General features: G+C 31.8%; 6 protein-coding genes and 1 non-coding gene across 12 annotated transcripts; 4 read left to right on the forward strand and 3 right to left on the reverse strand.

The window, feature by feature from the left end:
* The first annotated feature begins 5,363 nt into the window (after positions 1-5,363).
* On the forward strand, positions 5,364-21,622 carry LOC111010054 (DNA glycosylase/AP lyase ROS1). Of its 4 annotated transcripts, XM_022283332.2 has the most exons (21): positions 5,364-5,551; positions 6,837-7,023; positions 7,441-8,739; positions 8,824-9,492; positions 9,571-9,906; positions 10,620-10,710; positions 10,807-12,232; positions 12,333-12,412; positions 12,523-12,607; positions 12,697-12,788; positions 12,866-12,934; positions 13,054-13,090; positions 13,223-13,305; positions 13,923-14,342; positions 15,009-15,045; positions 15,130-15,187; positions 15,297-15,436; positions 15,522-15,587; positions 16,078-16,192; positions 16,279-16,317; positions 21,237-21,622. In XM_022283332.2, the coding sequence occupies exons 2-21, from the start codon at positions 6,900-6,902 to the stop codon at positions 21,350-21,352; spliced, it is 5,382 nt and encodes a 1,793-aa protein (XP_022139024.2). In that variant the 5' UTR covers positions 5,364-5,551; positions 6,837-6,899; the 3' UTR covers positions 21,353-21,622. The 4 variants fall into 4 exon arrangements, with proteins under 4 accessions (XP_022139024.2, XP_022139023.2, XP_022139022.2 ...); XM_022283331.2 differs by having other exon boundaries at positions 6,834-7,023; positions 7,441-9,492; XM_022283330.2 differs by having other exon boundaries at positions 7,441-9,492.
* On the reverse strand, positions 15,024-26,439 carry LOC111010056 (uncharacterized). 3 transcript variants are annotated; one of them, XR_015787419.1, is made up of 5 exons: positions 26,081-26,439; positions 22,758-22,818; positions 21,884-21,920; positions 20,886-20,952; positions 15,024-15,236 (listed from the first exon to the last, which is right to left on the reverse strand). XR_015787419.1 is itself a non-coding variant. In XM_088118042.1 (5 exons), exons 1-4 carry the CDS (start codon positions 26,402-26,404, stop codon positions 20,946-20,948), a joined length of 429 nt encoding a protein of 142 aa, XP_087974168.1. In that variant the 5' UTR covers positions 26,405-26,439; the 3' UTR covers positions 15,024-15,236; positions 20,901-20,945. The 3 variants fall into 3 exon arrangements, 2 of the variants coding, with proteins under 2 accessions (XP_087974168.1, XP_087974167.1); XM_088118042.1 differs by having other exon boundaries at positions 20,901-20,952; XM_088118041.1 differs by lacking the exon at positions 15,024-15,236 and having other exon boundaries at positions 20,752-20,952.
* A 6,501-nt stretch (positions 26,440-32,940) lies between these two features.
* On the reverse strand, positions 32,941-33,813 carry LOC111010120 (uncharacterized). The gene has a single exon (XM_022283451.2). The coding sequence runs from the start codon at positions 33,691-33,693 to the stop codon at positions 33,187-33,189; it is 507 nt and encodes a 168-aa protein (XP_022139143.1). The 5' UTR covers positions 33,694-33,813; the 3' UTR covers positions 32,941-33,186.
* Positions 33,814-43,487: 9,674 nt separating this feature from the next.
* LOC111010156 (trihelix transcription factor PTL) lies at positions 43,488-46,443 on the forward strand. Its single transcript, XM_022283495.2, has 2 exons — positions 43,488-44,123; positions 45,499-46,443. Exons 1-2 carry the CDS (start codon positions 43,699-43,701, stop codon positions 46,220-46,222), a joined length of 1,149 nt encoding a protein of 382 aa, XP_022139187.2. The 5' UTR covers positions 43,488-43,698; the 3' UTR covers positions 46,223-46,443.
* A 5,640-nt stretch (positions 46,444-52,083) lies between these two features.
* LOC111018637 (cytochrome P450 77A3) lies at positions 52,084-54,859 on the forward strand. The gene is made up of 2 exons (XM_022294808.2): positions 52,084-53,568; positions 54,208-54,859. The coding sequence occupies exons 1-2, from the start codon at positions 52,419-52,421 to the stop codon at positions 54,561-54,563; spliced, it is 1,506 nt and encodes a 501-aa protein (XP_022150500.2). The 5' UTR covers positions 52,084-52,418; the 3' UTR covers positions 54,564-54,859.
* Positions 54,860-63,351: 8,492 nt separating this feature from the next.
* Positions 63,352-65,250, forward strand: LOC111018629 (mogroside IIIx synthase). The gene has a single exon (XM_022294800.2). It carries the CDS (start codon positions 63,586-63,588, stop codon positions 64,612-64,614), a length of 1,029 nt encoding a protein of 342 aa, XP_022150492.1. The 5' UTR covers positions 63,352-63,585; the 3' UTR covers positions 64,615-65,250.
* On the reverse strand, positions 65,083-65,156 carry TRNAT-AGU (transfer RNA threonine (anticodon AGU)). Its single transcript has one exon. It is a non-coding gene; the product is annotated as a tRNA-Thr (tRNA).
* Positions 65,251-72,089: the final 6,839 nt, after the last annotated feature.

Here is a 72,089-nt window from a genome sequence, read left to right on the forward strand (position 1 = left end):
CATTGAAAATATAAATGAAAAATCAGTATTGCAATCTAATAGAAACATTTATTAATCTTTTTATACACTCAGAGTAACACGAAAGAAATATGATTCTTTTTTCTAGTTTCAACTTTCAATAAAGACATCAAACCGCCACCCGGCTTATATGCCGAAGAACTTCTTTTAACGTTTGCAAACAAAAAAAAAATTAATGTCCCAAACGACCAAAAAAAGTCTAATTGAGAGTCAAACGAAGTACTTAAAAAAATATATATAACCAACTTCATTAAAGACCTCAAACCGCTAGACATCAAACCACCACATGGATTACATGCCGAAGAAAATTATTTTTAACAATTAAATAAATGATAAAGCAAATTCAGCGTCAGTCAAATCGAGTAACAAAACGAATAGTTAATTAAAAAGAAAAAAAACTAAAAAAAAACTATTTGGTACAAAGAAAAAAAAAAGAATTACATTGGGTGAATTGGAAACATGATAAAAAGGTGATTAAGAGAATAATTTAAATATTAATGACAGCCATCTTTATCAAACATATATATAAAAATAAATAAAGACAGCCATATTCCAATTAAAAAGAAAAGCAAATTTTAAAAAAGGAAAAAAAAAAGTAGTAAGAATAATTTCGACCCGCGGCCCGCGCCCCCCTTTAATGTACATTCAAAGCTTGTAAGCCATCCAAGTTAAAAAGCAGATTTTGCCAATCCCCGTCCCTGCTTTCTGCTTTATGAACGTGATATTCTGATTTGGTAATATTTTTTAATTGCACATTTAAATTACCCCATAGAGAAAAAAAAATTTCGTCAGATATGAAACGCACAGCTTTATGGTCTTTAAGAAACCCGTGCTCGGCATTTGAATTTTGAAGCCAAAAGATGTGATAATTTATGTCGGTTTATTGCTTCAGTTCTCAAAATTTAATTTCTGCTGTATAATTAGGAAGCTATTGATTTGTAGGTGTATCCACAAGGAAACGTGTCAATTTCATTCTAAACATATATTTGTTTTTCCACCTCACACTGGGTTTACGGAAAATTTAGAAATATGCCAAATAAAAATTGTATTTTTATTCCCTATATCAATGTTGTTTCAATTAATTTAGTCTCTTGTAAAGAATTTATTATTGTTGGTTTTCTTTTAAAAATTTAAATTTATCAAGTTTTAATTATTAGTTAATGGTAATGGAAGTCATGTACCAAATTATTTTAGTATGATTGTTCAAGCATGGGAGACGGGTACCTGAATTTAAGATAAATAAAAGTGACGACTAATACTTTAAGCTTTTAACTTATTGGTAATTAATGGCAAAATGTCATAAAATTATATTAAAAATTTCTCGTTGTGTGTAAAATTTATGTCAAAATTTTGTAAAAATAGACTAAAATGGTCATTTTTTAAAAGCACAGGATCAAAATAAACATTTTTAAAATAACGGTATAGATACCAAAATGAACATTTTCAAAAATTCTTAGAGTATGGTGTGGTTGTAAGGGCTTTTAGGCTCGATGGTATCACCTACTATGAGGTATTGGGTTCAAATTAGTCATTTTGTTGCTCAGCCATGAAACAAGCTTCGGTTATAAGGATCTGTAATGTAAGCTAAACATCAATTCCATAGAATAAAAAAATGAACATTTTCAAAATACAAGAACTAAAATGAACCAAATCATAAATTGTAGGATCAAAATAATATTGTAATCTTTTTATAAAAGTTAAGTGAGGGGATCTTATTTATAATCTCGTGCATATTGTAGCAACACGATTCTTTTGAATTCATTCTCTTCTTACAAGTTATCGATCGTATTTAACGATAGTTAGTTTGTTAACTACTTGAGTTTAGTTCATTTTACCAAGATTAGTTAGATGTTCCCCTTTGTGTATATATTGAGATATCATTTGTTAATTGGTGTGGTCTGTTCTCATATCTGTGATACAAGTTAAGGGGATGTGGATATCTTTTTTTTGGTTGTTTTTTTTTTTATAAAATAAAGACAAGTAACATAGTAAAAACAGTTCAACCAATTAAAATCTTAAATTAATTATATTTAACAATTAGTTGATTCGTTATCAACTAGCTATTGAAATTGAAAGTTTGACCAGGGCTATTTTAAGATTTTCTTCTAAACTTCCATCAATTTTTTACTATATTGGTAAAAGATGTATAAATTGATTTAATATATTAAGTTTAATCTAATACAATCAAATGTCAATATCAAAATTTTTATTCAAGTCAAAATGTTCAAAAAGTTTTATATCCTTCAAAATAAAATAATATCAATTAATTAGAAAAACTCACTTTTGACAGAAAATGTGCGAACAATAAAGATCTTCGATGACCCCACCTCGTCTTATTATCATCTCTAATTATTAACATTTGAGAACATTTAACTATTTTTGAAAAATTATAATTAAATTGAATTTTATTTTATTATTATCCCAAATATTTGTACTTTTGAATATCCAGATTAATTGAACAATAATCTTTTGTTCTATGGCAAGTGAGAAACCTCCTCTCAAATCTGATCCTTATATAGAAAACTTTTGCTTCAAGGAACACGAGTAAAACTGAAATATATATGATTTAATAATATACATTCTGCTTAAAAAAAGAAAATATTTGTTTAAATAATATTTTGATCTCTAAAATATTTATTCTCATTTTATTTTGATTCATAAAATTTTAAATATTTTATTTCAATCTCTAGGTTTGAAAAAACAGAAATAATTTTGGTCATTTCCATTACTTATTTCAATTACCTAATAAAAACCCAACATGACATATTTTTTAGTTTTTTTTATATAATTACAAGTATTTAGTACTATGTATAGCAGATCAATTGTTAAATTTCAAAAAATTTTAAAAAGTAATAAAGACAAATTAAATTTTCATAGCTGAAAATGAAATCATAGCCATTCATACGAGCATTTATTTAGCAATTGAGGTAGGACTCCATCAAGTGATTATTGAATCTGATTCTCCTCAAGTCATCAACACTACTAAAATCGATCATGAGACTTTCAAGTAAGCGGGACCATGGATTAATAATATCAAAGCTGAGGCTCCAAAAGTGGTAAGAAGAACAAACTCGTTGTAATCAAGTCGACGTTACAACAAGATAGCTCACTTTTTAGCAGTTAAGTTACCTTTTTAGACAGATTGCGAGTATGGAGAAATTTATTTTCGTCGTGACATAAAAAGTTAGCGGAAAATGGGAGATAAGTGCATGTAGCCCACGTAGCTTTTTGTTAAATTATTTTAATTTTCATGAAAGAGAGAACATAACTAGTATAAAAATATAGTACAAAAATAAAATTTCAACTTAAAAATTAATGTTCTACCGATTCAACCAAATATAATTAATCAATTTATTGGTAGCATCTTAAAAAATCGTAAATTTTTACAATATGAATGAAGATATTAAGACACTTAAAACTAAAAAGAATACATATTTTCAAGGTTTTTAATATTGATGTCGGTGGAAATGTCGAGGTCTCAATCTTACGAAAATGTCAATGGGAGTATCGATAAGATATCGATGTCGAATTTTTTTTTTGAATTATAAAAATAAAAAATCTTAAAAAATATTTAAATTAACAAATACACATTTCACAATTTTCAAATAAATTAAAAATGATTAATATTAATATTATGCTATATTAATGAGTTTCACATTTTGTCAATTTTTTTATATTATTATGAAAATGTCAATGTATAACCTATATCGTATATCAATAGATATTTAATACTACGTATCTTTGTAATGTGAGGAGAAATCATTCCATTTGTGAGGATGATGTGACGTATTAATAAGGATGGATCAATCAGACCACGCAAGTGATAAAAGGAACCATCACATGATGGACGGCTTTAAGCGAGGTGGTAACTGTAGTTTTGTCCGCACCGAACCCCCACCCAATACGTTCAGCGTATTGGGACCAGAGCATGTGGAAATCATGTTAAACTCCTTCCTTGGTACGCTGTACGCGTAAATGAAGATAAAGTTTTTTTCTTTTTCTTTTTTTTTTCTCTCTTTTTTCACCCACCCGAGTTTTTATTGCCTTCCATTTTTTTTTTCTTTTTTCCCCCGCTCCCAGATGGTCCCTCCTCTGCTTCCTTTATAACCCTTTGGCATTTTCCCGCTCCGTTTTATTATTTAGTATTTTCTAAAATTTTTCAAAGTTTTTCTTATATTCTTTAAAAAAATATTTGACTTTTAAATACATTACACGCTGATAAGGGGATCGGAGATTTGAACATACAATGTAACTAATAATGGAAAGATACACCTACTTAATTAGTGTAGATTTGTGTGAAGTAAAATTTGATGTCGAAATCAATTATTTAATACAGTACCAACAATTTAACGAAAAATATTCGAGTCAATTAGGATAGTTAGATCTGAACACTAAAATAATTAAAGTATTGACAACTTGAGGATAATTCAATCGATCAAAATACGTACATTTGTCATAAAAGTTAGATACCTTCTATATTGTTTGACTTTTACACATATTGAACGAATTGACTCAACTAGGTTTTTGGCCATTGGACCCATGTACCATTCATAAAAGAACAAAATCAATATCGAAATTGATTTTTTTAAATTGTACCAAACGCTCAACAAAAATCGTTGAGCAAATAGACACAATTGAACACCAAAACAATAAAGATCGAATATTATTCTTCATTTAGTAAACAACATGTAAGATGAAGGTTTAAATACACGACTTTTTCGTGTCAATATATGTTTTAATAAGTTGAATTAGATTCATGTTGGTTCGATTTTGTCCATTTTTTCAATTTCAGGTCTCTTGAAGTCATAAAATATATTTTTTTAAATCTAAACTACGATAATCATCGTTATTTATTTTTATAAGTATATTATTTGTTTATTTTTTATATAAAGTATATTTATTTATTGTTTGTCTTCCTTTTAAGGGATGTATTCTCGTCGTCGAGTCGTAATTTTGTTACTATGTATATTTATACTTAAATGAATTTAAATAATGTATTTTTGTAATTGAAATATAAGGCAGGGTAATAATTATTATTCCAAATTGAATAGAAATGAATTTTTCGATCCACCCGTTTAAATTGCCGGAACAAGGTATTTTATTAGATTATTTAATTTGATTCGACGAGATCGAACCGAATAAATGGCCGGTTCAGTACCTTAACACTCAGAAAAACCCCTTACGCAGACGGTTATTACAATATTATTTTTAAATAGTTTCCGTAGACCGGACTGAACCGGATAATGACCGGTCCATCATCAGAACCAAGAAAAAGCCGCTAACGCTGACTCCAATGACCGAATCAGAAGTATTTCTTTTTCTTACTTTTAATTAAACGTCCCTGGTCCATCTCTTTCTCTCTCTCTCTCTCTCCTGGAAACTCAAGCTAACAACGTAACTCTCTCTTCCCTTTCTCTTTCCATCAGCATTCGGCATTTGATCGATGAAGAAACTCGGTCAGAGTACGGAGTAGCTGATGGGAGCTAATCACAGAAGAACAAGCATTGGATCGGTGAGGCTACCGGCGAAAGAGGTAACTCGAATTCATCTTTGACTGAATCTCTCTCATCTCCTGTGCTAATGGACGCAAGAATATCAGAATTAGGGCTCAAATTGAGGCCTCATTATTTTATCCTGTACGTTTCTGTTATCTGCTTGGATGATTCAGTCGAAGCTCAGCTAATTTCTGTAATTCTCCGGTATTCTTCTAATTTTAATGTTCTTTCTCTGATTGGAGCATTTGAGGCATTAGTCTCTACTTTGACCGCTGCCTGCTAAATAACTTGCTATTTTATTGAACTGGATTTGTCATGTCATTTACAATTTCGATTCCTTTTGAAACAATCGAAGTAGATGCTTTGGAGGAGATTGATCCAGAGCTTACTTTGACGTTTCTCAGGAGGTTAATCCTCCAAATTTGCTTATGTATATAAAACAATCGTACGATTGGAAGGAATTGAAGCGTAAATTGATAACTAGACGAATTTTCCGGTGCATATCCCTAATTGAATTGCTCTCTTGCCACAGAGTATAGTGTTGGTAATTCGGTGCTCGTGCTTTCTAACTTAATGAAATTTAAATGAATTGTTCATGGAGTTATAATTTTGTACTCGGCTTCAATGGTCGTGAAATTGCTTGTCATTGTTATCGTTTTCTAGGATTGTTGCTTCGGGATATCCTCATATAGCCATACTATTATTTGATTTCTAAATTCTTTTAAGTTATCATCTATGACTTTATTCTAAGTGCGGTTAAAAATATTAATGCTGACTGTTATTAAATGCTAGCTCGATTCAGTCAAAATTAACCGTATGATTTGTCCTTCTCTTCCAACTTTAAACAATTTCGTTCACAATTTCACTTTTTAAGAGCAGCTTTGACGTGCCAAGGCACTTGGATTGATATAAACCTGTACGAATAAATTATATTTTCTCTCTGGTAAGAATAACTGCAGTAGAAAACTGGCCTAGAAGATTAGCATTATTGAGTTTGCTTATTTATTTATTATTATTTTTTTGAGTCATCATAAATTATAAAACTGATTTAAGTATAAAAATGAGTTACTATAAGGAAGAACCTTCCACTTCCGTCTTTTTATCTGCCATATGACAATATATTTCTTCATGAAAATGGAGGAGACGTGATCTACCACCGCAAGTTTGAATTCAACAGTCGGCTCTTAAACTATACTTACGTTTGAGTTAAGGTTTCTTTAGAATGTGTTTCATTGGCTCTCCTATTTATCCAAGTAAGATTTATAATTTACCTTTAGTGATGTTATGCCTTTAACAAGAAGAAACTGTGCGTTGTTTTAGCAGCTTGGGTCCAAGAAATTTGAAGAATTGCTTTAATGTGCGTTGCATGCGTTGAAATCGTTGAACATGAATTCTCGAGTTAACAGCGGTGGGGATTTTTATGCGGCCAATTTATTGCTCAGAAACCAACATCTTTATTCCGGTTCCAGACCATCTAGTAACAGTAGCTACCCCCAACATGTACGCCAATGTAAGTCCACTAATCATTTAGCATTGTTTTATACGAGACCATCTAATTACATATTGATGACTTCAGCTAATAACGTTCTCCCATCTCCTATACAGATTCATACACGCACATTTTCTGAAATGGTGTACTTGAATGGCACATCCTTAAGAAATCTTGGTTGTTATTGTTGCAATATAAAGAACTACTAGAGATAGTGTCAGTCACATAATATGTTCTCACAGTAAATAGTTTTATCTTGTTCGTTACTCTAGAAAGACGTACTCTCATCCTTTTCCGTAACCAAATTAAAGTTCTCCTGTACAGAATCATTGCATTGGGTAATATAACTATTGTCATACGTAGATTTTCTTTCCTGTTGTTTTACATTTAACGTCCTATTGACGAGTACTGAAATTGTGTTCTGTGAAACGGTTACAGATGGACTCCCCATATATCAACCCAATTATAACCTGAACCCAGCAACGACACAATCCAACCAAATGTCAGTTTTTACCAACTCGGTCCATTCGTCACTGGTCTCATCTCATCTGGAAAATCTTGGATATGATCATATCTCGGCATCGTCTTTTCTTGTAAGAGATGAAAGTTCAAGTTTCAGAAAGGATGGCGAGGATGACTTCATCAGAATGTTTCAAGATGAAGCACCTCATCAACACTGTGACGAACTTCTACAAAGCATTGTGGACTCATCATGTGCTGGCAATTCTACTCCATTCAAGGGAATGAAGGACTCTGGGAAGCAGAGGGATCTAGAAATTGATCTCAACAAGACTCCAGAGCAGAGACCACAAAAAAGAAGACAACATACACCAATGGCATTCTCAGGAGAAAAGTTTACTGATTTACTTAATCTTCCATTGGATGAAAGTTTAAGCCTTTACGAAGAAACACAGGAGAATTTTGTCCCAATTCTACTAGATGAAGCAACTCAGAAACGACATGATGAACTCTTGAAAGATTTCACGGATACATTATCTGCAGCCATTTCTGCACCATGTGGAGAAATGAAGGAAGTGGAGAAGGGCAGCGATCAAGTAATTGATCTGAACATGACACCAGAGCAGAAGACACCTAGGCGAAGAAAACATAGGCCCAAGGTTATAAAGGAAGGGAAACCCAAAAAGTCTCCTAAGCCTGTGACACCGAAGATCACTAAGGAAACCCCATCAGGAAAGAGGAAGTATGTACGAAAGAAGAACATCAAAGAGGCAGCTACTCCACCTCCGGACATTGTAGAGATTAAAGATAAGCATGCTGCGACTAAAACGAAATCCTGCCGGAGGGTAATTCACTTTGAGATGGAAAAAACTGGAGATGAGGACCAGGAAAAGAAACAGAATGAGAAGGACACGCAAGATGACCCGGGAAACTTTTGTTTCATTACGAGACCAAACGTTTCAGACTTCTGCACCCAAAGTAATGGTTTTTGTGAAATAAGTTCAGAGGTTCATAGCAGTCATTGGCATGGAACAGTGGTGGCTGAAAATATTCAACCAACAATACAAAGTAACCTTGCTCATATGAACCACATGATGACCTCTTTCATATCACAATCTGAAAGGGAGGCAGCTAAAGACTCATTAAACAAATCAGCATACAACAAAGCAGTAGATCTGCCCAATGTTGGAAGAATTTTAGATCAGGGAAAGGCAGATCAGTATCAAAATGGATTAAGCAAGGGATACACGCCTGTTCAGCAACACGTCCGTGCAGAAGGTAAGGAGCAATTTGTAAATCAAGCTGAAAGAAATACTTATTATAAGGGTCTGATAGAGCTGAACTCTGAATATTCTCAAACAGTTCCAAATCATCCATCCAATATCAATGAAGCAAGGGGCTCAAAGAGAGGACGCCCGCATACAACTCAGCCAACACACTCGTTTCCGATAAATACCCTGGACTCCTCACTGTTGTGTCAAGAGGTACTTCGAACGGGTGAGTGCCATAGACAAGGCAGCAGCTTAAACGCAGGACCCTTAGAAATTCCTGGGAAGAAATTTGAGTCTGGACTCTATGCAACCCTTTATAAAAGATATTCTACTCTCGATGCAAATGAAGGTTGCTCAAGCCACCTCATTAAAAGAAGTTACAATTCGACCAATTCTGTTGGATTTACTGCAGAAATGAAGCAGGCTATGCTAAATGGTCATATTAGAAGTAGCCAAACCACTGACAGACAAAATAATTGGACAAAAGAAGTTAGTGGTGACAGGTATGTTAACTCAGTCGTCCATGGAAACAAATTTCAAAGGCAACAAATCTCACACAAACTGCATCCACAAATAGATGGAACGTGTGAGACCACTGGGTTGAATAAGGTTACTAGCTATCGCTCACTGATTACTGGTGACAGATGCAACGAGCTCCAACCATTTCCTCATCCAAAAGCCCCAGAACAAGGGTATGCATGCAGATATTCCAATCAAGGCAACTCGTTTGGCTTTCAGCAGTTCCCCGATAAAACAAAAGGTAAATAAAATTAATTCTTCAAATGAGGTACTCATCTTGCCGTGAAGTACTAATTGTAACCTCTTGATGTTGATGCAGGTCTACTGGAAAATGGGATCATACGCAAATTGGAGGGTCTCAATCTTAATGACGATGGAAGAACCAGCAGGCCGGAGCAAAATGCTATTGTTCCATATAAGGGAAATGGTGCGGTAGTTCCATATGTGGAGTCTGACTATGTAAGGAAACGTAAGGCACGACCCAGAGTTGACCTTGACCCAGAGACAGAGAGAATATGGAATTTATTGATGGGCAAGGAAGGAAGTGAGGGCATTGAAAATCATGAGAAAGATAAAGAGAAATGGTGGGAAGAGGAACGAAAGGTTTTTCGTGGTCGAGCTGATTCATTTATTGCGAGAATGCATCTCGTGCAAGGTTCATTTCTTATATCTTTCTATCAAATTGCTTTGATACTTGATAGAACAGCACTAATTTCTTGACTTAGAACTTTCTATTTGATAAAATGTCAGATTTTGAAGAAAACCAAAACGAACATTGCAAAAGAGGGTTTACACAATAATAATAATAGTAACAATTATCAAATTCATAGTCCATATTAAACAGGACTCGACCAATTAGTTCTTTTCTGAATTTTTAATCAGTTTGGTTCAATTTTTGTCTTTCAATTTTTTTTTCTCCCTTCATTTTAAGAATTGGACCCACCAAAGCGGAATAAGAGAAATATATATTTAATTATTTGCAATTTTCTCCGTAACTTATTTAATATTTATTTAATTAAAAAAAAGTTCATTTTCATATTGATTTATTAGAGTTCATTTGTATTATATTTTTTTATCAAACTTTAAATTTACTCGTTTAATTAAATATGACAAAAGAAATTGAAAAAAAAAATTGTAGAATATGCAAAGAATTAAACCAATCAATTCAGTTTAGTTGTATTTTCTAGATCCGAATGACCTTGTATATAATTGAAACATAAACAGCTCTATTGCATTTTCATGTTAACACGTTTCTTTTCCTTTTTTTTTCCCAAATGAATGTTCTGCATCACATCACAGCAGTTAAAGAAAGCTAGTCACTTGTATATGTATGGTATTTATAACGAAATTGAATTGTACTTTTGGCAGGTGATAGAAGATTCTCACAATGGAAAGGATCAGTTGTTGACTCAGTTATAGGGGTTTTCCTTACCCAGAATGTTTCGGATCATCTTTCTAGGTTGGCTTATTATTTCGTTTAGAACTCTAGCTCAAGATTATCTTTGAAGCAACATTGTATACAAGTGGATCACATTTTTAACCTGCTTGTTTACAGCTCTGCCTTCATGTCTCTAGCAGCACGATTTCCTGTAAAATCTTTCAGCAACAATAGAACCCAGGATGAAGTTGGAACAAGCATAGTGACAAACGAATCAGCCGCTTGTCTACTATATCCAGTGGATTCTATAAGATGGGATGGTCAGGTAGTGTCTGTACCAAGGTTTCCGATGCCCCAGACTTCAATAAACCATCAAAGTCACAGAGAAAACTTGGGGTCTGAAAAAATTTTCACAGAGGTACGTAGTCAAATTGTGGAGGAAGAAGTTATATCCTCACAAGATTCTTTTGACTCCACGATCACACAAGGTACTGGAGGGGCCAGATCATGCTCTGGATCCAACTCAGAGGCGGAAGAACCCCTTGTAAGTTACAATTCCAGCAACATTCATTATTCAAATTTCACAAATGTCAAACAAACGGAGACAACCACCATGTTACAGAAATCCTTCAGTAACTTGAATAGCAATTCGGTTTTTGATGAAGTCTCAGAACATAAACATTGGCAATTACCAAACGGAAAACAAGATTCACTAACATCAGAGTGGAATGAGATCGACGATCTCAACGGCCATTCTTTATTTAATTTCCTTGTAAATATTGAAACCCAACAGAAGCAAGTACTAGGTGCTCCTTCAAACAATCAGTTGCATATGACGCCTGATTGTGGGGCATTGGAGGTTGAAGGCCGTGAAGCATTCAGTGAAGAGAGCATATCTTCTGGTCCCTCAATTGCATCTGGATGCTCTACAGAAAAGAATATGAGCTGCCATAGCTTAAACGTCGCGGATCTTGTGGGAACTTTGGATAAAACCAGTGCTGAAGAGAATGGACATGCAAGATCTCTAGAAACAACCAGGATGGAGCATAGCGAATCCGTTGGTGAGCACTCAGTACACCTGCAGAATAACTGTATCCAATCAGGATCTCATTGTGAATATGGTCTTCATGACAATTATGATCAATGTGAGAGGAACAAGACTTCCCCAATCGAAAGTGCATCAGTTACCAATCCTCCCCAAGAAATAGATACACCAGCCAAAATGCAGAAAAGCACCCTCTCCAATGTGGTACACGTCCCTGTGCACACAGAAAAGTTGCTTGATGTTGAGGACAGAATGCCTGGAAAGGGCAACCAAATAAACTTTTCAAATAATGAGGTCCATTCCTTATCTCATGGAGGTAATGAGGGAGATATTAGCCCTTCAAAAGCAAAAAGAAGAAAGGTCAATAGCGAGAAAAAGAGTGCAATGGATTGGGATAGTTTGAGAAAGCAGGTGGAAACCAATGGACAAAGAAAAGAAAGAAGTAAGGATGCAATGGATTCAATAGACTATGAAGCAATCAGACTAACCAACGTTCATGAGATTTCTAACGCTATCAAGGAACGAGGAATGAACAACATGCTAGCTGAACGAATTAAGGTACATGCAAGCAATTTAAAGTCCTACTTTTACTTAGGCCAGCTATTATACTAAGCAGTAACAGCTAACAACTACTTACCATCATAAAATAATGTTGCAGGAGTTTTTGAATCGTCTGGTAACAGATCATGGGAGCATTGATCTTGAATGGTTGAGAGACGTTCCCCCAGACAAAGCAAAGTATGACTTCAGAAATTATATCAATTCAAGAAAAACCAGAATACGCTGCTTTTGCGGATTTATATTTGACTTATAATAAATTATATAACATTTTAAAAAATCTGATGCAGGGATTATCTACTAAGTGTTCGAGGATTGGGTTTGAAAAGTGTGGAGTGTGTCCGTCTATTAACACTTCATCATCTTGCTTTCCCAGTATGATTTTTCAGACAATCAATCATTTTATTTAAAAGCTTAATAGAGGGGCTTCAAATATCATCCTAAATTGCTTTCTTTCTACATAGGTTGACACAAATGTTGGAAGGATAGCCGTTCGGCTTGGGTGGGTCCCGCTCCAACCGCTACCCGAGTCACTTCAGCTGCACCTTCTAGAACTGTAAGCATTAATGAACTGATAAATGGTCAATTTTCTGTAATCCGAAATTTCTAATCTCCATGCTCCTTTCTCTGTAGATATCCAGTGCTGGAGTCGATTCAAAAATATTTATGGCCAAGATTATGCAAACTTGATCAACGAACACTGTAACCCCTCAATACAATCGTTATTCATGTTTGATGACTCGAAAATAAGCAACAAATTGAAACCAATTTCTCTAGCACTCAATTAAGATTGTAACTGACCAGGTGCCTATTTTGCACAGGTATGAGCTACACTACCAGTTAATTACATTTGGAAAGGTGAGTTATAGCACTCAATTCTTTACATCCTTTAATATATTATTGTCATCATGTGTATAGATGCTACTTGTCTCCCAAAAGTACAAAACGTATATGCCTGATGGAAGTATTGATTTGTTATTTTGAAATCAGGTGTTCTGCACAAAGAGCAAGCCAAATTGCAATGCATGTCCAGTGAGAGGAGAGTGTAAACACTTCGCTAGTGCTTTTGCAAGGTTTGTCAATTTCTTTCAAATTGCATTTGGTACACCATCAGAATCTGCCACCTTTCAAACAATTTGGTGTCGCTTTGACTATTCATATAAAACTGCAAACTAATATCAAATATATTAAAGGGAAGAGGATGAAGGGCAGAGGAACTTGTTTTATAGCATGAAAGAACCAATGTGAGGAAAAAAAATAAAAAATAAAAAATAAATCACCTGTTCACAAATATGAGTTACTCGTTTGTATTAATATTTAAGAATCCATCTCAAAACTAATTAACAAATATTCAAGGATTTCATCTTAAAACTAATTAACAATGAGAAAAGCAACTCATTTATATTATAAATTCTTGTTAAGTCCTTATTTTTTTAATATGAGATCCTTAACCTCCCTCTTCAAAATAATGTTTCTTTTAGGTTCATCAATCTTAGCTAGATCCTATTTTTGCTTTGGATACTCGTGTGAGATTTTTAAGCTATCTCAAAACTAATTAACTATGAAAGGAATAACCCACTTATATTATAAATTTGAGGTATCTTATCTTTTCAGTGTAGAATCCTTGACAATTTGTCTATAGACTTGCCTTTCCAACACTTAACTAAACCATGAACTGTATTTAGTGCAGTGCCCGACTTGCTCTGCCAGCGCCGGATGAAAAGCGAATCGTGACTTCAACCAATCCCATCGCCATGGAGAAGCAGCCAGGTGCAGTCACAAGTACTTTGCCAATGCTTCCTCCTGCAGCAAGCACATGTACTGAAAACGCCTTGGGCACCAGCAACTGTGAGCCGATAGTTGAAGTACCAGCGACACCTGAACCAGAGCCCAACGAGATAACTGAAAGTGACATTGAAGATTCGTTTTACGAGGATCCTGATGAAATTCCTACCATCAAACTCAGCTTAGAAGAGTTCAGAACAACTTTACAAAATTACATCCCGGAAGGTGACATGTCGAAAGCTTTAGTTGCCTTGAACCCCGAAGCTGCCTCTATCCCAACGCCAAAATTGAAGAATGTGAGCAGGCTACGGACAGAGCATCAAGTGTAAGTTATCCTTCCTGTTTGTCCATTTCTTTTTTAATAGAAAGCAAGTAGGCAGTGAATTAAATAAAAGTTTTAAGGTCCCTTTTGAAAACTACTGGTTTTATGATTTAAAAAAGACCATGTGTTTGTTTGATTTCCTGCCTATTGAAAACATTTTCAAAATCTAATCAAAATTTTGAAAAAAAAAAAAAAAGAAAACATAAGTTCTGATAATTATTTAATTTTGTATTTTCTATTTTTATTAATTAAGCTTAAAAGTATTACTTTCACCTGTACCTTCTTTGTTTCATTATACAAATTTTATAAATATTTTAACAATCTTGGTAGTTTTGAAAAACTTGTTTTTTTAAAGAAACTTGCCTAATTATTCAAATATATTTTTAAGAGAGGTGAAAATTTTAATAATGAAATTGTACAAAAATAAGCATAATTTTTAAAAACATAAAACTAAAAACAAAATAGTTATCAACACCACAATAGTTTTCAAAAACTTGTTTTTATTTTTGAAATTTGGTTAAGGATGTACCTACATTTTCAAGAAATGGGAAGAATATATCAAAAAAATTGTGAGGAAACAAACAATAACTTATACAAATAGAAAATTAAAATGAAAATTGTTATCAGAGCCTAAATAAAATCTAAACACCTGTCTTTATCTAAATGCAGGTATGAACTCCCAGATTCACATCCTCTCTTAAAAGAGGTAAATTTTGCCTCTTTTAGTTTGATATATCAGTACACAAAACTCACTAGAATTAAATTTATAATAATTCATTTAAACATACAGATGGATAGACGGGAGCCCGATGATCCAAGCCCATATCTTCTTGCGATTTGGACGCCAGGTCAGCGGAAATCAGCTCTATAATAAAGCAATGATTTTCTGCCCCTTTTCTGAGGAGAAAATAAAATATTATCATTATCATCCATTTAAACTTTTCCAAATATCTCCAGGTGAAACGGCAAATTCGATTCAACCACCAGAACAAAGTTGCGGATCCCAAGATCCAAACAGACTCTGCAATGAGAATACATGCTTTACATGCAATAGTAGAAGAGAAGCTAATTCTCAAACCGTCAGAGGAACGCTCCTGGTACAGTACTGAAACATTAACTTGAATTCAATTTAATGAGGACTTTAGTCTCTAAAACTTTTTACATTTCTTTGCAAAATTGAAGATTCCTTGCAGAACCGCAATGCGAGGGAGCTTTCCACTCAATGGAACATATTTTCAAGTCAACGAGGTAAGTCATTTCGAAATTTATCAATGATAGAAAAATAGATAGTGGCGAGGAAAAAAAATTATATATCTTCAACTTGGAAATTTGATCTTGCTCTATTTCTTTCCATGGAAATTTAACTGAAATTCTTTGTTTTTCATCCGTGATTCCATATGTAGTCTTTGCCTAAAAGAATTCCTAAACTAAAATAGTTTGAATTTTACAAGATTTTAGAATTGAATGACCTTTTTTTATAGGTAAAAGTCTTAGAAAATTTTTAATTTTTCATTCACGAATCATCATAAAAATGCTATATTAGTAAAATTCTTATTTTCTTTTCATTTTAAACAAATATCTAAATATATAAAACCTAATTCCATTCAGTTCAAATATTCCGAACAAAACAAAAAAGATTAAACAATTTCTTCTAAAGAAAATATAGTCAGTGATGACTACCTTAGAGATAGCATGATGCTGCGTATGTTCTCTTCTAACAATTTCTTCAAACTCACAGATGTTTGCAGATCACGCATCAAGTCTGAAGCCTATTGATGTACCAAGAAATTGGCTATGGAACTTACCTAGACGAACAGTCTACTTCGGAACATCGGTATCGACGATATTTAAGGGTAAGATTTTGCCAAATTCAAGATAATGTTGAATACCACAGTTCAACATGAAAAGGTACTAAATATATGATTTTTTATGCCATTAGGCCTGGTGACAGAGGAGATTCAGCAATGCTTTTGGAGAGGTACGTATAGAATCCTTCATTTATCAAAAATTATTGCATCGATGTTTGAATATGAATGGTAATTGCCAAAATTTTAAACCCAGTGAGATATTGAATATAAAATCCACTGAAATTACTGGACCCTTAGACTTAACGTAATAGCTTGATGCCAGAATCCTCCAAAATAAACCGCCAAAAATGCTCAATATATTTTTTTTTAATTAAAACCCTAAAAAAATGTTTTCTCCCGTTCTGACTGTAAGAACAAACGACTTAATCACAACCCAATAGCCTTATCACTTCGTGAGTTGGCTTGAATAGAGGGACTTTTAAGATCTAATTTAAAGTTTGAATTATTAGTTTGTATGGATCAAATACTATTTTGATTAGATGACAAATTTAATCCAACTGTAAAAGAAAATGAGTTTTCTTGATATGAATTCACCAGGTCTTCTATTCAAAATTTTTAACGTAAAAAAAGCAATATATTCATCTATTTTCTTACATTTGACTTAAATTAGTATAATAAAATTATCGTAAGCCACTAAAAAAAAGGGTAGACAATCGAAAAAACTTTTTCCAAAAAGGTCAGTACCCTTTTAAGCAGAATGCGTTTTCGATTTGACAATCAAAGTATACCACTCTCATCTTTTATATATAATTTTATTTTATAAAATATTAGTGTGTGACTAACAGCAAAACTGAAAAATTACTACTATTTACTTTTTTAAAAATAACTAATTGATTTTTGTTTTTAAGAAAATAACTAATTGGTTATTAATTGATTAATAGATTATAATGAGTTTGCGATTTCAATCTATTATTGAAACATACACACTGATATAACCGTTATAGATTGAATATGTGTTTTATGCATGTATATGTATATTAGAATCTTTGGTAGGGCATTATCATTTTCGTATATAGTTAATTCTGGATTAACTTTTTCAATTTAGTTTCTATTATTTAAAATCTATATATTTAATCTCTTATATTTTAATATTCTTTAATTTAGTCCTTCACCTTTAGTATATGTTAAAAATCAATTGATAATTATCTATCCTAATATAATACTTACTGAATTGGTAAAATTTAGAAAAGAAAATCATAGTTCAACCAATTTCTCAAAAAAAAAAATGGTAAGGAATTAGAAATTTTCGTATTTAAAATTATTTAAATTTAGTAAGTATTATATTATGAATGTTTATCATTTTCCATTTTTTTAGTTGAGATTTCAAAAAAAAAATGTATGTTTATCATCAATCAACTAATTGTAACCTTCACTGATGATGGACTAGGGCTAGGGTTAATTAAAGTTTTTAAAAAAATGTTAAAACATAAATTTGTAAATGATATTATATTCTATCTTATAACCTATTTTTCTTATTCGATCCTTTTCAAAAAAATTTACCAATTGCCAAGATTTGGTTACTCAACAAAGTCAACTTTTTGTGGGACTTGCCCATCTCACTTTTTGTTTCATTTTCTTTCACTTTTTTTTTCAAATACTGGTCGTTTTTAATGTTTTAAGGGATGTTTCAAAATATACATATCACAAAGTTTTATTTTTAGAAATTACTTTTTAACTATTTTATTAGCCAATGTTATTTATTAAAAAAAGAAAAAACATCTCTTTATGGATAATATATTTTTGTGTTTAAAAATTTGAGTAGAATATAAATAAACAAAAATATAATATACGAGGATAGATTTTAAAAACAAAAAATAAAAAATGCTATCCAACGGTCCTATTTCCAAAAAAAAAAGTATCATTTCTTTTACTGATAAAATACAAATAAATTCCGAATTTTTTTTAATTATTCTAGCATCGACTAAAAATTAATATTTTAAATTTAGATCTGGGAAAACAAGAAAACTCATTAAATAAGCTTTTTCCTAATTTTAAAAAATAAAACTGAATGACAAACAAGACACAAAACCTTAACCATACAAGACTTTATAGCTGTTTCAAAAATATGTTTAAAGCATATAATAAATTTGTTAAAAAAAATAACTTTTAAAACAAAATTATATTTCCTTAATTTCATACTATATTTGTTAAGTTTTCTAATTTAACTATGCATTCATAATCATCTTATTTTTTTAAAAAAAATGACTTAAACGTATCAAATATTTTCAGTTAAAAAGTTATAATTAAATTAAATTAAACACGATTCTTATCAAAAGAAAATTACGATTTAAATCAATACAATACAAATTTTCAAAATCAACACATAATAGTTTTTAGAATTAAAATCTACAAAAGACACCTAATAACTTCACTCATCTGGAAGTATTAATTTTCATCCTCTGTTGTCTTTTCAAATACCACTAAGTATTAATTTATTTTGGAACACGATTTTAATCATACACAAAATAAGAAATTTTGGAGAAGCCGCCACAGTACGACAGCCGAACATTAGTCATAATTTTCCTTCTATGAAATAGTTTCATATTCCAAAATAAATTAAACTATTATCTATTTTGCTTGAAAAATTGTTCATTTTTTTTGGAGAATATTGTTAAGAGTATGAGTCATTATTCTATTATTTTCAAAAAGAAAAAAGGAAAGAGAATGAATCCTTATTCTATTAAAAATAAAGCATTTAAATTTGAAAAAAATAAAAACAAAAATCATTATATCCTTTGTTATAACAATTACATGCAGCAATGTGTTCCTATAAGTTTTTTTTCGTCTCTTTCTTGTGTGAATGTATTCCTATAAGTTAGTAACATAAGTATTTCAATACCCTTTACTCTCTTAGTCACCTTTAGGGTTCTAGACATCTCGTTTGGACTAGGTAGATTCAAATGGTCCCTCTACGGCATTCTTATTCGTTGAAAATTGCTGTCTTTGTTATAATGCGTTTTTTTTTTAATCTTGCTAAAACCCTTTGCTGGATGGCTTCTATGTATCTGAGATGAATGTACGTTGGAATTAGAAAACCTTAGAGGTGAGACTGCTCGCCAGATTTTGAGAGGTAATATCAATGTTTTTTATGATCCCTTGGGGGTATGGCTCTTACTCTGTCATAGAGGAAGTGGTTTGACCATTTTTTTCTCTTCCAAAATGGAAAAATCAATAAGTTGACTGATGATGTCTCGTCGTTAGATATAAACCTACGATCATCAAGGAGCTCTGTTTAAGAGGCGGTGTAACGCATTGAGAAGGAAGCTTTATGGGCCAAAATAACTTTCAGCAAATATGAGAAATGGTTAATGCTCTTGGAATGTCCCCATTTGCAAATCATAACTTTGTGGCTCCATGTGTAAGAGCAATCCTTTGGGAGAAGATTTGCTAGGGATGTTAGGGATATATCAGTAATGAACAGTGAATGAAGTAGAGGAGTCTGGCGAACCAATGGGTTGTAAATGGAGTTAAGGGCTTAGGATTTACATATATTTTCAGTATAGGTTTGAAAGAGAAGTGCCAGTGAAGGGGATTGAGATTTCGCATACTTTTCAGTATTAGTTTTGGGAGAAACGAAGCGACTAACTATGATGCAAACGAAGCCTCTAACATTGAAACCTTTAACAGAAAATCATAGCCACCTTAATCTTGCTCTTTCTATGATGCAATTGTTTTGAACTTGTTGAGGAACCTTGGAGAAAGACCACCAAAGTTCCTAGAAGTGTTCTTAGAAAGGATTGATGCATTCATTTTTAAGATCACCAACTTGACATATGTTGCATCTCGATGAATGATCTTAAAAAGAGGTTGAGGGAATTGGGAACTCAAAGGCTCATCTTGCCAAATTGTGCCTAGTGGATGCAAAAATCTTGGACCACTTCATTCGGATTCATAAAGATAGACAGATTTTCAGAGATCTGAGTTTCCTGCTCACAATTCCAAAGGGCGTGGTTATGTGAGATTATTATTTGGAGTATATTAGTAAAAATCAATGAATTGGCTAGAAGAGTTAGTTAGAGTTGGATGGTATATACAGTGAGATGGGGCTTGGAGTTTGCCCATATTTTACTGGGTATATTCTTTTCAGAGAACTAAGTTTCTTAGCAACCATTCGTATTTTTCACACACCCCACTAAATTTCCTTTCAATTTCTGGTACCTATCATGAAGTTTCTCCCCCCCTCTCTATGAGCATCTCATCTAGAAGAAACCTGAGATTTTTTAGCTGAATGTTGTTAGAATGCAATCTTTCGGGAGATATTATAAGAGATATAAGAGGATTTTTCAAGGGATTGAAGGATCTTTAAGATTAACTCGGAACATTGTAACTTCTGTGTCTTCCTGATGGAGTCCTCTCCATAAAAACTTTTGGAATCGCCATATTAGTTACCTCCATTTATCTGCAGATGTCTCTAGTACTTGTAACTCTACTGTTTTGGGAAGATCCTCCTGCGCTCTTCGCTTTTCATTTTATCAATCTGAGTGTTTCTTAATATAAAGGAATTGCTATTTAGGAATTTATAGTACCTAAGAAATCCAATAAGATTTAGGACTTCAAAGAAGCGATGGACTTCTGCACACCAATCAGTGAGAGGTTTTTCTAGCCCTGTAACATGATCTCGTCTACAAACTAATGGGGTTTGTCTCCTTATTTCGAAGAAATTGACAAGATTTCATACCTAAAGTGATATCACCTTGATAATTGATATGCATTCCCTGATGTACCAAGATTCCGATCATCAGTATCTGAGGGAGAAAATTTTGAAATAGAGCAGAAACACATGAGAAAACTCTGTTAATAAAGTCTTCTAAATAAAAATATTTTTCATCCTCTATAGATAAACAAAATTCCCAATGGAAAATAATATATATTCTAGTTTCCATTTAAAATTAACTATCTTATTATGCATTTAAATAGGATCTCATCTTCTTATGATGTGGTCGCGTCGCACTATCAACAATGATTGAGCCTCGAACTATATTTCCATTTTAGTGTGTGTACACATGCTAAATTTTGAGTGATGTTGCAGGATTTGTTTGTGTCAGAGGATTTGATCAGAAATCTCGGGCACCCCGGCCTCTTATTGCTAGATTGCACTTTCCAGCAAGCAAGCTGGCCAAGATGAAAAATGGACATACAGAATAGCCAACTTTCTATGTAAAAGGCGGAAAGGTAAAAGCAAGAGCAACAGAGGATTACTGACTGCTAAAGAAGATCTCCAACTAACCTATTGTTCTAGATTCTTAATTATTCTTGGTCTAACGTGAAATGCAATCACTGCATGTTAGCCAAGCGGCAGAGGAAAAAATTACCAAATTGAATTTTAGAATCCATAAGTGAGATGTAGTCTCTACCCTCTATTGATATTCTTATGATTATTCTCAATTCATGCTCGAAACAGAGCCATTCTTCAAATCTTGCCTGCGTCTATTTTTCTTTTCTAGTAATTTCTAACTTTTTTATGCTAGCTCACTCGGTAAAGTTGGTATATTAATGATCAAATTGAAAGTTGCACCAATCATCGAAATAAAAATGAATGCAAAATCAATGTCAATGAGAAAAGGAACCCAGCATAGTTTGCATGAAAAGATTGAACATCAGAAGGCATGAATCTAGAATTGATCAAATTTTAAAAGCAAAAGCAATGGTACAAACTTGTCAATTATTCGTCCGTACCTCACAAATGAAATGGCGTCAAGTGCACCGCCAACACCTACAAGTAAAATAAGCAAAACAAAAAAGGTCAACTACACAACTAGGTTACTAGAGAACTTTCTAGAATTTGAAACTGAAAAGACAATGTAAGGATAGCTAATGTGCAGACTAACTCACGCGATGGGCAAAAGGAAAAGGACTACAAATTATATCCGGGTAAAATGCAAACAAATAAATGTATAGCACCCAACAGAAATCTGTCCAAAATCATGTCCAATTACTACAGCTACTCTCTACTTTACAAGTTATGAAGCTTCAAATAGTTGAAAATCATGAATCCATGACCAAAATGTGGAAAGATCTCAAGTAATGCAAGAAGTGAACCTCGAAGCAAGAAACATAAAAAAGACGCGCGTGTGTGTATATATTATTATAATAATAAAAGATCCCCGGCACATTGAAGAAATATACTCCAAGGGAAAATGCAAAATGAGAGGAGTTGAAGAACTTTAGCAAAGTTGCACTCACTCGATAGGAGGAGCTAAAAAATGCTGCATCAAATTATTCCTATTGGAATAGTTACATAAAACAAATTGACAACAAAAAGTAACCTAGGTGTCCAATGATCAATAACGAATTAGAATCTTCATATTCAACAGTAAAGATGAAAAAACAAAGCTTGAATGATTCTGACTCCCAAGTATAGATTACTGGACCCGTGTTCATTGGAAAAATAAAAGCATATACAACCAAAGACAACATGTGAGGTCTAGATGCATTTAGGCCAAGAGAAACTCGGCTGAATATCACAAAAATATAAACCTTGCCCGTTCAAAACTAAAAATGAATAGAGAGGAAGGAAAAACAAGAAGAAACAGAGGCTTGATATTTCTACCTGACTGCCAGTTTAGCTTCAAATCTAGACATCCTTCAAGCTTACATCCGAGATGGCAATCCTGTAATCATACCATTACACAGTAAACTAGACAAATTAAAAGCATCCAACTAAAAACCGGTATGTGACCATAAATGCATGAATACACATCTCCTAATTCCATACCAAGACATTTAAAATCCAGATAACCATATGTATAAGACCCAAATTTCATATACTAAACATTTTTTTCCTTAGTTATACATATAAATTAATATGCTAAACTTGAATGAGAGAAAATAAGTGGACCCAAATAATCCTGATATGTAAGGTTATAAAGTCATATATTACAAATAATCAAACCAAAACAAATGGAGGTATTTTTAAAGTTCAATGACAGCAAGTTGGTGAATCGAAGTAAAAACATTTAAGACATGAGTATTTGGCACATTAAGTAACAGCATTCTTAACCTTAACAAACGATAGAAACAGTTTCAACTCATATCAATATTTTGTATCCAATAGATAACAATAAAGAGTAGTTTGAGTATTTCCATATAACATAGCTGGTTTTATTCTTTTTCAAACATGAGTCAAGACGATACTATGCTCCTGAAATCACTGTTTACAAACCTATATTTCCGAAGGAAGAACCACTTTAGTTGTTCTGAAAAACAGCTCATCTTGAATAAAAGGAAAACAGGTTTTGGAAAACATTATTAAATATCTTGACAAACAAATAAACAGAAAATATATTGTTTTACTTTTAAGAAACAAAATTTTATTTTTAAGCTCCACTCTTGACAAGACATTCCACAGTTCTTTTCATTACAATTCTGATCTGCATACTCACAAAAATTATAGGCCTATTAGCTTCAAAATGATGAGCCTAATTGCTTCAGTCAACTACTCAACATGGGTTTCTAATATTAGAAACCAGGATGTCAATTTCTTTGGATAATCACCTAGCATTCATATTATGAACCACAATATTTTTAGTTCTCTTATTTTTAAAAGATATTTCATAAGTTCGAATAAGTCAAAATAATGTTTCAAAGGAAACCTAAACACAATGAAAATTTTGGAACCTTAATTGCATTGATTATGAAGTTAGAAGAGTCATGGAGGATTTCAAGTGTAAAGTCAGAGTTTGGTCTCTTTCAAGCCAGGAGAGGAGTTTATATAAAATTTCCAGTCACACAAGGTAGCAGCTACCATCGGATTCATGGTTACTACACAAAATAACCTAATATACACACAGAATACATGCGAATATGCTATAAATCATTAACCAAGCCACTTTCCGACCTAGAGTTACCAAAAATCTCACAAAACAAATCAGGAACTGTACCACCTGAGGAACTCATATCACTAATATACTTTTCAACAATATGATGAAGTGTCACAATTCATGTTCTTTTATATAGGTAAAACAGTAAAAAAAAATTATCCGATGTGAAGACATCCAATAGATCAAGAACATTATCACAAGGAAAATTGAGCATAATGCTTCTTATTCTCACCCCATACATATTCTTAATGTTCGCTCAAATATCATGAACTGTAAAAAATCTCAAAAAAATAAATGCATTGCATGCAAACTTAAGGCATAAGGTATGTACACAAGCTCCTTGGAGCCTAACCATAAGATGGGACACGTAGTGTACATTAAAAAATAAGAACTCCAAAGATAGATCCATGAGAAGAACTCTTAAGTATATGGATATAGCAAACCGTACATTTTTTTAATATGTTCAAAGTTTCCTACACAAACAAATAAGAGAAAACAAGAAGTGATAATACTGACCATTGTTTGATTACATATACTTTCTTATAGGAAACAAATTTTATTGATAAATGCAACGTACAAAAGAAGTCCAAGGCCTAAAACCAAGTTGCAAAAAGGCTCACAACTTGGCTATAATCATTGAATAAAAAATGACAATACTATCTATGGTTGAACGTGTAAAGGAGATAAGAGAGGTAAAGATGAAGAACCGGCTCAGGTACAGGTGACTTAACTGTCTGAATTAAAGAGAAAAAGGTATTTCAGCATCAAAAATATATATGTAGAAATCATTCGGATAGATATCCGAGAGAGATTGATGTTATTGATACAGGAAAGAAGATCAAAGGTTTGTACAAATGAATCACATGTGCTGCCCTTAGTACTTGCATGCAAGTGCAACTGCATAGTAACAACATGCCTTAAGAAGGTGACGTTCCATATAGTTTTAGTTCTATAACCAACTAGTTACTTAACTAAAGTTGCTCTTATGATAATTCCTTAACGATATAGATCTAACAATAAGCAGCCTATTATTCTAAATGACTCGGAATTCTCAGAGTCTGTCAAATAATTGTGCAGATAGAACTTTAAGATTTAACAAGACAGTAAAACATGCTGACAAATTATCCAGGTAAATTTCAAGTTTCAAAGGAGATACCTGCGTGCTAACTCCAAAGTCAGATAAAAAAATACCATGATCAAGACAGAAATTAGCCAAATATTAGTAAATTTGTAGATCTTTTACTAATTCGTGTTTAATCCTATTAGTAACTATTTTATAGCCAAATATTGCGATTACAACCAACTTCATCGACACATAAAATGTGAATGAGTACTGTAATGGTCCTGATGGATACGAGAAAAGGAATCGAGATAAATATGAGAAATTGTACCATGGAGACCACGAGTTTAAGCTCGGAACTGAGTTTGCCAATTGATTCAGGTCTTTCACAATCATCAAACCACCAGAGGAAAAAAAAAAAAGAATAAATCCATGCTTGATCTCTACTACTTCGTACTCTAAACATTAAACAACTATTTTATAGGAAAATAGCTCTGTTCTTTCAATTCGTAAATCCGTATTTTCTTCCATTAGCATTTAACAGCATCCGTCAAATTTTCGCGCACAGCATCAAACATTCGTTACCAAACAGAAAACAGTCCACTCGCCAATACCTTTCACAATATCAAAGGAACTCACGCATGGTCTTGATCATCCAAAACGATCGGATTAATAAATCCACACATCCAGGAGTGACTAAAAACAAACAATCCAGGCAGAACAGACGTAAAGAAAATGAAGAAAGATACGCCAGAAAACAGACCACAACGTTTCGCGCTCTCCTATTTTTCACCGTTCGAGACAAATCGTACGGCCACTGACATACAACTCCTGCTTCCACGATTTTTCTCCGGCGAAAAACGATAAGACATCGGAAAGACGAAGAAACAGAGATAAGCGAACAGATGGAGGAGCAATAGTCACGAAAACCTAGGGTTTCGGAGGAGGCGAGCACGAGTTTCCGATTAGAAAATCCGAAAAAGTAAAGCGCACCTGTGATTGATTAGCTTGAATCGTCGCAATCTGAAGGAGACGTCTACAGAGGAGGTGGAAGGAAGCGTTCGGCGATGGCGAATCCGGAAGATGGAGAGTGATGGAGGCTGAGCGGAAGGAAGGAAACAGCGATCGCGAGAGCCGAGAAGTTTCTAAATTTGGAGAGCTTTTTTTTCGAGGGACGAGTTTCGCGCCTCTTTGTCTTCCAAGTTCCCTCCGAAGTATATTTGAGCGCGTTGCATGCGTTTCGGTGAAAACGTGGGGGAAATCAAGGACAGCCCCATTTTCTTGCTTGAAATCGGGGATGAGAGAGGGGTAGGCCATTCCAGCCACTCCATACTTCTGCAGTCTCGACTCGAAAAAACTCAACTCCAAATTTAACAGCTTATTTAATTTAAAATATTATTTTGATCTTTGTATCTTTATTATGATTCCAAAAATCATTTTGATCCTTTTAAATTTAATTTTAGTTCGTTTCAGTTCTAGTCCTTATCGTATCTATGATTTCTGTTCAAATTTTACAAATAAAAATAAAAATATTAATATTGTAAACGTATCGAAACAAGACAACATTTTAAAAGTATAGACTAAAATAAACCAATTTTATACTTTTAAATATTATTCTTAATATTTCGTAAACATTTCAAAAATACTTTTTTAGCAAACGTTTGTTAATGGTTTGAATAGTTGGTTGACATGGTAAAATTTTGGATGACGTGGTATTTTTTTTAGTATAACATGTGAAATGGGAGATCGAACTCACAACCTCTCAACTGAAGATGTATGAACCATACTCACTTTGACATTAATTAATAAAACTTGCCTCGAACAATTAATTGACACTACAAAAAAAAATATTGATCTTTAGCATTGTCAATTGTGGATTCATTGTTGTTTCCACACGTAAAAAATAAAAATTTTGCTATCATTAGATGTCAAATTTGCTACGGTGTCAATTAATTATTATATGCAAGCTCGGCATCGTTCCATATTCTGTCAGACCAACCTTTTATTTAAAATATTAACAAATGTAGTATTAGTAGCAGTATTGAAGTTTTTTAGATGATAAAGGTATTTTCTGCAATTTAAGTTATTTTTATTTAAATAAAAGGTCGATTAACCATTTTGAAAAACTGTTTAATTTGTTTCCACGTGAATAATTACTTTTTTCTTTTAGTGTATTTATTAGTAATAATTTTATCATTTGTAAATTAGAATTCATCGAAATCACAGTTCTAAAAACAGATGGTTTGGATCGTAGCTGGATTTGTATTTGAAGAACGAATTTTCTTTTTTCTTTCTTTCCAAATTGTCGTCCATGTCAATTTCTGCAGTAGTGGTTATTCCAACTTACTATTTATGAGGACAGTCGTCGGGTACACGGATTTTGCACAATAATATGTATGATGGATATTCAATCTTTCTTTTCTTTTGTTTAACGGATGAATTTAACTAATTGGCATGTCAAGCTGAATTTGTAGAAAAGATAGAGTAGAGAGATTTTTTTTAAGTGGTGGTCAAGAAATTTATAACCAATGACAAGGAAAGTATTATTTTTATAATAAAGTGCAAACTTTAGTATTAGTGTTTTTTTTTTCCAGAAGTTGGAGTCGGAAAAATTTGAATTAATGATCTCTTAATACATAAGTTAATATAGTTGAGCTAAGCTATGTTAGCAACTTTAATACTAGTTTCTTGACAATACAAATTCAATTTTGATTCGAAGGTACATCGCATGGTAAATAAGTCAAAATGTCAATTCAACTTTAAGATGCATGACACGTAAGCAAGTGGATTTGGCTATTTTGGACTCACTTTACCTATTGAAAATGAAGTTTGGATCATATATATGAGAATTAGTATCGTACCATTTATTATTTATAACTAATTATGAACTTATTAACTAAAGCGTGCGCCAATAATGTTTTTAATTCAAATAATAATTATATTAATTTTAATTTATTGATCATAAATATTTGTTCTTATAAAAAGTTAGTCAATATTAATAAAAATTAAATAAAATGTCATCAAATAAAAGCAATTAATATAATTTTTATTAATAAAATCATCACTGATATATAATTTTTGTTAAAAAATCATCACTAATATAAAATATTTTTAAATTTAATTATTATAATATTCAACAATAACCAATTATATTTTAAATCGATATTGATTAAATAATTGATAAATTAAATAAAATTTTGTAATGTTTTATAATAAGATTTTGAAACTGCTGATGTAAATTAAAAGAAAAGAGAATAAATTAACGTGGATTAATTCTGACCCTCGATGTGGAAATGAAACAAAAGAATTATTTTATAGTGCAACGTTCCTGTGATAATATCAGATTTGACAATTATGGCTCTTTTTTAATAATTTAGAATTGGTTTGATAACATTATCATTTCTTGTTTTTCGTTTTCAATTCTCTTAAAAATCTAAGTGTTTTACAACTAACTTTATTTCTTGTTTATACTTTATTGAAAACATTCTTGTATAGAAATTTTGGAAACAAATAAAACAAGTTTCTCATTTATTGTTTCTATTTCTAATTTATTCTCAAACATAGATAAAAATATTTTTTTTATCATATTTGAATTATTTGAGGTTGGAACCATGCAATAATTTTTTTTATTAAAAATAAAAAAATAAACAGGAATGTTACCAAACGGCGCTTAATTCCCTCTTTATGCCCGTACGAGAAATTGTTCAAATTTTGATCTTTAGAAATCCTTTTACTTGCATGGCCCTCTATGTTTAATGTAGGACAAAGTTTTAAAATAATCTAATTTAAAAAAAAATTACAAAAATAATGTTAGTCTAATAACTACAAAATAAATGTAATTTAAATAATTAAATTTAAATGTAAGTTAGGTTTTCAAAACTATTGACAAAAATAGGTTAGGTCAAAATAAAAGTCAAAACTCGCGTACAATGGCTGCGATTTCCGTGCAAACGTGTATATCTAACGTGTCAAGTGATTAGGTGGAAATCGCGTACATTGTCCGCGACTTTTACCTTTTTATTTTTGGAAGTCCACCTCTTTATTTTTTAAATTTAATTTAATTTATATTTTATTATTTTATTAATATTTTAATTTATATATTGTTATTTTATTAATATTGCAAAATTTAATTAAGATGTGATTAATCTTTTTGTTTTTTTATTTTAAATTTGGATTAAAAGTCATTTAAAGTCTAAAAGTTTAAAATTATATTAAAACCGATTAAAATGTCATTTAACTTATCGTGTTTCATCTTCGTATATTCTATAAAATAACATTTAAATTTAATATAAATTAAATCGATAAAAAATTATTAAATTAATAAAAACCTAAAAGTCAAGGTATAAATTACATGAAACCCATATGTTTTGTCATTTGCATGGCGAAATATATGGCTTTAAAAACCCAAATTTTGGGATAGGTATAATTAGGATTTTGTTTGTTTTATAATTATTTTGTTTTAAATTATTGCTTATAAGAATATGTTCATCATGTTGTAGGTAATTCATTAGCTATTTTTCAAATACGGAGAAAATTGAGATGATAGTCTTTTTCTTAAATTATGATTTTTTAAATAAAATAAAAAAAAAGCAAAAGGATATTAGTGGGAAGTGCAGGTCTACAACTTCTAAATCGGGGGGGGGGGGGGGGGGGTGGCTGCCCAAATTTAAAAAAGAAAACAAAGAATGGCTGCGGCCTTCCAAATTTAAAATAAAAAAAATAAAGGATCCGTCAGTAGAGATGTGGCTCCATTTGTTCCATGTCGAGAGAAATTGTAGGCAATAGCTGCGACTTTAGTGATTTCGACAATAGTTGCAGGCAATAACTGCGATTCACGATGAAATCGCAGCCTATCCCTGCGATTTATCTACCCTATTTAATGTATTCGTTGTTTTTTATTTTTTAAGAATTTTATTGATTAGTTTTATTATTATAATTAATTTGTTTGAAATTTTGTTCACATGGTTCGACTAACATTAAGTCACTAAACACCGTTTACTAAGTCAACCATTGCAACGAAATAAATACTTTCCCTTAAAAATATATTAGACTCGATAAATCATTAGAAAAATGTAACTGATTGAGATTTTCCTATCTTAATATTCGTAATAAAAAAGAAGATTTAAGTATTCATTAAACTGCTTACCTAAGTATAGCTCATGTAGACAAATATTAATGATATATTTCCTCCCAAGTCATAGATTCCACCCCCTTCCTCTTGTCAAACTAAAAAGTTAATCGAATCATTTATCCAACTACAAACTAAGTAACAATAAAATAAGAATAAAAACCCATAATTTACTAGCTAATGTCCAAAACCACCTTAAAGAACAAATTTCATAACTAACATTAAATTATGTCAAAAACTTAGAACTTGGTGGGCATACTTAGGCAAGTGCAATGAGCGATATATTGTGATATCCTTAAATTAATTTTTATCACTAGGAAATCATCATCAGATAAGCCTTCTTAACCCTATATATCTTAATGTGTCACATCTTCGGACAATTTACTTCATTAGGGTGTGTGTTCAACGACTTGAAGTAATTTTTTTTTTTTGGATATCCGTGAGCGTCTGAGTCAGCTTAGGCGCACATCGACTAATCTCACGAGATAACCGCTTGACCCTATAACATTTGGTGTCGAAAAACACATGATTTGAAGTATTTTGACAGACCAATGCAAAAGTTTGATCAAATTTAATGCATAAATCTTTAAGCTTCAACACGATTTTCACAAGTCGAAGGAAACTCGAGAGAAGAGAACTTGGAGAAGGAAGGCGAACTAGTTCAGAGACCGAATAAATAACTGCCAGTGGGGAAGAAACTGAAAATTTCCTCCATAATCTTGGCTAGAGAAAATGTAGCATATTTAGAGAGTTCAGCACACATTAAGCTTGCCTCCAAACATATGAACAGAAGCAGGAGATTGAAAACAACCAACTTCATGTGTTTTAACACAGAGGATATAAGGTTACAAAGTACCACGGACTTTTTCGAGAATGAAGAGTGAGGTTTGCACTAAGGCAGGCAACGCCTGTGATGATCGCACCACATAGTCGATGATCTACTCCCGACTCTCCTGATAAAGAAGTTAACCTATCAATCTTGGCACTAGCATTTGCAAAACTACTATGATTATATGTGGCCTCGAACATGAGATACAATGTTGCTTCTTCTTAGAGGCCCGACGCACTAGATGACCACAACGACACAAAAACCAAATGTTGGTTTCCTGTCATTAAGGGCCTAGTGCCCAACTGGAATCAGCAGAACCCAAAGATATATTAGTTTGGATATAACAAACCACAATAAAGAGTACCTTCTAAGTCATGAAGAATCTGTTTAACGACTTTCAGATGAACAGATGAGAATGTATAATGACACACCACACCGATAACAGTAATCATATTCCGAATCCTCATCTCTTCCAAAAATTAGAGCTACACTTACCATAGGAGTGAAGTAGGATTAGCATCGAACATTTTTGTCTTCCACAAGAAGCTAAGGAATATATATTTCTACTATGGAAGAAACAAACAAAGATAACGATACTTGAATAACAAGAAAGTAGTTTAGAACATCCAAATCTTTGAAGGCAGACTGGCGGAGGTACCACTCAATGCAGCAAGAAATAAGGGATAAAATTTAAGATTGAGAACTTCCGTTTGTATTTTCCCATCATCCACACACGTAGCACACAAAAAATTACCCAAATCTGAGAGAATGACAGAGCCCCAAACCTAGAAAACCAAGTTATTGCAAGATATCAGCAAATTGCTCAAACCAAGCTCCTAGAGGTAGCTTTGGATCGTGAATGGATTGATTCCATTGACAAACTAAGAAATTTAAAACCTGCAAATTGTAGAATACCATGCAAAAAAGCATTGTTCATATCAAGATCTTTGGGTTGCTAAGACAGTAGGTGAAAATGCTGGAAGCTCTGATCTCGTCTTTAGAAGAAAATCTTAAAAGATATTGAGGTGGAACATTGGCTCAGCCTAATAAGCTCTGAGAATTTGAATGCAAGACAGGCATGGTTTTTTTTTTCCACATGAATCATCATACCGAGGTTTTAGGAACATTTTTTCTCCAAGGAATACTACAGGTCAATCTAAAAAATATAAACAAAAACTAATATGGGAGGCCGTTATACAAATGAGAAGATTCAATCTATCTTTTCGGACATAATGCTTCAACCAAATTGTTTCTGCTCGTGCAAAAGAAAATGAGGAAATTGCAAATTGTTCATTACTTCACTGCTCTTTCTCCTCTTAGTTGTAGGGGGAGCTGTCAGGACCTTTGGAGTTCAAGAGGCCCTTCTTAGTTCAGTTAACAATCGACTTCTCATCTTGGCTGGTGGTTTTTGGTTTAAAAATAATCCCAGGTGTTTTAGGTATCTTTTGACAAGTTTGGACAGGGACAAACGGGAAAAACTTAATCCATGAGTAAAAGTATTTGGTGGTTATTTGGGGTATGATAATATTGTTTCGGGGCTTCTCTTTTTTGAGCTCTTTGTCTATAACGTTTTCGAGCAATCCTAAAAGAACAATACTTGGGTGTTATCGGTTGACCCCAACTTTTGCCGACCACCATTAAATTTTCTTTTACAAGTAATAGAGGAATGCAGAAAAAGTGACTTTTTCTTCTATTGGTGGTTAGGAGGGAGATGAGTGCTCACCAGCACGCACCTAAGTATTTTTCATCCTAAGCAAGTTCTCAGTTGCAACCATTACCAAGCGCAAAAGTTGGAAGAATTTGAATGGGACTAAAACAATCCATGTTTGTTCAAATCAGTGCCATCATTTAGCTAGCAGCGTTACGGCATAGAGTACTTCAAATAACAATTCAGAGTTCAGAACATGATAATAACCCACTAAATTTTGCAATTTACAAAGTGTTCTGTAAATATTTTCAGAACACTCAAAACTTAATTGTATGTGTTCTGTTTTTCAGAAGTGTTAACAGTAAAAACACGTCACATTAAGGGGAAGAAAACTCTCAGGACTATTCCAAATCCAAACATACCGAGGCCATGAAATTACAGTGAAACCCAATAAATCAAGCACAAGAGGAATATGCAAGAATACTGTTCTTCTTCTAGAGCAGTGTAATTAGAATGAAAATAAGAAGTGCTGCAATAAAAGAGTACTTGAGAGCTGCCACTAAAATAGCCAAAGAGATGAAGAATAGCTGCCACAAAACCTGAACGCTTGCCCAAGCAAGCAAACCAGTCAACGCAACCGCCAAGATGTTGTCAGGATCCGGATCAATCAGAAGTTCCGCCCATTTGATATTGAAAACTGGCCCTCGTTCTTTCTTCAAATCGTCTCCTCCGTTGGAGCCCTTCGCCCCAGTTCTTTCTCCTTCTCTCTCTTTGATGTTTCCTCCCAGACCATTATCGCCATTGCCAGAGAACGCCGTAAATCTTGCGCGGTTTCGAGGAATTTGAGATCGCGTCATGAGCAACGCGTAATGGAGAGTGAATTTGAAGCGTGGAACGGTGCGGAGAGATATTTTTGAGGAGGAAGAAGGTGTAGGAGTTGAAGAAAGAAGGCGGACAGATGCGGAGCTCCATTGGCATGGGAGAGTACGAAACCCTAACATAATTTTCTCGCTTCAGTTTTCTCCGGTGTGCCGTGGGCGGAACTTTTCCCGGAATTTGCAGCCGCTCGCGGCATCCATGTCTTTCGGCTGAGGGAGACGAGGCTGTGAAATATTGAAAACGGTGGGAACTAGAAACCATTATAAAATTCCGGGTTCGGGTCGGATCGGGTGTGGGTTTAATTTTATATGTGTGTGTGTGTGTTTTTTAAATTGTGATAACTTTTTTAGGTGTTTTATTTTACCCAAAAAAATAACTAAATTCTAACACTGAAATTTTTATTTTATCAAATTAAATTATAAATACTAATTAGTAAAATTGATGCCTCTAGAAAAAGTGCATTGAAGAATTAAGGGGAATAAGTCAATAAATCACATTTAGTTTACCAATAAAATATTGAAAATAAAATTACGGAAATATATTAATCTATTAATCTAACTAAGACAGTTCTCATTAGAAAAACTAATAAAATAGTTAAATCTTATTACAAGATTATTGGAACAAATAAAAGACATATATTTTGTTTCTTAAAAAAATAATAAAATACATGTATCATCTCCGAAAGATTCTTCTCAACTCTCACACGCATGTTGTCAAATTAAAAAAGAAATATCATATTTAAATGTAGTTCAAAGAGAGAGCAGGAAGATTCCAACCTCATGTTTTTACCAATCAAATTATGTTTCTATGTCAACCTCTATGTTATTTGTTTTTTCTTTTGGTGGTACCTTTTTCCCTATAGTATATAAGCAGAGAAATTGTAGTGTCTTCTTGTAAACCTCTAATATTTTTCTTTTTTCTGTTATTAAAACGTGTTTTAAGCGGGTTCCTATTTATATGTGTACTTACTTTTTTTTTCCCTAAACCGGTCTGAGTAAATTTTCTTGCAAATATTCTCTATGTTGGTACAAAATAAATATTTTTTTAGTTCAACGATAGGTAAGGATGAAAATTCGTATCTCTAATCTTTTGGTCGAGAATATATATTAATTTTTTTTATAGATTGGAGATGTATATTAGTCGATCTTCCTAGTTACAAAACAATGATATTTATCCAAAATTTTAATTATTTTTATAATTATGAGCCTAAATGTCACAATCATTCCTACATACAACTCATTTAAAAAAAATAAATAAATCCTACATACAAAATTTTCCATTTATTTACTAATTTTTATTTTTATTATTATTATTTTTTTCCATTTCAAAGATGGGCCATTGACAAACTCTATAAAGTGAGAAGTTTGAATGGGCTTCGACTGGCCCACTCCAATGACAGTTCAAGAGGGACGCAAGAACAGATAAAGAGAATTGTTATACACCCCGACTTCAGAACTCTTGTTTTGAAAACAGAAGAATCTAATTCTTTATAATAAGACTAAAAAATATTTACAGTATATTAATATTTGAGCAAATTTTGCTAATATATAGGTGTGTGTATATATTTGAGGAAATTTTGTAAAAATACTATTTTTTTTCCCTTCTGGTGATAGAGTTTTTTTTTTTTTTTTTTAATTTTGAATCCAAATCATATTACATGATTTATGTAAAATTTTAAGCCAAATCGTATATTTAAGAATATATTTTTATTTTGCCATCTATGTAATTTCATCTTAATATTTTATAGAATTTACCGTGAATGAGCCAACTTTGACAATATCAAATTTCAAAACTTTATTATTTTGGTATTTTTATTTCTTGTCTTATATTATATTTTGATCCATAAATGTGATGGAAAATTAATATCGGACCACGGCATTTGATTTCTAAAATACATTTAAAAATTATGACCTCATACGTGGCTAATATTAAAGTCATATGTACTAAATGTGTGAATAAATAACTCAACACTAATTTTAACCATGAATACTAGAAGGTCTATCATTCTTTGGTCTGATTTTTAATTTAGTTCTTATACATTCAAAATTTTAAATTTAATTTTTATAATTCGGATTTAAATTCATTTTAGTACATATTGGTTTAGAAATTTCAATTTGGACCTTAACTTGGGGTCAAATCTCATAAATCCTCTTGTAGTCATGCTGAATAGTGATACTTCTTTTGGGTTAACAATAATAAACTTTTAATTTGGATTTAGTTGAATGTGTTAGCTAATTGTATTAATGTATGAGTAAAAAATACAAGGAAACGAGTTCAAATGGGTAAAATCAGAGTTAAGGGTGATTGATGAGTTTTCATTAAACCAATGAGACAAAAAAAATATTTGTTTGGAGGATTTTTCTAGGGGAGTGATGAAAATGGGAAGAGTGTTTGGGATCGGTTAAAAATTATATCAGTGAATTTGATGAAGCAAATTCAAAATATTTAACGTGTTTCAGAGCACGAGAGTTAGTGGCACTTGCAACTTCTACCACACAACCAGTTTGAATTAAACGCACACAACCATAATAATTTGGAAAGGAGAGTGGATATAGGGGAGATAATTAGAGACAATCAAGGCATTGTTTGCTTGACTTTTATACAATGCATCTGGAGGTTGCTAGAAGTAGAAGAAGTAGAAGCATTGGCCATAAAAAAAAGGTTTAGTCGCAACTATTGCACCAGGCTTCACAAACATGATAATTGAAACCGACTCTATGAGAATCTACTCTCCTCTCCAATCAAAGAAGGAGAATTACTCAATAACTGGGACGTCTGTGCAAGAAATTATTAAAACATCGAAAGTTTAAGGATCTTTTCTTAATTTACCCAGTGTCAAAGAGAGGGAAACCACGTATCTAGTCCATGCAACACCAAGACAAGACTCGTCATGGAAGAGGATCTACCGGAGTTTGGATAGAGGATGCCCCGTCTCCCATACAAGGTGCTTTGAAACCAAGATTTAGGTCCCTTGTCCTTAATTTCAATAGAGGGCTCGAAAGTGTAGTCTTGTTGTCTTTTTATTTATTTTTATGATTTATTTATTTTGATCTATAAAAATGGCGAGAAAACAAACTAAGTCCATAATATAAAGGTTAAATTAAAAATTTTAAAATTATATAAACTAAATTAAAATTAGGCTCAAACTACGTACCAAAATTGTAGTTTAAGGTGGATGCCAATGGATCAAAGAGAAAATGCTAAAAAAAAAAATAATAATAAATAAAAGCAAATGAAAAGCAAAATAAAAAAGTTGGAGTCTTTTTTGAAGGAGGGGAGAGAGATTATCAAATGATGGCATAAAAAGGAGCGCAGCAGTTGCTTTATTTGCAGTCTTTCTCTTTCTCAGTCTCCACTCTCCTTCCATCCTTCAGTTCCGCCTGCGGCTGCCGATATCTCTCCATTTCCACTGTGTTTCAGGCGTGGGCCCCACGCGCGCTGGTCCGTCCGTACACGCCTTCCTGTGGCTACAGCTGTGAGAAGAGAGGGCTCCACATTCCTTTTTTAGGCAAAGACAAAACCCACCACCCCGACAAAATCCTTTCATTTTCTTCCTTGAAAAACAGAAATATTACTAAATCAACTCAAAACTCCCCAAAATCTTGCTTTTCGGTATGTTGCGTTTGCTGCTATAGTCCTCACTTTTACATTAAATATCCTAAATATAATTTGTATAATTAGAGGTTGTAACTTTATTCTTAATGTCTTGTTTAATGCAAGTTTAGGAGTGATTTAGTATATTTAAATATAATTACTTTTTTTCAAAATTATCATCCAAATAATAAAATCAATTTTAGGATGATTTTAAGCTTTTTCAAAATCAATTTTCTAATTTACTAAATATATTCAATAAAAATAAAAATTATTGTAAAAAACTATCATTAAAATAATACATCGAAAAATCAATTTAGAAAAAGATACTTATTTATTTATTAGATAAAAACTAATGCATATTACAGTAAATGATACTGCATCAATTATTTTAGACTAGAACAGTGATACATGTGCTTAAACACAGCTTTCACTTCTGTGTTTCTTAATTTTGTTATTGAATTTTTAAAATATAAGTCTAAGATCTAAAAATGGTCTCTAAAAACTTTTTATTATTTGGAAAACACATAGATAAATTGCAACAAAGCAAATATAGTATTTAAAAAAAATATTATCAAACAATGTCTCTTAATTACCAAGAGAGACAAATTGGCTCGAAGAATATTTCGCTCTCACTAATATTCCATCTCTAGGCTTGGTGACCACGTAAGACTATGGTTAGGGATTTGATTTTTATTCAGTTTCTTTTCTGTTAGAGATAGCTTGAACAATCATGTCGTTGCTAAACACCATTTTGGTTTCCAGTCGGATGGAGGAGATTGTATATGGACATTATTTTAATTTGATAGCTTGATAAAATACCTTTTAAAAAATACATATTTATTAAATCAATATTTTTCATATGGTTCAATGACCACGCGAGGTGGTGAACGCATATTCGAACCTCTTATAGTTGAAAAGATATATCGTAACTAATTAAGTTATACTTAAATTGACAAAAAATTAGTCTATTTAATTTCAAAGTTGTTGACGCGTGGATTATGTTTTCCCAGTTCCTCCCGAGGTTCGCACCAAGCTTGATTATCAGGGACTCGAAGACCTGCAAAACCGAACAAGGCTAGATCGGTGTGACACTTGTCACACGGTCTCTGATGTCTAAATTAGCAAGGGCGACAGTAGAGTAATAGAATTAAATAGTCGAATTCGACTTACCTTAGGGTTAGGTTGCATAACCTATTTATAGTCATTTGGAAAGTTCTAGAGCCTTCTAGGTGAGTCATAGATAACCGTCGTAAGGTCCAAGGCATCGTGGGCAATAGAAGATGGAGGATGCCGAACTCGGCTCGACTCGATTTGGCCGACTATCTCGTCAATTCTCTTTTGTTCCCTTGGTTGGTTTGTGGTTTTCCTTTGTATAACAAAAGAAAACAATATTTTACTATTACAAAAAGACTCGTTGTCCTAATACTATTAAGTTATACCACTTACCAATCATTCTAATGTTTTTTAATATGAGTCGATAGGACGGGGTTATCAATTTTTTTCTTAGAATTATTTCAACAGAGTTGAAGTGTATAGATTATAAAGAATATCAACAATGAAGACTTAAAATTTCTCATATATATTTACAAAATACATTTTACGTATAATTATTTTTACTAAGAAGTCATTTGCAAATGTTGGTAGTCCGTACCACATCACCTGCACAATGACAATGTTCATGGATATGGTTTATCGACATTCGACAATCGACACCTCTTTTATTTACTGTCATGTGCTGTATAATCATTTAAAAACTGTCGCGAGATTAAAATAATTTTGTTTTTTTCTTTTCTTTTTTAATGGGCAAGTGAAATAAACGAGTGGATGACGTGGCATATGGTCAGTCACGGGCAACGTCTGGGGTAAGTCATCAGAACTGACAGGAAGACTAGCAACTGAATTGTTTTTACGTGACGAGGAAAGAAACGGATCCCGGTAACGCCAGTTGCCGATGGCGACAGAAATTATCCACTGTGCTCGCTTTTTTCTCGTAATGTGCATCCTCGCTCTTCTTCTTTAGCCGAGGCGTCTGGCATACGGTACCAAAAAATGTATCTATAAATAAGAAAGATTACTATATTTAGTACGTATAAGTTTAATATGTAAAATGTTCTGCGAAGGAAAAATAATTTAATATGTAAAACGAAGTTTAGTTATTGTTTTTTTTTTGTTTAATTATACATTTTAAAATTTAATCACTTGGGTTAGAGGTGAAAATCAAACCATACATATGTTTCTGGATCTCAACTGGTTCATGACAACGACGATAAGGAACTAGTCAATATGTCAAAAAAAAAAAACTATATTTAGCTTCTTTCAAAAATAAAAAACTATATTTATTATGTATAAGTTTAATATGTAAAATGTTCTGCGAAGGAAAAAGAATTTAATAGGTAAAACGAAGTTTAATTATTGTTTTATTTTGTTTAATTATACATTTTAAAATTTAATCACTTGGGTTAGAGGTGAAAATCAAACCATAGATATGTTTCTGGATCTCAACTAGTTCATGACAACGACGATAAAGAACTAGTCAATATGCCAAAAAAAAAAAAAAAACAATTTGACTCAGACTTCAGTCGACTATGTCACTTGTATAGGTGTTGGATCCACTAGCAACCGATAAAAGATTTACCAAGTCATACATACAAATATTGTAATAATAGAGCGATGTTTTCCAATTATGTTTCCGCTATAAATGGCAAAATTCCACTTTCTCAAAGGTATGATTCAATTAAACTTGACTCAATGTCATCTCAAACTAAGTAATAACTTAAGTTTTGAAAAATGTATGTGATCGAGCATCATATTAGTGTAATATTCTATTTGCAAGTCGCCAGCTCAACAAACTTATTAGATATCCAATATATGAATTAAATTTACCTAATGCATCAATTTAAGCTTTTGGATTGAGTGATTGTTTATTCATTCTTAACATGGTATTAGAGTAGAATGTCATAGGTTCGAATCCCTGCATTTTATTTAACTAACTAACAAAATTACTGAAACATATTATTTTGTTTCATGTCGTCATATTGATGTATTAATAATCATCCAATAGAAAAGATTTGTTTTAATTCGTCTTTTAATAAAAAACAGTTCCATATTTGATAAGCCACACTTTTCCGTATTGGCCTCAATGAGGTAACGGTGACATTGACATAAAAAAGAAGAGTGATTATTAATTGAATCCAACCCCCCCTTTGCCATCTAAAGAAAAAAAAAGAGTTGTTAAAAAGAGAGAAAAAAAGAAGTATTTAATTTTAGACCAACAAAATAAAATATTTTGACTTATCAACAACAATTAGTCTACTAGTTAATATATCATAATAATCAAAACACGTCTTAATCATTTTTAATTTTATCAATCAATTTTGATGCGACTTCCAAACAAGGGTGAGAGCAACGAAAAGTTAGTATTTAATTTGAATTTACTTTTGATTCATTTTTATTTTGATCATCGTACTTAAAATGTTGGTTCTAGTTCCTATATTTTAAAAAAGTTACATTCTTAGTCATTTAATTTAATTTTTAATGTTATTTTTCTATTACAATTTCAATACAACACTATCAATAATATTTATTAAACGTAGTCATGACTTTATATTAAAGAGTTTTCATTATGGGTATAATTTGTGTTAAAAATTTTAAAATATGGACTAAAATGATCATTTTATTAAAGTATAGAGACCAAAATAAATATTTTGAAAATATAGAGAAAACAACCAATAGAATGTCATTGATGCTAGCTCTAAATATAAACTTAATAACATATTTACACTAATCCAACCCCTAATTGTAAATCAAATAAGAAATCTAATTCTAAATTATATCCTAGCTCAAATCTAATTATACTTCAAATAACATTATCTAAAATTATACCATTCATACTCGAAAAGTAGAGCCATAAAAAAACGTAGATGGAAGAGTACTCATATCAACTCAACCAGCATTAAAGCATAGACTTACTTTTTAGGATTTTTCCGAATATTTTAAAAATAAAATTTTGCTTATAATTGGAATATTGGATCATCAATAAATTTATATTTGAAATCATCATTTTCTAAGAGATTGCTTGAATTAAGTTTACAACCTATTAAATTTTGGACTTAAATTCGATTAAATAGGGAAAAAAGAGAAGAAAAAGAAATATACTGTTACTAAATTTATCATAAAAAAATGATGTATTAAATATGTTGTTGGGAGGTAAAAGCCAGCTCCCAGACAACTTCTGAATTATCCTCTGGGTAAGAAGTTTTGCAAATTACAGGCTTTAGTGGTGTACTGGGGGACATGGTCTTGGTTAGCACGGTACCACTTACCACAACAGTTTAAAGTCAAATGAGTTGTTGATCTTTTATTAGAAGCCAAACTTACCATTTTCAATGCATTATTTATATACATATAATTTTCTTTTAATTAATGTGTTTCTTTTTCATGTTTCAATTTTTAGATATTAGAGTGTAGATTCGAACTCAATCTTTTGATTGAAGATATGTTCTACATAACACTACAGAATTTTATTTAATGGTATGTAATTAGTAACCTTAACAATATGATTATTATATAAAAGTATATATATTTTTTAAAACAACATGGGAGGTTTGGAGATAGGTGCCATAACTCGTTGAATTAAGCTCAAGTTGATAAATAAAGGTATAATTTGACATTTTTAAAATATAAAAAATTTGATGAGCGCAATTTTTCTTTAATAAATATGCGGTAGAGAATTCGAACCCACGACCTTTTGATCGTGTATGCTTTAACCAGTTAAGTTATATATACTTAGGTTGGTAATGATGACAATGCTTAAAACATATAGATACCATAATTTCATAATTAAATTTACCCAATTACAATACAAATAGCATAAATTTAATATGTATTTTAGTGTGTTTTATATTATATTTAATTTGAGTTTAACTTTGATTTGGACTATGCTATTTTTGCTTTATGATATATTTAAAAACACACCTTCAATTCATGCTATCTATATAAACATCTCATTAAAATTTTAGTTCTGCACACATACGGCGATGGGGATGGAACTTAAAATTATACAAGTTTTACCATTACCTTTTAACTGCCACTTAATCCATCCACTAATTTTGATGCAAAGTATGGTAAAATACCTTAGTTAAAACTCATTAAATTTCAAGCCTTGTATAAAACTAATTGTATTTAAGGAGTGATTTTGGTATGGCCAAATCACATTTTGTCATTGTCAAAATCACTCATCTTTTCATTGATCATGTTTGACAAATTAAAAAATCGATTTTAGAAAAGATTAAAATAACTTTAAATTGACTTTTAACATATTAGTTGGACGGTAATTATGAAAAATAAATTATACTTAATTCTCTTTTTCCAAATTTCTCGAATACACACTCTTTTAACATATATAAGGTTGACAATGAAATAAATCCCCCATTTAACTCACAAGTTGTAGAAAAAAATTTGAGTATCATATAATTTTTCTAATTCCATCCATTTTGTATGGGACGGTTTACAAGTAAAACTGTATTTTTCTCCAACAATATATATACAATTTTCATTATAACAAAAGGTAGGACGAAAGGAGATTACCCATTTGAGAAATTATTTAAAAAAATATTTCAATGCTTATCCGTTATAACCTATTTGCTATCAACTACATTAAATATCTTACCAATAGAAAAGAGAGATGCAAAAATAGAGATATGTATTTCTTTTTCTTTTCAATAATATCTTTCTTTATAATTCAAATCGATGTCGTATGACTTTGTGAGTTAGATTCCTATAATTGAAAGGCGTCGACGACCATCCAATACTGTAACCGACGTTGTGTGATTCGAATTGAAAAAGGATATCCCTATTTGACCACAAACCCACTACACTACCACCCGTTAGTGGTAAAAAAACATTCAAATTTCTATTTATATTATTGGTCGTAGGTGTTAAGGATAACGATACTCTTGTATTTCAAGTATCTCAACAATGGTATAATATTGTCCGCTTCGGATATAACCTTCACGACTTTTCTTGTAATTCCATTCAAAAGACCTCATATCAACTGAGATAATTGTCATCTCTTGTATACCGTGGATCATTTTTTTTTCTTAATCATTAGGAAACTTTGTCCAGCCACAGTGCAACTTCCTAAACAATAAACACTTAAAAAATAAAAAGTATTATTCAAATTATTTGAGGCAGCAACTGTGACACTGACCTAGATTTCACTGGTGTTTGATGATATTTGGGTGAAAAGGTACAGTAAGGGCATGAGGTGAGATTATCTTGTTGGTGTAATACTTGTACACGTGGTGGATCATGATTGGGTGAGTACATTCGAAAGCCCTTTTCTCTCTAATGAAATTAAGTTGCGGAAGACTCGGATCCTGTCTCCCTAGCCTAAACGCCTCATATTTTCTCCAACGAGCTTCCACTATGGACCCCTTTTTCTCTTCACCTGATTTCCACTCCCTCTCTCTATTTTTCTCGTCATAAATCGAAATCCCATTACTCTTCCATCCATCGCCACACACACACAAATCATGTCCGACAAATACCCACATCCAGATCTCCGGCAACTCGTCGCCGGCAAAACAAACTTTCCGGCCACCCCACAAACCCTAGACTCGCTCTTCCACCTCCCCCCGCCCCCCCCGCCCCCGCCCAAGTACGAGCCGTTCCACCTCGTTCTCCCCGACGGGCTGCTTCACTTCGGCTGCCCCGATACTAACGCCATCGTCGGGGGTGGCTCTTCCGCTTCCGCCGCAGCGTCGTCCGCTCCATTTTTCAGGCGGAATAAGGCGTTGGATAGCGAATGGTCATGCCCCTATGGAAACGACGTCGTTGGTGGAGCTAACAGTAGATGGCCCAGACAGGAAACTCTCACTCTTCTTGAGATCAGATCTCGTCTTGATTCCAGGTTTAAAGAGAGCAATCAGAAAGGTCCTCTTTGGGATCAAGTTTCTAGGTAATTATATAATATATAATATATATTTTTAAATTTACCCCTTCAATTTCTTCTTGATTTTCAATTGCCAAACAAAATAAAAATTCAACTAGAATATTTCTAAAATCCAGTGGCTTGAATTTTTAAGCTTTGGGATAAATTTATTACGTTTTTTTATGTATTAAAAAGAACATGATTTAATTGCTTGAAAATGACAGCCATATTGAAGTATTAATTAAATGAGAGTCAGAGACCCATATGTTCTATTTCCATTCTTTTTTGCTTTCTTTTTTTTTTCTTGATTTAATCGTCTGTGTATGGCTTCTCTCGCCTTCTTCTTTCCCAAATTATATATTCGTGCCAAAAATTAGATGATTTATTTAATAATATAAACATAATATCGCGTGTGTAACGGTTACTGAAAGATTATATAATATGATTTGCACACATATAGATATTTTAATTAGCAAGCTTTGGCTTTTGGTTGTGGAAATATATATTTAATTATTTTAAAGGAAAAGATCTAGTATTTTGCGACCGATTTTTAGGACAATTATTGAGGAATGTTTCCATTATTAGTTTAGAATTAAATTAAAACGAAGTACAAAATGAATTAATCCAAAGAAAAAAAATAGTTAGACCTGGAAGAAGACAACCTTAAACGATCCGTTTATTGTCTCTTATCAAGCTCTTCCGACTCCTAAACCTAGGGCTTGTTTGTCTCAAATCATTAACGAAACCTGATAGTTTATTTTTTTTCTCTCCATTTTCGTACAAATTTTATTGGTTATTTCAAATATTGATAAAATTACTTCAATTATTTGCATTGTTATGTACTCTTTTTTTTCCTCTATAAAAGATATTTTTGGTGATGTACAAGCAAGATATTTTAAAACACTTATCACCCTACATCTAATCATTTATAAAATACCGTAAATTGTAAAATAATTTTTTAAAGTTTATTTTGTCTCTAAGGATAGTGTCCAATAGGTTCATAGCTTTTAAAATTCCATACTTTTAATTTATTTTATTTCTAACAGATTCTTCACCTATTAGATATTTTCTAAAATTTAGATATAAACTATTAGATAAAATTGAATGGTTGTCTAATAGATCTCAAAATGTCTAATAGGTAGTTGAATTAAGAAAAATTATAATGACTCCTTTAAACAAAATTGAAATTTGAAAATATATTAAAAACACTTTAACATAATATAAAAAGTTTAGAATTTTATTAGAAAGCTTCTAAATTGAATACAGTCCATTAGACCCAATTTAAAAGTTAAGTATTGACCTGGTAACTTTTGAATAATCATAATTTTTTCTTCATTGTTCTTATTTTGTTTTAATCTATTTAATTTAGATATATTATAATTGTTGTTATTATTATTTACAGAATGATGGCTGAGGAATACGGATATAAAAGAAGTGGGAAAAAATGCAAAGAGAAGTTCGATAATCTGTACAAATACTACAAGAAAACGAAGGAAGGCAAAAGTGGGAGGCACGACGGGAAGCATTACAGATTCTTCCGGCAACTCGAAGCCATTTATGGAGAATGCAGCGACCAATTACCATCCCCCGGTTCAGAATCCATCTTCTACCGAAACTCCGACGTCGCCGGAGCCAATCTTTCCCCGGCGTCGACGACGGGCGGAAACATCCACAAAGAGGCCAGCAGTGACCACCACATGGCGTCGGCTGGGGTGAGCCTGAGCTTCTCGATCTCGTCCGACTTCGAAACGTCGTCGTCGGCGAACTACCACGACGACGATCTGTCGGCGATAGCGTTTATGATGAATCAGAGGAAGGTGGAGAACGATGCTCCGAGGGAGAAGGAGAGGCAGAAGAAAGGGCAGGGCTGGAGAGAGGAGGTGGAGAAAATGGTGGATTCGAAGCTGAGTATATTAATGGAAACGCAGGAGAATTGGATGGAGAAGATTATGGCGAGCGTTGAAGATGGAGAGAGGGAGAGGATCATGAGAGAGGAAGAATGGAGGAAACAAGAGGTGGCTAGGTTTGATCATGAAATGCATGAGTTTTGTGCAAGGGAGAGAGCTTGGCTTGAAGCTAGAGAAGCTACTTTAATGGAGATTATGAAGAAATTTGGAGGGAAATGATAAGCATTTGAAAAATATATGTTCGTGAGTAAGGAGTCCGAAGATTATTGGGAGAGGTCACCACAACATGACTAATTAGGAATGTATGAGAGAAAAATTTCAAAAACTTTATTTCGAATATGTATCTAATGGGTCATCATTAGGAGTATATAGATTTCGAATTTGTACGTATGAAATCAATTATTAGATAGTGGCTACATTAGGTTGGCCACATTCAATAATTAATGGTTCTCAAACTATCGGTCTATTAAAGTACTTTAGGCGATTATATATAAGTACACAACATCATAAAATCGCAATACATCACATCAATAGAATCTCACACCGACCTTTCTATATGATGTACTTTTAGTAACTAAAAAATACATAACATTTAGAACGTTGGTAGTAGCATATAGAGCTTTTCATGTGACATTTTTTAGGAATAATATTTTACTGATTTCTATATGTTAAAAGAAGAATTTACTACCACCTACAACTAAATAAATATCTTTTTTGTTTCTTATCACTAAAATTTTTTCTTCGAAAAAGGAAATAATCTTTATTTGCTACCGTCCTTCTTTGTATTTCCCTCGTATTAATAAAAAATTTAACGATGGACAATCGAGATTTTTTACTATATTTTTAGTGACGGAGAAGTCACCCACACCAGAAATGTGAGTAAAAACTCTCATTATTGGTACCCATATTAATGTACTTGGCTTTTTTTATGATCGTTTTCACCAACTAGATAGAAATAGGGCTTGAAGGGATTTCTTGCATTGTAATTAAATTTTTGGAAATGCTACAAATAGCATATTTTAATAAAATCATTTAATAATTAATTTACAAAAAGGAAGCAAACATGATTCTTCTTTATTTGAGTTCAATTAGAGATTTGGTATTATGTTCTGTTCCATCTCTCAGAATTGAATAGTGCATATTAATGTGTACTGAAAAAAATAGTGCATATTAATGAATTGAGCTACGTTCACCTAGGATTAGTGGATGATAATTAAAAGATGAATTAATGAATAAAATTAATTAAAAATTATGTAAAATTTATATTTATTAATTAATTCTTTTTTTAGTACAATATGTGGAGGTGAGGTTCGAACTCATGACTTTTTGATCAGTAATAGGTACCTTAATTACTACTTGAACTATGCTCAATTTGACAATTAATCAATTATTTATACTGTTGTTTTCCAAAAAAAAAAATTATAACAAACATATATGGTTTAATTTGATTTTTTTTTTATATTTAGTACAACATGTGCGTATGATGAACTCACAAATTTTTTGTTGGATATATATATATATATATATATATATATATATATACTAGTTATCATTGAATTATGTTCGCTTTTATCTTTAAATCCTTACCATTAATTTTTATATGAAAAATATTTAGATCATGACTTGTGAGAATCTATCTTTAAGTTGTTCACCATTAAAAAAAAATTGATAGCTAATTATTTTTTAAATATAATTTTATTTTTGTATTTATCTTTTTAATTGTCAAATATTTAATAGTAGTGAACACAACCTAAATAGTTATTAATCAAATTCAAGACGTAAATATATATACTTTTTCATATTTCCTCCAACGTATATCATTGATTGGCCCGCCTACAATCAAAACATAACCAACTTTTTCAAAAAAAAAAAAAATTTTAAAACAGCATTCTATATCATGTGGAAATAAAAAGTGTTAATAAAATTAGGGAAAATATTATAATAACCAATATAGTTTTTATGGAATCTATAATCGATTAATTACGTAACTCGATTATAAATAATTGTTTTATGCATTATTGTTACAATATTAAACTTTTTATTGTCAATATGTTATACATGCAAGTTCTCTCGTGAATCAACCATCTTTCAAATATTAGACATTCAATTTTACTCGATTCATTCACCTTTTTACACAAATGATACTAAATAATTTAACCTCAAGATAGTTTAATGGATAAATATTATAACCTCGACCATATGGTGTTGAGTTTGAATCTCACACCACAATATTTTTTAATTAAAAAAATCAATGAAATTGTTTTTTAGATTTTTATTTTTCTTTAGAATTTTTATGATCTCTCTTTAAATTTTAGTCCCATCTATTTTTAAGTTTATTTCTCCCCTAAAATTGGCGTCTTTCACTCTCTAAAATTTTGTTCTCTAATATTTTTGTTCCTCTCTAAAATTTTGGTCAAATTCTCTCTTTATATTTCAAATATTAATCATTTCCGATCACTTTTAATTATATGGAAATCACTCGAAAAGATATAACCAAACATTAAAACAATGATATAAAAATTACTTTCACAAAATCATTTATCATTAAATATATACACATATATATTTGCTAAAATTACTAATTCTAAAATAATTTCTAAAAACGTTCTTTAACTAATGCTCCTCCAAAGAAATGCTTTTACTTGGAAGCGTTTAAAAGAATTATTTCAATCTCATCCCAAAATAAATAATAATAAAAATTAGGTATTTATTTTTTAAAAATAATTTGCATAAGATTTAAATCCCCAGTTAGCCGACGTGAGAAAGACTTCCAATTTTAGATTACAAGGAAGGAACGAAATTGAAGCTCCTTGCAAAGGGCGAGACCTTCACTCTGAATATCCAAAAGAGCCCATTAAAACCTACCATTGGGCTTTTTTGGGCTTCCATTAAAACTGAAAATTAAATTTTTTAGTACAACCAAATTAGAGCATGTCAATTTGAGCTTCTGACCGTCTTTTATGTTAGCAAAATTGAGAATAAAATTATATAAATGAGTTGCTAAAAAATAATAAATTAATATATATGTATGTATATTTTAGATAATAACAAATGAATAAATATTTAATATGAATAAACCATATGCAAATTCTAATTAAAAAATAAAAAATGTTTTAAAGACATCTAATAAATAATTAAATTTATCTTAACGCATCAACATAAACTTTTAATGACGTTGTTCAAGAGTTAAATTAAAAATAACATAATTAACTATGCAATTAAAAAGGGATTTAATTAATCTAATTTATCATGTATCAACTAAAATCCATCACTCTTAAAATTAATGAAAAATGGTCACAAATTTAAAATTCAAGTCATTCATACAATTTTCTTGTTAAATAAATATAAAATTTTCACTAGCACCTCTCTTTACTATAAATTATGAATTCACTACACAGATACACAAACCCAATGAAACTCTTTTTTTCTATAATATATAAATACAAGCTTGACATAAACTCTACTTTTATTAAAAATTTGAATTAATGTGTTCCGTTTTCATGTTTCAATTTTTAGATTATGTATTAAATTCAGTGGACCAAAAAAATTGAAACTATTAAGTTCTATGTATCCTCTCACACTCAACTCCAAAATTTTGAAGAAAAAAAATTATATCACAATTCACACGCGTCTTGGTGTAAGAGTTCTACAACAACACGCCCTTTATTACGATGTTTATGAGGAACTTGACGCTATGTACACACTCGTATTATTAATCAATTCATTAATAAACTAATAAAAAAAATATAAACTTGAACACGACTCTTCGGTAGATTCAAATTTCCACTTTTTCAAGTCGTTGTACTAAAAAATGTAATTGATAAAAAAAATATGAAGTAATATATAATTTAGTTAAATTACCAAGTTTAGTCCTTCGTGGTTGTATTTAGTAGGTGTTTGAATTTTAAAAAGTGTCAGATAATTTTTTTAAAATTTATGGAATATTTGTTAGACAAAGATTGATTGAATGTTATTTGGTAACATGACAATTTCTTAATTTTTTGTTTCTAATTTTATTGAAAAACTTAAGGGCGTTGTTTCTATTTTTTAGAAATGTTTTCGAAATTGTATAAAAATTTTAGGAATTACAACAAAATCAAATTTTTTGTTTTTGTTATATTTTTTTTCGTCAGAACATAATAAAGATATTGTCTTATAATTGTTGACTTGTAAGCTTAATAAATAGTTACCAAATACAATTATATTTGCATTTAATAAAAAGGAGAAATAAGAAACAAAAAATAAAAAAAACGTTACAAAACAGTCGCTTAATTTTGTTGTTTCCACACTATTAAAAATAATTTCTTAAAAATGAGAAACAAAAACATGAACAATTATCAAATGTTTATATCTATCAAAAATAAAAAATGAAAAACAAAGTAAAAATTAAAAATATTATCAAATGAACCTTAGTACCTGGATACCGCTAAATATATATTTGAAAGGAAAGGAAAGGAAAAAGAAAATACAACGATAATTTTATTAAATGAGTCAAATATGGGTCACCGCGACCGAGACTATATTTTAAAACCTTATTTTAAATTATGGTATCAATTTTTGAGAGGGAGAGACATGCCACGAATGAATGCCCACCTCCCTCTAAACAAAATTTGTCTACCTACTCACACAATTAGGATTTATCTCCCAACCCCATATTTTTTACTAAAAAAATAACTAGAATTTAGTATATGATTTATGGTTTTCATTTCCGTTATTAAGTGGATCTCACTATATTCATTGTTCCATGTTAAAAAAAACCACATAAAAAACAAGTTAGGTTAGTAGCTATTTTTGGTTAATTGATCTCGATCGGATTCTATTTTTAAACATGATACTCATTTGAGCTTTACTTCTCATAATATATTAATATTTATAGGGTTCCATCTTAAAAATCAATTAACAGTCAGAGTAGTCAGTATTTATTATAAACATTTGTAAGGTCATTTTCATTTTCAAGGTAGATGCTTAACAAGCTCAACCAACTAGAAAAAACAAAAAAAAATGAAAGTCAATGAAGATCTCTTGTACGTGCGTTAGCAACTAAGTATATCATTTTAATTAGTATATTTATGAATATCATATCACAATTGTGAGGTGCATTTGAACAACCCAAGCGAAAATACCTTACACCTTATCTATGTGAAAGAAAAAAAAGAAAGTAAACTCTCGACCTCCACTCAGCTGTCTATATAATTTTATAATAACTTTTACATAATCTACATACCTCTTAGAAATTATTTTTTTATTATTATCTTATAAAGTGAAAAATTGAGTGAAAGATTAAATTATGATTAAGATTTCAGATATAAGCAGGGTTCGAAATGTCGTTGTCGATAGATATTTTTGAAAAAATCATGAAAATTATTGAAATTTTTTGAATTAGTAAATAAAACTTGAATGGTAGCTTAATTAGCATTTAATGGATCAGCTTTAACCATTAAATATAATAATATGATTATTTTATTTATGAAGATGTCGACATCGATGGAAATATCCAAATTGACCATCGTATCTAATTATTTGCCTATAAGTTTCATAAGTAATATTACTTATGGAAATGTCGTTGCGATGAAAATGTTGGAACAAAATCCATTATACATACATGGAAATTATTTGAATTATTAAATTAAAGTTCATGGTTACTCGATTATGTTTTATTGATAATTTATAATACAATATAGTCTTTAGTTACGCAATTAAATAGTATATGTGAAATATTGATATATTTAAAGATTGAAATAATTGTAGAAATTTTAAATGTGTTTGAAAATGTGTAAATTCAAATTTGAAAAGAATAGTAGGTATGAGTTAATTATAATTTAGAAATTTGTTTGGAAACTAAGTGAGTAATTATCTACTCGAAACCGACACAGGTGGGTAGGTACAGAATACTTAGAGACGCAAGACAATAGTCCCGTAACCAGGCCCAGGCGACTGTTTACCAAAAACACAAAGTCTCGAAGTAAATTTATATTATGAAATACACTAAATAACTAGTCAACTACCATTTGCAAAAAAAGAAAAAAAAGAAAAATGAGTAGTCTACTACTTCTAATAGAATGGAAAGCAAATTCCGAATCTTAAATTCGTAATGATCTATTGATAACAGATGATGAAAATAAAATAACCTAAATTAAAAAAAAAGTCATTGAATCGACATGTCGACAACATTGGGAAAAACGACTTTTCTCCCCAATGTCAATGTCGAACTAACTTTCGTTGAACTAGATTCGGAGTAACATATATTTTAAATGCGAAAAACGTCGGATAATTTCCCACCACCACCAATAAGTTCACAAGAAAGAGCCTGCCTCTGTACAAAGCTTTTATTGAACCCCACCAGAAATTTCATGCTTTCGATGCTTTTTATGCCACTTTTTTTCTTTTCCATCTCCATTTCATTTCTCTTAACTCAATGGCTTATTTCTCCCTCATCGCTTTCTTCCTCTCCGCCTTGATCTTCTTCCTCATCAAAAACCCAAAAAAACTCGGCCCGAAACTCCCACCCGGACCGCCCGGTTGGCCCCTCGTCGGCAACCTCTTTCAAGTCGCTTGTTCTAAGAAACCCTTCTTCCAATTCATCGAAGATCAACGCCGAATTTACGGTCCAATTTTCACCCTCAAAATGGGCACCACGACGATGATTGTTCTGAGCGATTCGGATCTGATTCACGAAGCTCTGATTAAGAAGGGCCCAATTTTTGCCAATCGGCCCAGAGAAAATCCCACGAGGTCTATTTTTAGCAGCAACAAATTTTCCGTCAATGCGGCGGCTTACGGCCCGGTGTGGCGGTCCCTCCGCCGCAACATGGTGGAGAACATGCTCAGCTCCGGTAAGTTGAAGGAGTTTCGCGGCGTGAGACGAAATGCAATGGAGAAATTCGTGGAACGCATAAGAGCCGAGGCAGAGGCCCAAGACGGCGTCGTTTGGGTGCTGAAAAACGCGCGTTTTGCGGTGTTTTGGATTCTGTTAACGATGTGTTTCGGAATCGAGATGGAGGAAGAGACGGTGGAGAAAATGGACGAGATTCTCAAAACTGTTTTACTCACGCTCGAGCCGAGAATCGACGATTATCTCCCGATTCTTGCCCCGTTTTATTCCAACGCGAGGAACCGGGCCGTGGAAGTTAGGAAACGACAAGTCGAATTCGTGGTTCGGCTGATCGAGCGGCGGCGGAGGGCGCTGGCGAATCCGGCATCGGACGGCGCCGCGACGTCGTTTTCGTACCTGGACACGCTGTTCGATCTGAAATTCGACGGCGGGGGGAGGTGCTCGCCGCCGACGGACGAGGAATTAGTGACTCTGTGCTCGGAGTTTCTGAACGGCGGAACGGACACGACGGCGACGGCGATCGAGTGGGGAATCGCGCAATTGATCGCGAATCCGGAAGTTCAGGGGAAGATTGTAGAAGAAATTAAAAGGACGGTGGGTGAGAGAAAAGTGGAAGAAGCTGACGTGGAGAAAATGCCGTATTTAAAGGCGGTGGTGAAAGAGGTGCTGCGGAAACATCCTCCCACCTTCTTCGCTTTATCGCACTCCGTGACGGAGCCGGCCATACTCGCAGGTCGTTAAACAAATTTAATAACCACTGTTAAATTTCTGTGAGAGAATTTGTTTTTTTTTCTCTCTATCAAATTTTTATTATTATTTTTGTTTTGAATACAGCATGTTGGGAGTGGATTTTGAATTTACTAACATTTACCAAACTTTTATTGATATAGGCTCTTTAGACCACTAAAATACTTGAACTCTTCGAGGAATCTTGTTCTTATCACCATTAAATATCTAACAATTAATAAAAACAAAAGATATTTTAAAAAATTAATGAGTTATAAAATATTTAAAAGTGGTAAAGAAATTCCTCCTTACTAAAATATTTTATATTTAAAAAGTTAAAATGTTAACTTTTGTCTTTTAGCTTTTGCCCTCAGGTTGAAACATAATTCTGGATAGGTTAATTAAACTAGCATTTAATTTTAAAACTTATTTTTCTTTAAGTAACTATATTTTTCTACAGTTTTTTTTTATAATATAATTAAGCTATTTTCAAGCAATTTTTCTATTTTAATCTTTGCCTTTTAAAAATACTTCAATATTTTGAACAATAAAAAGAAGTATTTTATTTCATAAAAATGGCTAAAAATTTAAATATATCTCAAATAAGTACGCAAGATATAGTAAAAATTTAATGTTTTATTTTCAGGTTACGATATCCCGAAAGACGCGAACGTGGAGATCTTCTTACCGGCCATCGGAGCGGATCCGAAGCTGTGGAAGAATCCAGAGAATTTCGAACCGGAGAGATTTTTCTCCGGCGAGGAAGAAGCCGACATAACCGGCGTCACCGGAGTGAGAATGATGCCGTTCGGCGTAGGGCGGCGGATTTGCCCAGGAATGGGAATGGCCACCGTCCACGTCCATCTAATGCTTGCCAGAATGGTGCAGGAATTTGAATGGACGCCGTATCCGCCGTCAAGCTCCGTTGACTTCTCCTGGAACATGGAGTTCACCGTCGTCATGAAGAATCCTCTGAGAGCTATCATCAAATCTAGGGTTTAGGGTCTAATTTCTCTCTCTACAAAAAAAATTATATAATTTTTTAAAAATATTTTTAAATTAAATTTCCATTTGTATAACAAGCTAATATTTTCATTAAAAAGAAAGTAATAAGTGATACTAGAGTAAGGTAAGGGTTTAATGGGTTTCTTTAATTTCTGTGTAATCATATTTGTGTACTATTTAATTATTCATTATTGTCGTTTATTTGGAGATGAAAATGAAAGTAAAAGTTTGTGTGTGTGTATATATACATGTTGAAAATTATTTTTAGCATTATGGTTAATTTTAAATTACTATTTAAGTACGAGTCCTGATTTGTTTGGAGGATTCTGAGAAAGGAGTATGAATTATACTCATGTTGGTATGATTTAATTGGTTGGAATTTTAACACATAAATATTACTCTTACAAAAACTTGAGAGAAAAAATAATTTGTTAAAAGTAATTAATTACCAAAATATACCTCTAAAAATATAAGCTCAGCACTAAGAGGCAGAAAGTCCAATGGGACTGATAATTACCCTTATAAATATGGAATAAATTAAAGTAAAAAAAAAAGCGAAGCTAATTCATTATAGGTTAAGATATTAATAGTAATACAATTCGAACATAACTCAATGATTAAAATGTATTCATTACTTTATTAAATTATAAGTTCAATCTCGCATCTCATATTTGTTGTACTATTTGTAACTTTTTTGAAAACATTGTATGATTTTTATTTTTGAAAATAATCCTAGAATATTCTACTAACTACAATAGGAGGTGATTTAATACAAGCTTTTAATTAAAGGACCTAACTGAAAAAGAAAACTAATTAATGACCCTTAATAAATGTGTACATGTTAGGTACGTTTTATAAAGAATGATACTTCATGTTTTTTTTTTGTAAGAAATAATTAATGCTTATTGGCTCTTAGCCTGAGAATAATTCATTAGTACGGTCATGTTTATTTGCGAAGATATGGAATGGAAATGAACCAAAATGAAAATCAATCAAAATAAAAATAATTTGGAAGATGAGAATATGATTCCTTTGATATTGTTTACTAGAAATGATGTAGAATCAAAATTACAATTTCTTTGATCATGTTTAGTGTCTCGAATTAAAATTGAAATAAAATATATAACAATTATTAGTATATTGTATTTTTTTTCTGTTAATTACAAATACATTATTATTGTGCTAATCCTTTTAAGTTAAAATAAATATTTATTTATTATTATATAATTGATAGTAAATATTTTTTTATTATAACAATTTATTTAATATTAATGAATAACGAATAAATTAAAATAAAATTACATCAACTAAAATATTTTTTATTAGAATAAATATTATTTAATATATAAAATATTATTAAAATTTATTATTCTAATATTTAATAATAATAAATTATATTTAAAAAAATATTATTACAAAAAAATTATTAGTAGTATAAATGAAAATATTGTTGGACCATCAGTGTAGTCGATTGGTCAATATTGTAGAGCTTTTCAAACTGCCAAAACTTCAAAGGATTAAAATCAACATTTTGGTTTGAGTCCAAATCGACGTCAATCGACCAACGTGCACCCATAATTTAACTAGTTACATTAGACATGAACTTTCTAATATTAATTGTAGTTTGATCTAGGATTATTTTAATAGGTCAATGCATTATTTACCTCTTTAAAGATTAGAGATTCAAATCTTTCCGGTATAAATTTGTGATACCAAATTATGTTGTAAATGAAAATGTAATCGTGGTAAATTTTAAATTAAAAAAGTTTTACTATCTCAAAAAATAATAATAATAAATAAAAGACCCGTTTTTTTTTCTTTCAATAGAGTGCTTTGAAATAGAGCGGTGGACAAATCCAAAAAAGTGACTAAATAATAAGAGTATTCAAAAAACCGACAACAGGGTTGGGTTGGATTAGATGAAAACTCTATTTGGGTTTGATTGGAAAAATTCCAACCTGATCGGATCAGTTCGGGTCACGAGCGACCCCACCGAAATATATATATATATATAAAAGCTAGGGATTCAACCCTTCATTCTATTTTAATCCTAACTGTTGATTCCATTTTAGGGTTTCCAACTTAACTTTTTATCATCTCTTTCTTCCCCATTCTAATCTCAAGCAAGTCAAGCCTCTTCTTTTCTCCTCCATTTTCTTCTCTCTCAAATCGACTCTCCCTCCTCAATTGCAGCCGTAGTAACCGGTAAAGTAGTGAAGCGGGTGTGCCGATCCGTCACTGTAATTGGTAAAGAAGGTTCGTCCACTATGAGTCGATCCACAAAGCCTTAGCAGATCCTTGCCTTGAGTATAGCTGCAGATCTGTTGAAGTACTATTTCAAATCCTTTGGATATTTTTTCTTTAGTCAGGTAAAAAATATATATATATATATTTTTTTTTTCGACCTGTGAACCCAATCCGACACAACTAAAAAATTTTGGGTTGGATTGGGTTGACCATTAATTTGGGTCCATCGATTTTCAAATATGACCAATCCAAAAATTCAGATTGGTCCAAAAAATATCTTAAACTCCGATCCAACCCAACCCGTAAGCACCCTTATACCCTCAAAATTACGACCGTTGCAACTGTGAGTTGGGATAGTAAGGAACTGGGCTTGTTGACATCGAAAAGCCCACAATAACGGAAGACCAATATGGGCCTGGGCCTGGGCTGGACACAGAACTCAACACGTGTAAATCAAACAGTCAGCTAAAAGAAGATGAAGTTTATTTATTTTTATTTTTTATTTTTTCCAGTACTAGAGATGCTAATAAAATAACAAACAAACAAAAGAAAAAACACAAAAAAAGAACACCATGATCTAAAAAAACCAGGATCTCCCTCTTCAACTTTTCAACCAAAAAACTCGCCAAAGTTCTGATGTTCCGATGGTTAACGTGACCTATATTTGCTAAAACATATTGTTGACCTAAATTTATTAATTATTTTCATGTGAGATGTCACCATTCCATTTATAGAAGAATAATACTTGCCTTTAATGTATGGATTAGTATAAATATACTACTAAAAGTTTGAAATTATTTATCACCATTTCTTTTGAGTTTAAATAATCGCCGTTGGGTAATATATTATTAGCCGATTTTCATTTTTCTTTTCCGTCACATCAATTCAATCCACCATTGAGTAATATTAGAGGAGAGCTAATAATTTCGATATGCATCTAAATGATTGCGTTTTGCCTAAACCTACCTTATTAAATGAAATTATTTCAAGTTTGATTTTGTTGAAATATTGGAAATTTTATTGATATTTTTCTTCCTATACATTTTTAGCTAAATAGTACTTAGGTATTGATATAATTTTAACCTGACTATCGTTCAAAAGTTGGCAACTTTTTTTTTTTTTGAAAAATAAAAATCTCTCCTCTCTTTTCATTCATGCGTTGATTTCTTCTGGTGGTAAAAAAATGTAATGGTGGTTGATAGTGATTGTATATTGTCCATGGGTCAACATTTTAAAGGCTGGAAGACTTCAAGTTATCTTAATGACGTAGTTAGAAGGCCAAATCCCTGGAGGTGAAACGAATAGCTCGGACGAAATTTTCTAAAGGCTGAGCTGATTAATGAAGATCTCGATAGCTCGTTCTCGTAAGGGACGAGTCGACGTTTAGTATGTTGATTGTTGTAAACCAACAAACGTTTCTCCAACACAAGACACCATATTTTTTAGATCGTCGTAACCATTTCCTCAATTGCTATTGGGAGCTCAATTTTTATGAATAGAGAGTTTTGCCACATTTTTCACATATGCAAAATTATTTCCACATTGAGTTTAGATAGAATCGCGAAGCTTGACTTGAGTGTTGAAACTGTTTACCGAACTCTTTTTGCAGGTTCCTTTGTTCGTTGGTCACCGAGTCCGAGCTTCATGGAAGTTGGTCAAAATTTTTATCAAACAGCGGTTGGTACATATACTTTTTGATTGGTAAATACCTTTGACTTACTAATTACTATTAAAAAATTGATAACTATTTTTTTAATTTAAAAAATCTCTCTCTCATGCTACGCATTCCTCTTCTCAGTCGTAAAATGACGAGGCAAAACACAGTTTTTTAACTGAACAAAAAAATAAGCAACAAACAAACAACACCCCTTGCATTATCTACATACATAAACTAGGAGTGCAAGTTGTTCAGTCAAGTTTTTTTTTTCTTTTTTTAGCTCTGTACAAATCGATCTATCGTTTCTAGTTCAATCGACATGTTTTAGTCGGTTTTTTATGGAAGTTAAAAGTTCGACGTGTGAATTGATACCGTTGATAAAAAAGATCGAGGTGCAGCCAAAGAATGAGAAAGAAAAACATGAAGAAACAATGAGGAAAAAGGGAGAGAGATAAGAAGAAATAATAGTGGGAGAGTGGAAGGATGAAAACTTTATAAAAGAAAAAGTCAATTATAGAAGAGAGAACTAGAATGGAGAACAAAAAAGAAAGATGAGAAAAAAAAGGGAGAGAGAATGAGGGAGTTGAAAAAAAATTGAATGAGAGGGAGAGAGATCAAGTCAAATTAGGGAAAAAATTAAAAGGAATTGAGGGATTCATTGAAGTGCCCATGTAATATTTTTTTGGTCTGAAAATACTTTTTATTTTTGTTTTTTTTTTATTAAAGTAGCGAGGCATTCTACTTTTTCTAAATTTTCATATGTAACCATTTAATTCAAGTAGTTTAAAGCTTGCCACGATTTAATTCTTAGTAAAAAATGTTATAAGATTTAATAGGATTTCTTATATATCTAGTGTAGAGGTGTTCACGGGTTGGGTTGAGTCGGTTTGGAGATGTTTTTTGGACCAACCCGAAATTTCAGGTTGATTGGTGCACTTACCCGACTAAACTGAATGAATCACTCAATCCAACCCAACCCTTATTACTTCGGTTCGGTTCGGGTTGAGTGCTCGGATTACAGTGTGTGAACAAGAGAGAAATCAGAGAACAGATTTAAGAGAACATATTTTGAATGAGGGAGGGATGAGGGGGCTGCAGGGGAGTGTTGAGAAAGGGAGAAGAAATTGTTGAGGAGGCGGTGCACAGATCTAAACGGCTAAACCTAAAATATATATATATATATATATATTAACAAAAATCAATATGATTTGGGTTGAACCGAAAGTTTCTTTTTCCAACCCGAAAACCGACCCGAATCGATCTGATTGGAAATTTTTCAACTGATCTCATGGGTTGGGTTCGTCGGATTATGTCGGGTTTTTTGAACACCCATAATATAGAGTAGGGGTGCATATCAGTCGGTTGGCGTTGGTATTAGCACAAAACTCTGACAATCAAGTTATGATCTATCATAATCATATTTTCTTGTAGATCTATACAAATTGGTCAAATTTCTAATAGTTTGGTTGGTCAATATTTTAAGGATGTGAGAGGTTAAGCATGCAAATGGATTCTCGATATCAAAGAGATAAAGTTGCTATAAAAGAGAGAGAGAAAAAAAAATAAGGAAGAGACGAAGAGGGGAGAGACGTAGGAAGAAAAGAAATAAGAGTACGAGAGTCACAATGAAAGAAAAATTAAAGAAAAAAAAAGTTAATATTGCTTTACGCATTTGGAATTTGATCGATTCAGGATTTGAAGAGTTTGAAATAATTTCAAATTTTTAATTACGGTTGGAACCAAATTAATTTAAAATTATTTTTGGATGTCCACGAAAAAAGAAAAGAAAGTATAATATTATACTGTTATGTCCGTATAATTTTGCATGATATTATATAAATAAATAATAATAGTATAATGTAATATGAAATAGTAATGTCACTACATATAAAAATAAAATTATTTAATCAAATTAACTTAATAAATTAAAATTGACAAATGAAATTAAAAAAACAACTGGATAATTATATATTTTAAGAAAACTTAATTGCAAATTATTTTAAATCTAAACCAAAATAATCTAACATAGTTAAATAAACTTAAACCATAATCTTACTTTCCCTCTTTTTCATTTATTTTACTTTTTATTTTCATGCTCTTGCTTCTATTTTCTTTTTTCAAAATAATACTTAGAACTAATAAAAATGCTAAAAGAAAAGCCAAAAATAGTTTAAAAAACAAATTCAAAGAGAGATTTTAAATATTTTAAATGTATCAAACATCTCTTTACAAATTTATTTGGAACTGATTTTTTCTACACAAATTTATGTTATAAAAATTGAAATAAGTAATAAAACTATCGAAACGATACCAAGCAAAACATAAAATCAACCAGCATTTTGATTGAAAAGTGATAAAAAAAAGATGTATTTAGGTAGGCAAAAGAGAGAACGATTTTTGCCGTATACAATAATTTGCCTAGGTGGAGTGATTAAATTTTAACGTATTTGGAACGGAAAGATTTTTAATCAAACGTGATTTGAAGTACTGTTATAATTTTAAATTCTTTATTTTTCTTTGCTGATCAAATAAGAGAAATTATTATTATTATTATTTTTTTTTAAAGAGAGCGTAAAACAAGACAGAGAGAGTTGAAGGAAGAGAGGGGGTGCGAGAAAACATGGGCAGAGGGAGGTGTAGATTTGGGACTAGAGAGGATTTTCGGTGAGAGATAGAAGTATATTTTTCTCCATTAAAATAATAAATGCTCCTACCCTAACCATGCTATTAAATATTCGTTGATATTTGTATGTATCTACGAATTTGACATCAACATGAGACATAAATCAACATTTTCATAGTATTTGAAATAAAAAAATCGACAAAATATGAAAAATATCAATAAGACATCACTAATATAAACGTAATATCGATACTAATTATTTTTAACTTATTTAAAAACGTTGAAATACTTATTCCTTAATTTAAATATATCTTTTTATGAATCTTTCGTTTTTATAACATTTTCAGAAATATCAATGGACATAGACATCGATATTTTCTATTTTCAAACATTAATATTTCTATCGATATAAACATTTAAAATCTCGATTATAAGATTAAATAGTACTGAGAACACTTATTAACAAGATTTAACTAACTAATCAACCTAACTCTACTTTTCAAAAAGAAGAAAGAAATAAGAAAGAATACAACAAATTTATTTAAGCACAACTAATATCAATAATGGAGGAGAGATGCATTAAGTAAACTAAAAAAGAGAGAGAATCAAGGCATTTCACGTGATTCACGTGGATGCGTGAGTGTCCTGACTATTTTTTTTAGTACAAAATTGAAAATTAGATATTTATATATAGTACTAAGATTAAAATTTTATAAAAAACATAATTTGCATAATTATATAAGAGTAACAAAAAGTAAAAAAAAAGAAAAAGAAGAAAGGTTAAAGCGCCAGATATATATATAAATAAATATTAATAATTATATAAGAGTAACAAAAAGTAAAAAAAAAAAAAAAAGAATGAAAGGTTAAAGCGCCAGATATATATATAAATAAATATATAACATTTAATATACAAATCGTTTGTGAGTTCATCCCCGTCGGTCTTATCTATTGGGAAATTTGAATATATGACCACTCCCATAATTGATTTTGGATTTATGACCATTTTTTGAAAAAACATAATTTGTGATCTCATCTCCCCTTATATTTGACTTCTTCAAATTTTTATTTTTGAAAAAAGACGAATTTACCCTCTTAGGTTAATAAATTTACATTTATGATGCATTAAATTTCCACCTATCTATCCACCAAATTCTAAACTCGTGTTTCATATGGTTTGAACTCTAAAACAAACAAATTTTTATTTTTTAAATCATCTCAAACAAATATTGTTGTCCACGTATTTGATCATATTATCTACACACTATCTAAAATCATTATCTCCACATTTTCACTTTTGAAAAGTTAGGTACGTTACATTTTCAAAATTTTTACTTTAAATTTGTTGAAATTATTTGAAATATTTATCCATCAATATATTTTACTGGAATGAAGTTATTGGAAAAAAAAACGTGGTTCAGATCGTTGTCTCGGATCAATACTCGATTCGGGATTGAAGTTATATTGCACTGAGATTGAATAATTTTATCTTGCATTCAATCTCGGTGCAATTTGGTTCGGGACATGATCCGAGACACATCCTGGATTGATCTCGAACCAAGATTGGTCCAAGACACTTCCCGGACTAATCTCGGACCAAGATTGGTCCGGGACAGTCCGGGATGAAGCAAAATTTTTATTTTATTTTGTTTTTTTTTGTTAACTCTTTTCTTATCTCACGTAGTTTTTTTCGATTTGCTGGATTGAGTCTGTGATTGAATACGAGATTGAGTCTGTGTTGAATACGAGATTGAGTACGGGATTGAATCTGGGATTGAGTCTGGGATCGAATCTGGAAAACGATTATTCTATTTTCGATATCTGGAGTCCTACAATCTACTGTAAAACAAATTGGTTGCTTCAGATAGCGCCGAAAATGGAAACCTAACACTAAGTAACGAAAATTTTTGAAGATTCGAGCCAATAACCTCACTCCCTCAGAGATCCAAGACAACGATGATGTTGGTTGGTGATGGTGGATGCAAAACGTTGGAACAGATGAAATAGAATGTTCACTGTGGATGGATGAGACAAAGAGTCCGAGAATGGGGAGGGAACGGAGGGAGACAAATGGTTCGAGTATATAGGTTTAGGGTTTTACTTTTGGGAATGTAGGGAGAGGAAGGGTTCGAGAATGAGAATCGGAAGATGTGGAATTTGAAATATGAGGGTAATAGAGTAATTTCACTTCTACAAATTTTAAAAGGGGTCATAAATAAGGATGGTTGGATTCACAAATTAAATTTTTTTAAAAGGGGTAATAACTCCAATTTCAATCATGGTTGGGTCATATATTCAAATTTGTGTTATGTATTTCTCAACTTCATTTATGCACCCCATAACCTCAGAAGAAGAAACGTGTTTATAAATTTTAATTTTTTTTAGAAAAAAAAAATTAAATCATTATATAATAAAGTGTTTCAAAACCTCTTCTTATGAATAGAAACTCGTATTGAGATCCGGCCAATATTTCACTCTCTCACCTTATCGCCATGGAAGAATCCAAGAACACGAGCAAAAAAGTTGTGATGTTCCCATGGCTGGCGCATGGTCATATCTCACCATTTCTAGAGCTTGCCAAGAAACTCGCTGACAATAACTTCACAATTTTTCTATGTTCTTCTCCTGTAATTCTTCAAAATGTGAAGCCAGAACTCCCCGATCATTACTCTGCTTCCATTGAACTTGTGGAGCTCAACATTCCTTCTTCGCCAGAGCTTCCTCCTCAAATGCACACCACCAATGGCCTCCCTCTACGCTTAATCCCCACCCTCGCCAACGCCTTGAACATGGCCGCTCCCGATTTCTCCGCCATTCTACAGAAACTGAACCCCGATTTGCTCATCTTCGACATCTTCCAACCCTGGGCGGCGGAAATTGCTTCCTCCTTCCACATTCCTGCTATTTTGTTGTTTACTTTTGGTTATTGTACAACCGCTTTAGCGCTTCATTCTGTCCAGAGCTCCGATACGAAATTCCCCTTTCCCGAGCTCACCAAACCGTTCAATCTGAAGAAGAGAGTCAACATACCTCGCAAAGGAGGACGGATATTGAAATGCCTGCTGGATCTGGAACATTCTTCAGAAACTATTTTGGTGAACAGTTTTACAGAAATCGAGGGCGATTATATGGAGTATGTATCGGTCTTATCGAAGAAGAAGGTCCTTCCGATCGGTCCTCTGGTTCAGAAATCTTGCTCCAAGGAAGACGACGAATCGGAAATTCTCCGGTGGCTTGACAGGAAGAACCCGAAATCGACGGTCTACGTTGCGTTCGGGAGCGAGTATTACTTGGAGAAAGAAGACATCGTGGAGATTGCGCACGGCCTGGAACTCAGCGGCGTCAATTACATCTGGATCGTTCGATTTCCTAAAGGAGAGAGAATCGCCATTGAAGAAGCGCTACCGGATGGATTTCTCGAAAGAATCGGAGATAGAGGCATCGTAATTGACGAATGGGCGCCGCAGATGAAAATATTAGGGCATTCGAGCGTCGGCGCGTTTCTGTCTCACTGCGGATGAAACTCTGTTCAAGCGAGTCTGCTGCTCGGCGTGCCGATCATATCCCTGCCAATGCACCTTGATCAGCCGTGGAACGCCATGGTGGCGGAGCACGTCGGCGTCTGCGTGCCGGCGGAGAGAGACGGCGGAGGAAATATCCGGAGAGAATCGGTGGCGGTGGCCATTAAAGAAGTGGTGGTAGAGGGGAGAGGGGAGGAACTGAGAAGAAAAGCGAGAGAAATTAGCGAAATCCTGAAGAATAAAGAAACTGAAACCGTACAGTGTTTGGTGGCGGAACTTCACAGCCTCTCTGAGGCGAGGAATTGAACGCTTTGTTGCAAATCGCGTGTAAATTTCCATTTTAAATTCAATCAATTTTTACAACAGGGGTGGGATGGGAGTTTCACGGACCCTTGCACGTGATTTTTCGCATTCCACGGTATTTTTATCGAGCGAGAGAAAGAAAAGGAGAAATTTTAGTTTCAATTCTGCTCTCGTTGAGAGTCGAACTCAAGACCTCCCGCTTACTAAACGGGTGCTCTAACCAACTGAGCTACGAGAGCAAGCTTGTAGAGAACTTGTTAGATTATTATATTTAACAAAACTGACAAAATTAGTTGTTTTATTTACAAAGATGCCAATTTTTTTATTTTTTTATTTTTCGGCTCTTATTTAAACACTTCTATATAATTTTCCTTTACCCAATACAACACTGATATACTATTTTTCCGTCTATCACTAACATAACATTTTTACATCTATCAAAATTATATGGTATAGTTCTAATAGAAGCAAGTGAACATGAAATTCTATTATATTTGTATAATAATGATATAGCTCTATCAGTACATACATATGCAAATAATAATCACAAATTGAAAAATAAAATTAAATATAGTTGATGTACTATTTTTATTTTATTGATAAGGTATATCACTAATAGACATAATTGCAAATGAGCACATATATACATAGTTATTGATAAAAAAAATTAAATACTGTTGATATATCATCTTTATTCTATTGATTACATCTATTAGTAATAGATCATCTATAGAAGATGAACATACAAATAATCACTAATAGAAGTCGTATACAAATATAATTAATATACTATTTTTATTGTATTGATTTGGTATAATAAGAGTAAATAAAATGTCAACTATCACACATGGAGAGCTAAAGTTAAATACCAGTGATGTGTCATTTTTATTTCTTTGATAAAGTATATCAAGAATAGATGTTTAATATCAAAAGAAACATGCAAACAGTAAAACTGTTACTAATTACAAATAAAGATTAATTAATCAGCAAATTAAGTCATAATCCAATCAAGAAAATACAATACAATCTAACTATTGGTCGGTTATTTCTAAAAAAAAAACTATTGGTCGGTTTATTCAATAGTGGATGGCCCCACCCGAAAATTTTAACAACCCATATTTGATTTTTATTTCTATAAATGATGTGTATACTATCAATATTTAATAGGAGTTTCATTTTTTAACGCCTATCAAACTTTCACATACTTGAAAACCATTCCAAAATAACTCAAACTTTTACAAATATATTTTAATAAAACCGTAACTAAATTTTGTATAATATTTACCATTTTTAATCCACATATGTATTTATTGGTCTAAAAAAAATTAGGTTGGATCAACCTGTCAAAGGTTCTTTCGACGAGGGACAACAAAGAGATTTTAATATTTGTTATTCCCAATCATGCTTTCATGGTTGCCGTTGAGTTCGAATTCAGAACATAAGTTATTCCCAACCATGTTTTCATGGTTGCCGTTAAGTTATTCCCAATCATGTTTTAATATTTAAGTTCGAATTGAGAACATTTGGTACTAAATTGTATTTAATGAAAAATCTAAGGGCACATCCCACCGGTCCCTTCATGGACCCGCTCCTGTCCATGTGTACTTAATGTTCTTCCCCTATCAATCTCCAATCCATCTGCCACCGCCTGCCGGAAAATTTCTGGGCTTCCATGGAATTGGTGGAGCTCAATCTTCCATCTCTGCGGGAGCTTCCTCCTCATATGCACACCACCAATGGCCTTCCTCTACATTTAATTCCTCCTCATATAGTCTTCCATATTGCTCACCTATGCCTTATTTAAATTATGTAGTAGTCATTTAGGTATGAATTTTACAATTATTCGTTGAGGCACTTTTACTATCAAGGCATAAACTTCAATTTGCAAACAAAAAATGAAACACAAAAGAGAGATTTTATTCACGGGGCAACTGATCCACAAAGTTGGCTAAGTTGGTTCACACATTCTTTTATAGTCTCACTTTTTTTGGCTTTCAGAACCTCACAAATTTCTCTTGCTTTTCCATTCAAATTCTCCCCTGTTTTCCCAAACACCACCTCTTTAATTGCCTTCGCCACCCCTTCTCTCTCAACGCTTCCCTCAGCGCCTCCGACGCCCGCCGCCACCGCCACTCTCGCATGATAAGGCTGATCCAACTGTTGAAATACAACACTAACTATCTAGAAGCTTTTTGGAAGTTTCTATACATTTCTCTTATGGGTAATAATTAGTATTTCTAGATTGTTCTTGAAGATTGTAATTAATAAATATATAAAGAAAAGGATCTAGAAATATTTAGACTTCCCCTTAGATTGTAGAGAAATATTTTGGATAAGAATAGATAAAAAAAAAAAGATCTAGAATACGTAAGATTTGAGAGGAACTGTTGGGGCTCCAAAGATCTTTCTAATATATATAGGATAGATGTCCCCTTTGGGAAAGTGTGAAGAGAGTGAGTGAAGTGAGTGAAGAAAGAGAGGAAAGTTAGAGAGTGTGAGAGAGTCTTCCATTAGGAGTGTCCATATTTCTACGAGCGATTGTCTCTTTTCTATTGTGCTAATTCATTCAACACTTGGTATCAGAGCTGTGCTAATTAATTCAAGCACCAAGAGTTTTTAATTTGTTTCGATTCTCTTTCTTTTTTCTTTTTTTTTCCTCCCTTTTTGGTGCATGTTTGATTTGGAGTTCTATTTCTCTTCAAAATGTTCATGCACGAAGGATTCAATTTAAAGGAATTTGAGTGATGATTTTCATGATCTTGATTCTGATTATAATGTATCTATTTTTCATATGGAATCTTTTTGGTTTTGGTTTTCTTTTTTCAAATTTCTTGTTGGGCATGTTTGATTTGGTTCTTGGAAGTAACCATTTTTAGAAAAAGTTGAGTGATCTTTATGATCTTGATTTGTTAAATTTTTTTCTCCTATATAAGTGTCCATTTTAGAAAAACATAGTTGCCTAATCTTGATTTGCTATTTTTTCTAATAATAAGATTATATATAAATTACTCACTTTTTTTTTTTTTGTGAAATTTACTAGGTTGAGATAGAAACAATAAATCTAATTTCTTAGTTTAGTACAGTAAACCATGAACAAACTAAAAATCTTATAGAATATATATTTGATATAGTTTAGATTGAGTATGGTATTTGTTGGATATATTTGTTGGGTATGGAGTTAATATGAAATATATATTAAGTACGATGAACATATATTCTAACGTATATATTATATAATAAAAAGTATATATTATATAAAAGATTGAGGGGTATATTACTGCCATAGGTTGTTACATTAAAAGATATTATATTATATACTCTAATAGTTTAGGATGTATTACTGCTATATTCTTTATAGAAAAATTTTAAAAAAATAAATATTATATAACATTCCAGATGAGTCTATGTTTACCATATCGTAAAATGAGGAATATATTATATTGGAATTTTCAGCGGTCGAAAAACTAATTTTAGTCGAAAAACTGAAGTAGGTATCGGGAAACTAATGGGTTGCCAGAAAAAATCATATTCACGATTCACGACGATACAGTTCACCCTCTTCATGAAGAATTCTTTCATAGCTATGATCAAATCTAGGGTTTAGGATTCTATCTTAAGTCTGTGCTAATTTTTCTTTCTAAAAAACTAATATAGTTTTCTAAAATAAAATTTCCATTTGTATAACAAGTAATATTTTCATTTTAAAAAAATATGTCATAACTGATACTAAGGTAAAGGTTTAATGGTCGGGTTTCGTCGCAAAAGTGAACATAGCTCAGTGGTAATTGGCATATATCTCCAACTATGAGGTTGGGAGTTCGCCAAAGTTTATACTATTTACGAGAGTAATGTTTTGTTCGAAAATAAAGTTTATGCTCTTGTTGGTATGATTTGTTTGGACTTTAATATAAGAATTAATTATACAACATATGGCTCTAAAACTACTAACTCAAAATTGAACTATGCTCGTGTTGGTATGATTTAAATTGACACTTTAAAGGTTAATATAACTTAAAATGAATGATGTATATTTATTACTTTAACTTAGTTAAAGGTTCAATCTCTACTTAAAAAAAAAAATTATTTCAATATTGTAAACTTTTCGAAAATATTGTATGATTTTTATTTTTTAAAATAATGATTTAATGCAAGATTTTAATTAAATGACCCAACCAAAGCTAACCGAAAAAGAAAACAAATGAAAAATCCTTAATAAATGTATACGCGTTAGGTAAAGGTATATTTAGGTGCTTATTAGTGTTAGTCTTAACATTATTTAATTGGTTAAGACATATATCTCAAACTAAACGTCTTGATTATCACTCCTTTTAAGCTAAGACTAACATTAAAATTTTGAAAAATATAAAATAGAAATTCTTTTTAATAATGGCCAACCGAGAAATGGGCGTTCACAATAATTCTTTCCATAAAAGTAGTACCAAAGTATATTTGTTTTCACACAGTTCTTTTTTTTTTCTTTTTTTTTGTGCAAAGGAAAACTTTATTTTTATCTTTGCGCTTAGTTTCGTGGAAAATAAAATGTTGGACAGCAAAAAAACACAATTGATCAGCAGCATTAAGCATATACTAATTTCCATTAACAATAATTTTTTTTCTTTCTTTTAGTACTCACAACGTAAACTTTCCCATGGATATAGTTCCTTCAAATGGATGAAAAGTAGTTTTTTTTTTTTGGCATGAATTGCCTGTATCTATGTATAAAATTGGGTCATGAAAAATCTTTCCTTATGGACAAAATTGTTTTTCGGGAAATAAAGAGTTCTCACTGAAAGATGTTGAGTTTATATACTTTTAGACTATGTTTTTATTTGTCACAAGCATGAATGATGAATACACCTCGTTTGTATATGGTTTTTAATAGTCTATCAAGTACCAATTCATCTTTTATCGTCCATATGAGCTTAACTCAATGATAATTGACATCTATATTTGATTAATAACTCACAAGTTCGAATCCCTCCATCTCTCCTTGTTTTCATTTTCTTAAAAAGAAAACTCCATCTTTTATCAAAAAGGGAAAAAAAAAGTAACAATCCATACTTGACTAATCTCAACTTTTCCGTAACATTTATCATTCAATTATCTTAAACTATTTTTATAAGTTTTTTCCGATTTGATTAATTATAGTTCATATAGCATATTGTAATGGTGATCTAAGGCATATCTTAAGAGATTGGTTTCGGTTAAAATTGATTGACCATAAGTGTAGTCAAGTGGTTGGTGTTGTAGAGTTTTTCAAAAACGTCAAACTCCAATTGACGCATAAATCGAAATGTCGCTTTCAGCTCAAAATCGACGTTGACCTACAGACATGGACTCTTAGTGTGTAACTAGTTACATTAGACAAAAACTCTCTAATATGAGTTGAATGTTTTACCTAGGCTTATCTTTAATAAGTCAACATATTATTTACCCCTTTAAAGATTTAAATATCTCCCATAAAAGTATAATTTTGTGATACCAAATTGTGCTGTAATTAAAGATGTAGTCGTACATGAAATATCACGAAATAAAAATTATCTAAAAAGAAAAAGTTCTATTTAATTATTTATTTTTTTCCAATAGAGTACTTTGAAATTGAAATCCACCCAAAAGACAAGCTGACGTGGCAAATAAAAAAAAATTACAAAGTAGCGGTGGGTAGGGAAGAATGCTATCGCAAAATTGGGTTCTTTGAAATGAGATGTTGTATTTAATTATCTCCTAGATTTAACAACGTAAAATCAACATCAATTTAAGCACAACTCGTAAACGTGATTATTCTTCCTCAAGAGGTTACGAAAGTCGCTACTGTGCGTTGGCGCAGTAAAGAACTGGGCTTGTAAACGTCTAAAGCCCACAATAACGGGCAAATCAATGAATTGTTACGGCCCAAGTAACAAGAAGACCAATATGGGCCTGGGCTTGGACTGGTCAGAACTCAACACGTGTAAATCAAACAGTCAACTAAAAGAGATCTATGTTGAAATATATATTTTTTAATCTAAACGGAAATAATCAATATGTTTATTCAAAATAAAATAAAAACTTAAACCATTAACCTACTTTCCCTCGTACTTTTAATTTATTTTTCTTTTGAATTATTGTGCTCATACTTCTTTATTTAAAAAAAACTAACATAACAAATGTCATACTAAAATACAATAACATGCCCAAAGAATTACAAAACAACACTTCAACCAATATATATATACACATGAAGATAGTATAAAAAAAATGAAAGAGAAATTTTAAATGTACCAAACTATCTATCTCTTTGCAAATCCATTTTATTTGGAATTGAAATTCTTTTAATCCCTAATTAGTGTTATAACATTGAAATAAAAAGAAAATAAAACTAATCCATTTGGATTTTGATGGAATGGTGATCCTAGGTAGAAAGACAAAAGAGAAAAAAAAAAATTTGTAGCATGCTTGAAAATTTGCATAGAGAAATATTCGGAAAATAAGTATATGGGTTTAGTGGAGTGATATGAATAAATTAAAAAAAATTGGAAAATCTATTTTTTCTCTCAAAAATAGGGCAAATTTGTAACATCTTTTAATTTCAAATCCGAACTATTTAAAATGGGAAAATAACAGATAAACAAAAAAGCAAAGAAAAAAAATACAATATAAATAAACAAAAAGCATCGCCACCCATGGTCTATAAAGAAACCAGGATGTCTCTCCTCAACGTTTCAACCAAAAAACTCCCCAATGTTCTGATGTTCCGATGGTTAACGTAAATGGTATAAGAAATTTTTTTTTTTAAAAAAAATATATATATATATCTAGAAATTTGGCTAAAACATATTGGTGACGTATATTTTATTAATTCTTTTCATGCGACATGTCACCGTCCCATTTATAAAAGAATAAGACTTACCTCTGATATATCGATCCGTAAAAAAATACTACTAAAAGTCTCGTAACTATTTTCCACCCTCTCTTTTAAGTTTAAATAAATCATCCTTCCAAGGACAACTCAAGATTATACGAGGTCGACAAAATTTTGATTGAGATGACTTAATATCAAAAATACCATCTAAATTTTATTTTTCTTTCTTTTTGGAATGTAAAATTATGTATTAAATTTTAAAAATATAAGTTCATTCATATATCATTTTCAACGGACAATATGACCCATCTATTTAAATCTTCTTATAGCA

Source organism: Momordica charantia (genome assembly GCF_013281855.1).
Source record: "Momordica charantia cultivar OHB3-1 chromosome 9 unlocalized genomic scaffold, Mcharantia_2.0 BLBB01000009.1, whole genome shotgun sequence".
Taxonomy (NCBI): Eukaryota; Viridiplantae; Streptophyta; class Magnoliopsida; order Cucurbitales; family Cucurbitaceae; genus Momordica; species Momordica charantia.

What these genes read in the sequence shown, in the direction of transcription:
- LOC111018637 (XM_022294808.2), top strand. Translation starts at nt 52,419, where the DNA reads ATGGCTTATTTCTCCCTCATCGCTTTCTTCCTCTCCGCCTTGATCTTC. An exon ending in GGAGCCGGCCATACTCGCAG is followed by an intron (nt 53,569 to 54,207) that starts GTCGTTAAACAA and finishes TTTTATTTTCAG; the next exon opens with GTTACGATATCCCGAAAGAC.
- LOC111018629 (XM_022294800.2), top strand. Translation starts at nt 63,586, where the DNA reads ATGGAAGAATCCAAGAACACGAGCAAAAAAGTTGTGATGTTCCCATGG.
- LOC111010056 (XM_088118042.1), bottom strand. Translation starts at nt 26,404, where the DNA reads ATGGCCTACCCCTCTCTCATCCCCGATTTCAAGCAAGAAAATGGGGCT. An exon ending in TTCAAGCTAATCAATCACAG is followed by an intron (nt 22,819 to 26,080) that starts GTGCGCTTTACT and finishes GTATGATTACAG; the next exon opens with GATTGCCATCTCGGATGTAA. An exon ending in GAAGCTAAACTGGCAGTCAG is followed by an intron (nt 21,921 to 22,757) that starts GTAGAAATATCA and finishes TTTTACTTGTAG; the next exon opens with GTGTTGGCGGTGCACTTGAC.
- LOC111010054 (XM_022283331.2), top strand. Translation starts at nt 6,900, where the DNA reads ATGAATTCTCGAGTTAACAGCGGTGGGGATTTTTATGCGGCCAATTTA. An exon ending in CCCCCAACATGTACGCCAAT is followed by an intron (nt 7,024 to 7,440) that starts GTAAGTCCACTA and finishes AAACGGTTACAG; the next exon opens with ATGGACTCCCCATATATCAA. An exon ending in GTTTCGGATCATCTTTCTAG is followed by an intron (nt 10,711 to 10,806) that starts GTTGGCTTATTA and finishes GCTTGTTTACAG; the next exon opens with CTCTGCCTTCATGTCTCTAG.
- LOC111010156 (XM_022283495.2), top strand. Translation starts at nt 43,699, where the DNA reads ATGTCCGACAAATACCCACATCCAGATCTCCGGCAACTCGTCGCCGGC. An exon ending in CTTTGGGATCAAGTTTCTAG is followed by an intron (nt 44,124 to 45,498) that starts GTAATTATATAA and finishes TATTATTTACAG; the next exon opens with AATGATGGCTGAGGAATACG.
- LOC111010120 (XM_022283451.2), bottom strand. Translation starts at nt 33,693, where the DNA reads ATGTTAGGGTTTCGTACTCTCCCATGCCAATGGAGCTCCGCATCTGTC.